Genomic DNA, 72,089 nt, shown 5'->3' on the forward strand with positions numbered 1-72,089 from the left:
CAGCCATAGAAGCCGTCAGAGGCACCACCATCTTCTCTAATCTCGATCTACGTGGTGCCTACAACCTCATTCGCATCCACAAGGGCAACAAATGGAAAACTGCTTTCGTTACCACCCACAGTCTCTATGAATATCAAGTCATGCCGTTCGGTCTCGCGAATGCTCCTGCGGTCTTCCAGAATTTTATGAACCACATCTTCAGGGACATTATCAATCAGTTTGTTCTGGTCTACATCTTGATCTTCTCCGGCTCTCTTCAGGAACACATCACTCACATCGACAACAAACTGTATGCCAAGGCGGAGAAATGCCGTTTTCACATCTCCAAGGTACAATTCCTAGGCTACATTATTTCTCCAATTGGTATCAAGATGGACCCTGCCAAGACAGAAGCCATCAAGGACTGGCCCACCCCTAGGAACTTGAAGCAGATTCAACGCTTCCTGCGATTCACCAACTTTTATCGCCACTTCATCAGGGACTTCAGTTCTGTCGCTGAGCCCATTACCTCCTTGATTTGCAAGGGTCCCAGTCAGGGTAAGTGCTTTTCTCCGCTTGAAGTACCTTTTTACCTCTGCTCCACTTCACCACCCTGACCCTCTCAGCCTTTTGCCTTGCAAGTGGATGCCTTGGCACACAGAGTCGGCGCCATCTTCTCCCAGTGCCATGGGGACAGGGGCATTCTGCATCCCTGTGCCTTTTTCTCTCGGAGACTGTCTCCTGCTGCAATGAATTACGACTTGGGTGACAGGGAACCACTCTCTATCAAACTTGCTCTAGAAGAGTGGAGACACTGGCTGGAGGGAGCTCTGCACCCCTTCACTGTCCTTACTGACCACAAGAACCTGGCTTACCTCCAGTCAGCAAGGCGACTTAAGGCAACTTAACCCCCGTCAAGCTTGATGGTCTCTATTCTTCACCCAATTCGACTTCTTCATTACCTATATACCCGGCTATAAGAATATCGAAGCAGACGCCCTATCCCACCTGCACGACCCCCCTGATTCTGAGAATTCCCCTGAACCCATTGTTCCCTCCCATAAGATCATTTCCGCTATCCGCTGCGACATTGAGGACCTTGTGCGCCGCTCTCTCTCCAGCCAGCCTGTACCACCCCAGTGCCCCCCGGATAAACTTTGTTACCGACCAAGCTTGCCCCGATGTTCTCCGCTGGGGTCATGACTCTCGATTCGCCGAACATCCCGGGGTTCTTCGCACCTGCGAGCACATCTCATCGCACTTCTGGTGGCCCTCTCTCAAGACCGACGTGGCCGACTATATTAAAACTTGTCCGACCTGCACCATCACCAAGACTCCTTGCCTCAATAGAGCCAGTCTCCCTCAACCCCTCCCTATTCCCAGGCGTCCCAGGTCACACATCTCCATGGACTTCATTACTGACCTTCCCCCAAGTCAAGGCAAGTCTGTCATTATGGTCATCGTCGATAGATTCTCCAAAGCCGCCCACTTTGTGCCCCTTACCTCGTTACCTACTGCTCAGGAAATGGCTGACATCTTCGTCCTTCAGGTCTTCACCTCGTATTCCATCTTTCGCCCTTTGGATTTCTGGACACCTATTCTCTCAGCACCGCATAGGGTCTTAACATCTTTTTACAGCAAGTCCCTAGTGACTTCAATGACGGAACAGTGAGCCTTAAGATGGACCCCGCGGGCTCTAATTTTCCTTCAGCGCTGCTGGCAAAGCACTCAGGCACTGGACCAGCTCAGCTCTAAAGTTCAACAATTAGTTAACTTTGTCTCCGGGTCTGCCCCACAGCCTGTCATTTCCCACCCACCCCGGAACCCCATGCCTCCTCCCACCCTGGACCGATTCGATGGCAATCCGAACGTGCCAGGTTTACCTGATGCAGTGCTGGATGGCTTATAATCTCCGTCCAAACTGCTTTCCTACAGATAAAGAAAGGATTGATTTTATGGTAGCCTACCTCTCTTGCCAGGCCCTGGAATGGGCTGCGGGTCTCCTCACCAGGAATGCTCTGGAAGCTAAGATCTCGCAGTTTCAAGCACTGTTGACCACCAACTTCGGACAGCCCCAATCCTATTTCGCCACCTCTCGCCTTTCAGTCCTATCGCAAGATGCAAATCCTCTCCAGAAATACATCACAGACTTTCGGGTTCTGGCCTCCCAGCTTGCCTGGAACCAGGAGGCTCTCATTCATCAATTCCGCAGGGGTCTGTCCCATGCTGGAGAGCTTTGTTTCGCTGGTCGTAGAGTTAGACGTCCACCTGCAGCAACGTAGGGCTCTAGCCAAACCCCTCCCATTCCTACTCTGGCTACTCCCCCTTCCCCTCTGGTCTTATTCCTTGAAGAACAGAGCTGCCGACTCTCTGAGGGTTGCGGTCTTTATTGTGGGGCTCCCGATCACCTCAGGGCCTCCTCTCTAGTCCAACCCCTTCGCACCACCCATCCCCCTGCTAAGGTCAGTATCCGTTCTCTCAGTCCTTCCACATCCAGGCTCTCCCTCTGTGCTACTCTTTCCTGGGGCAGTTCTCAGGAACCCATCTTGTCTTTTGTTGATTCAGGTGCTGTGGGCAACTTTCTAGACTCCGGTCTCGCCACTTCTCTAAGGATTCCCCTGCTGCCAGTCTCCCCTCCCATCCACATACAGTCCATCGACAGCTCCTCCCTCTCTCCGGGATTGGTGGAATGGCATACGATCCCCCTCTCTCTGCATATGGGTATTACTCACCAAGAACAGATCCAGCTCCTCCTCATCCATTCCCCATCTCTTCCACTTAATCTTGGTTTTCCCTGGTTGCAAGTACACAATCCTCGTATTTCCTGGCTTGCCGCGATATCACTGCCTGGAGCCCTCGCTGCATTACCCATGTCAGGGAACCTACAGAGAGAATAGGAGGATCCTTATGCTTGACCGGAATCCTACAGAACACAGAGTAGCAAAGGGACGATCCAAAAGACAAAATCCAAAGGCTGGGTCAATAAGGGAGGCAAAGGGTTCGTAACGAGAGATATCCAAAAAGAATCCAAAAGTAAAAATCCAGAAGGCGAGGTCAAGAGGTGGAAGCAGATTTGTAATGGGCGATCAGTCAAAAGGCTAGGAAACTTGAGGAATTTGAGGAATCTGATGATGTGAGATGTGATGGGTTCAATCAGGGATGAGATTGTGAAGCAGAGGTTCTGGGAATGTAACATCGCTTGCGAGGGAGAGTGTGGGATGCGACAGGGACAGAATGGCATTTCCGAGGTAGAGTGTGGGGCGTGACAACCCATTGTTGTCAACTTCCCCAGAAACTCCCAATCACCCTCATCTCTCAAAATATCCCATCCACTATACCCCCTGCTTACGCCAATCTTCATCTGGCATTTTGTAAACAGAAAGCACTGTCTCTCACCCCACATCGCCCTTACGACTGCCCCATCAATCAAAATCCAGGTACCTTACTTCCCAGTGGATGTATATACCCTGTCTCTATACAGGAATCCAAGGCCTTAGAAACCTACATCCAGGACTCTCTGAAATCAGAATTTATTCACCCCTCCGCCTCCCCCGCCTGTGCGAGTTTTTTTTGTTGGTAAAAAGGATGGCTCCTTAAGACCATGTGTGGATTACCGCAGGCTTAATGCAATTACCGTACAGAACCATTACCATCTGCCTCTTATCCCAGCCGCCAAAGAATCTGTCCGGGCCACCACCATCTTCTCAAAATTTGACCTAGGTAGTGCCTACAACCTTCATCCGCATCTGCGAGGGCAACGAATGCAAGACGGCTTTCATTACCACTCACGGCCACTACGAAAACCAGATCATGCATTTAGGTCTCACCAACGCTTCGGCTGTTTTTCAGAATTTCACAAATGACATTTTTCGGGATATTATTAAATCGGTATGTCCTGGTCTACCTGGATGATATCTTGGTCTTCTCCAGCACCCTTCACGAACACACAACCCATGTCCGGGAGGTCCCTGGTCGCCTCATTGAGGACAAGTTATTTGGCAAGTTGGAGAACTGCCTTTTTCATGTGCCTAGGGTGCAATACCTAGGTGACATTTCTCCACTTGGTGTTCAGATGGACCCTGCCAAGATGGAAGCCATAAGGGACTGGCCCACCCCCAAGAACTTGAAGCAGATTCAGCACTTCCTGGGTTTTGCCAATTTTTAACACCACTTCAGTTCTGTTGCAGCCCCCATTACCTCCTTGACCGCAAGGGCTCCAAGCATGGCAAAATGGACTCCTGAAGCACCTTTCATCACCTTTTCACCTCTGCTCCACTCCTCCACCACCCTGACCCCTCTCTGCCTTTTGTCCTGGAAGTTGATGCCTCCTCTCACAGAGTCGGAGCTATCCTGTCCCAACGTCATGGGGACAGGGGCGCTCTTCACCACTGTGCCTTTCTCCCGAAGATTGTTTCCCACCGAGATGAATTCTCTGGGTGACAGGGAGCTACTCTCCATTAAACTCGGTCTCGAAGAGTGGAGACACTGGCTGGAGGGGGCCCTGCATCCCTTCACCATCCTCACCCATCACAAGAATCTGACCTACCTCCAGTTGGCAAGGCGACTCAATCCCCGACAAGCCTGGTGGTCCCTGTTCTTCACCCGATTTGACTCTCTCATCACTTACACTGCTGGCTCTTAGAATGTCAAGGCTGACGCCCTTTCCTACCTGCATGATCTTCCCAACTGAGAAACCCCTTAAACCCATTATCCCTCCTCATAAGATTGACGCCATCCGCTGCAACATTGAGAACCTCGTACGACGCTCACTGTCCAACCAGCCCGTACTCCCCCCCCAGTGCCCTCCGGATAAGCTTTTCGTTGCTGACCAGGTCTGCTCCGACATTCTCCGCTGGGGCCATGACTCTCACGTTGCCGGTCATCTGGGGGTTCGACGCACCATCTCCTCTCACTTCTGGTGGTCCTCCCTCGAGACCGATGTCACCGACTGTTAAGGCTTGTTCCACTTGTGCCAGGATCAAGACACCTTGTCTCAGAAGAGCTGGTCTCCTTCAACCTCTCCCTATCCCCAAGCATCCCTGGTCTCACGTCGCCGTGGATTTCCTTGCTGATCTCCTGTTAAGTAAAGGCAAGTCTGTCATTCTTGTCGTTGTTGATAGATTTTCCAAAGCCGCCCAGTTTGTTCCCCTTACCTCGTTACCCACTGCCCAGAAGATGGCGGACGTTTTCGTTCATCAGGTCTTCAGACTCCACGGCATACCGACTGATATAGTCTCTGGCAGAGGCCCTCAGTTAACGTTCCACTTTTGGAAAGCTTTCTGCAAGGCTCTAGGGACCTCCGACTCCCTCGCCACCGGCTATCATCCCGACGCTAACGGCCAGACCGAGCATCTGAGGCAGGAGCTTTTAACCTACCTGCGAGCTGACGTTTCCCCATCCCAGAGTGTCTGGGGTATCAACCCTCACTCCTCCTGAATAGCAGCCCCGACTGACTCGGATATTCCCTCCATCTGTCAATATACGTCTTCTCTTAAAACTCTGGAAAACAAGCACAGAAGACCCTTTCCCAGGCTCCAAAGGGGACAACTTGTCTGGTTATCAACCAAGAACATTCCATTACGCCAACCCTCTGTCAAGTTGGGACCCCATTTTGTCGGCCCTTTCTGGGTTGTTTCCAGGATCACCCCGGTTAGCTTTTGTCTTGCTCTCCCCCCTACCCTTCGAATCCACCCAACCTTCCACGTTTCTCTTTTTAAGCCTTATCACCGTCTCCCCTCTCTAGACCCCAACCTCGGCCATCTCATCAATGGCACTTCCACCTTGGCACTGGGGGCAGTGCCAGTACCTAATAGACTGGGAAGGATAAAGTCCCAAGGACAGATCGTAAGTCCCTCATCAGGATCTTCCATCAGTCTACGGCATCCAGAGCCGCCCGTGAGCGGAGGGGGGGTACTGTCACGAACCGCACTCCCGCGTGCACCTCTCCGCATCAACACCTGCACCCTAGTTGAGCAATTAGCACTGCTCACACCCTCTTTCCCATTTAAACCCTCGCTCACTGTTGAGATGTCTTAGCCTTTCTCTTGTGCGCTTACCTTACTGAACTGACTTCTGGATACCGACCCCGTTTTGTCTTCAGCAACGTCTTCATTTTTGTCTCACAGCTTTTGGATTTGGATACCTCACAGACCTGACTACTGGATATCCGATTGCTCTGTCCCCGGCTTTGTCTTCATTTCTGTTTCGCAGCTTTTTGATTTGGACACCGTACCGACTTAACTACTGGAAACCCGACCTAGCCTGCCCATTCGACCTCGTATTCCGTCTTTCATCCTATGGATTTCTGGACACCTATTCTCTAAGCACCGCATAAGGTCCTAAAATCTCCCCCCCCCCCCTCCACACAAGTCCCTAGTGACTTCAGTGACATTTAGCCAGTTGTGGGTCAACTTCAACATCTGTCCAACTGTTTTTGATCATTTAACTTGAGCTTCTTAAAAAAAAAGAAAAGGGTCCTCAGATTAAAATTAAGTATTACATTAGCTAGATTGAGTGAATGGCCTCCTGTTGTTCATAACCCTTTTAATGGTTTTAGATTCCAGACACTATTGATAAGTAAACCACTACCCCACACTGCACAGCATAATAGCTATATTTGAAAACAGTAATGAAAAGTATCTTTTCTCAGGATAACTCCCCTCACAAAGAAAGCCAAGTAACAGTTTCAATACTCCCAAAACGCAGTATGTCTTACAAAACTGTTAACTTTCAGAACCAATGTGAAACTGAAATAAGACACAGGAAACCCAGACATTACTGGAAGCACTCCCCATCCCAGTGTATTACCTGCAGTGTTCTCTTAAAAAAAAAAAAAAAAAAAAAAAAAAAAAAACAGTTTCTCAACCCAAAGCAAGGTTGTATAAGGTGAGGGGGGCTGTCTGGTGTGTAAATGCTATTGAGTCATGAAGACCCTCTATTCCAGTATTACCTGTAGTGTCATCTTCAAAAAAAAGTTTCACAACACAAAGCATGACTTGGAAAGTATAAAACACTTACTTGCAGCATTGTGCAGCTGCTAATAAGTTTCCGAGTAACAATTTGAATTTTCCTGCTGTCAGCAGTATTGTGTATATAGTTTACCCTTACCTGAATGAAAACAGGACATAAATAAAGGGTTTCAGAAATCAAACAAAGCTTAATTCCCGTGCTTACAGTCTTGGTAATTGGAGGCTGCGCTGTTCTGCTTCCTATGGTGATATAGGAATTTTTCCACAAAGCCGTATTGAGCAGTATTTCTCACATTGTGAATGTGTGTAAACAGCGGCCCCCCAGGTTCCAGTTAGTGCATAATTAGGCATTAATGAAAAACCAGAGGTTTTAAAAAAAGAATTAGCTCACTGATGTTTTACCTGGAGGCTGTGAACACTTTCACAAGTCGTGGTCTTTAAAATGCATTTGTTTGAAGGCTTTCTGCACTTCCCTTCCAAAGATATGGACAGAAGAATAATTCAGCGTGGTAAAAAAAATGGCTATAAAATGACAGTGAAGGCTGTGAAAATTGTCACAATGTACTTTGTACACACAGCCAGTGTTTTCGTAAATCAAGGAGGTTTCGTGAAAAAGCTACAGGCATGCCAATGTAATCTTTTTAAATTTTTAGAAACGTTTTTTAGAACCATAAAATACCAGGAGAGCAGAAAAAGACCCCATGCAAAGAGGCCGAACAGGGAGTTAGCCCGGGCTCAGCAGTGCAAAGAGTTCTGGATTGGCATATAGAAACCTTTTGTCACGGATGTCAGAAAGGACGAACCATGGAATGGCAGGAGAGCAAAAAGACCCCATGCGTAGGAGCAAGACGGGGGTTAGCCTGGGCTCAGCTGTTCAGGTAAAAAAAAAAAAAAAAACCTTTATTGAGTAGAGGAAGGGGGGGCTGGACTGGGCTCCGGAGGAGCAACACAAAAAAAGGCAGAACAGACAAAATCAAACAACAAAAATAAACCCTAATGGAACAGGGGAAACAATTAACACATAGGGGCATGGAAACCCAGACCAGAGGTGGTGGGAGCTCGGAGCCAGGGAGATCAGAGTGCATGGGAGCCCAGGACAAAGTTAAAACATGCAACAGGTGGGGCTACCTGGTGCTAGGTGGATTTCAGGACATCCAAACGTCAATGCTGAGTGAGAAGCAGAGCAGAAGCAGGAAATAAATAGGCTACACAAAAAGACAAGAATAAATCACATGGAACTAGGAACAGGAGGAAAGTAGAGCGCCCTCTAGGTGTACTGGGCGTGACACCTATGCCCTCAGGCCACGGACGGAGCAGCGACCTGGTGCTAGGCGGGGTCTCAGGATATCCAAACATCAATGCTGAGCAAAGGAGAATAAGTTACCCAGAAATATATAGCCCCCACGAGAGAGAGACACCGGAAGGAGAGCAAAGCACAGGAAACTAGGGACAAGACAGTAGGAGCACCCTGCAGGGGGCAGGACAGTACGCCCCCCCCCTTAATGGGTGGCTCCTAACGTCCAAACAAATAAGTGAGCTGCATAGCACTTGGGGGAGGAAAAACCTCATTTAACAGAAGGGAAACCTCCAGGAGTCCACGGCTGAGAGCTGCCCCCTCCTCCAGGGTATTAAAACTTTATTGGGTAGAGGAAGGGGGGGGGTCAGGTAGAGCTCCGGAGACTTGCCAAAAAAAAAAAAGCACAAACCACAACAGAATTAAACCTGGGAGACCATAAAGAAGGGGAAACCGGGAAGTGAAAAATCAACACCAAGCAAAAAAAAACACAGACTGGGCAAAACATGTTCAACATTCTATCACTGATATCGGAATGAACAACCGAAGGAGAGCCAGGCAAGGAGCCCGCTCACAGACACGGATGTCCGGAGTGATATCCGGCAATAAGAATAGGAAAGCCAGCTCAACATTCAATCACGGAAGCCAGGAGAGACAACCCAAAGAAAGCCAAGTATTCAGAAGTGTATGTCGGGATGGCATGACAGACTGACCCACTCACAGGCTCGGAAGTCAAGAGTAGCATCCCACGAATAGAATATCAGAACTGAAAAAAAACTACATTCATTAATACTATTAGTAATATCTTCAGTAAATACTGATGCATAAAATATTTATGATAAAGGTAGGTTGTGTGCTTTTGTCCAACTGAGCAATCTTGCTTTCATCGAATATACCCTTTTTAATGTTGGATGATTAACATGCTGTAATACACAGTTTAAAGTCTAAAGAATATACAACTTAAATTCTTAATTGAATAAAGATTGTCCCTCAGCAGTGATCGGGATTCAAAACTGGCAATTTCTGGTGACAGCTCAAATGCTGGACATGCAAGGTTAAGCTTTATGAGCTCCACCTGGTGGTTTTACAAGGTGATTCCGGGTACTATTAACAATCTAATTTGCATACAGTCAATTGCAGTATGACACGAAATTGCGCGTTTTGATGCAACACGCCCACCGCGTTGTACCACAGCATACCCAGCTCGTTTTGAATGGCTGCATCTGTACAAATCGAAACATACCGACCCCCAAAACTAACACCTCCCTTCCTGCACAATACCCCTTGCTAAACTAATGTAATTGTGCACACTTCCATCAAGAAAAAACAAACTACCTCCACAATCGTAGAGCAAATAAATGCTCCAATTTCAGTTCTACATTGTATTGCATGACTCTCAAAAAAATACAATACAAAGCAATAGAAATTCCAAAACATGAAAATTGCAAAGTTCCAACATAACACACAACCAAAACACGTAGCCAAAACAGGCTATTCACATTGAAAATTAAAACTTTGACTTAATTCCAAGTCAAAAAGAACATAACCAGCACATTCACCTAATAACAAACATCAACATAAATTGTTAGTGTAATAAGGGTATCATTAAACATCCAAATATATACAGGGCTTTACTTTCAATGACTCAAAAAGGTGTGAATGGTGCAATTAGCCAAAGAGCTTACCACCAGGAAAACAATTGTTCAAAACAAGTTACTTCAGATATCATTCATCCAAATCATAACAGAACATCTTCAATGTCCACTAGAACAAATAACATTATAGCCATTGAAAATAAGTGAAGCTCCAACTCTTCTCTGAATCCAACATGGCCTCATCATTCACAACCACCCTCACTGTAAATCAGCATACCTTACTCCACAAATTCAGAGTACTAATCTAAACAATGTTACCAAAAACATTCATATTAAAAAAAGCAAAATAGACTAATTTCCACATCAGCTAAAATGACAAAACTGAAAGCTCAAAACAACCATAAACATCTAAGCATGTTTCAAAATACTCATATTTAAGCATACAAATTCACAAAAAGGATAACTCCTAACCTTTAAAAAAAAAAAAAAACATTCATCATTATCCAAAAAGCTCAGTGCAGCCAACCTGAAGCTCCTTCTCACTTTCACATCAATAGTATTCATACTATCTTTTTAAGTTGCCCAAGTAGAGCATCGTGTGTAATGCACAAACTTCACATTGGCACCCAGGTTATTTCCCATCACCATTCCAAAAGCCACAAAGTCAAAATTGACTCTCGTTCAATATTCCAGTCACTTAAACATTAGACCCACAAAATACACCAGCAGCAACATACTGAACCTCCAGTACAACCTTCACAATTCAATAAGCTTTAAATACCACACATAAAACACTTGACCAAATTAGTCCCTAACCCTTTAACTCCTTCTCCCATCTAAAAAGGGATAACTATTGTGTAATTATTCACAATGTCAACTTCCCATCAAAACAGTTTAGGTATACAACAAAAAGGAATTACACACCACAAACACATATCTCAATTTCCCCAACTCAACGCTTGCCTAAACACTGAACCAGATCTAAAATACTACCTATTTGCCAACTCAATTTACATTCTCTTACCTGCCACCTTTTTGAAAACAATCATCCAAGACTGTAATGTCCTATAGCCTTGACTGCTTACAAAAACCAATGAAAATTAACAAATTCAGGTCCAAACAGGTTTAAATCCTTTGAAATCCTACCACCCTTTGGAAAACCCATTTACAAAGAACCTTATAAAACACAACCCATGGCTGAAAACATTTCAATTCAAAGAACATAACCCTCACAAGTATAAACATCAGATTTCAGAACACATTAAAATAAACTAAAGTAACTTTTCTTCTATATCTCCAGAAAAAAAACTCTAGTTTCAACTGATTATAGTACCATTAAACTCAACAAGTACCACAAACCTTCCCAAACCCACATTGCACAAATATTCTAAAACCCTTCAACCTACTTTAAATTATCCCCCCCCCAAAAAAGCATAAAAAACACCCACCTTTCTCAGTCTTTCGGCTAACACAGCTGCAAGCCAAGACCTCCTACCCTTACAGGAACCAGAAACGGACTGACTACTAGACCCAAGGCTGCGTTTTAAAAACTCTCATCATTAACTCAGAGGTGTGGCTAATTCAACAGGAACCTACCACAACATGTCCTCAAAAGTCAATTTTCAAAGCCCTATTGTTCATAATGTGACACACACCTGTTTCCAATGACTAAACAAGTATTAGCCAGCCCATCTACAGATCCAGCCATTCAAAATGCACCGGTGATAATGTGGGGGCTGCTTAGAGGTTCAGGATCTGCTGGGTAACAGTTTTTTTTTTACAAACACTTAGTTGTGGGACTGCACTACTTTGTGGAACATTTGGACAGTCTTTAGAAGACAGTCAAGTTTCAAATAAATATGTTACCTTTCCACCCATCACATACAAAAACCCTTCCCAAACTCATAGTACAAAAATATTCTAAACACCTTCAAAAACTTCAACTGTCAACAACTTCAACCTACAACCTTCTTCAAATTACCACCCAAACCCAACAAACATCAAAACCACTCACCTTCCATAGCAGTCTTTGGGCTAACACAGCTGCAAGCCAGGAGCTCCTACCCATCCAGGAGCCAGAAGCAGACTGACTACTAGTCTCCAAGGCTGTGTTATTAAACCCCTCATCATTAACTCAGAGGTGTGGCTAATTCATCAAGAACCTATCCCCACATGCCCTCAAAATGGTCAATTAGCAAAACCCTATTGTTCATAATGCGACACAACTGATTCCGATGACTAAACAAGTATTAGCCAGCCCATCTACAGATCCAGCCATTCAGAAGACACAGGTGATAATGCAGGAGTACTTAAAAGGTTCAGCATCTGCTGGGTGCTGCAACTTTTTACAAACACTCAGTTGTGGGACTGCACTTCTTTGTGGAATATTTGGACAGTCACCAGAAAACGCCTGAGTTTAAATCCAAGTCAAAGGTAAGGAACAAATCTTTGCCAGTTATAGAAATTGAATTGTATACTGTGTATGACAGCATGTTAAATATCAAAGTACTTAAAAGTAAGTAGATAGAATAAAAACAAGATTGCTTAGTTGGATATATACAAATAGTTTATTATTATACTGTAGGGTGTGAACATAATGTGCCTCTTTCAGGTTTACATCGACAAAGAGAAAATCCAAATATATAATTTTATAGCAGAAAGTAAAAATCAAACATAATATATAAATAATGTACACAACAGTATTCCACCTTCTTCATACATCTTTTTAGGCATCACAATCTTTAAATTGGTAAATTACAGTGGGATATACAAAAGTTTAAACATGCTGCTTCTAACACTATAGTTTATATACATGTGAAATTATTTTTATCCTTTTCAAAGAATACATAGTAAATGCCACTTGCTGTTATAAATAATGGCATTGAATTAATACCACTTAATTATATTAATATGGAATCACGTAACTAAGCAGCCAAAAATATCACAAATTGATGTTTTGGACTTTTAACTTTTAAAACTTTTTGTGTCCCTATAGAGGTAAAGGACAACAGATAATAACACTTTATTGGCCATATATATTTTTATGATATTAGGAATTTGTCTTTCCACATACCCCATGTATGAGACACATACAGGGAGAGAAGCTTGGGGTCAGACTGCAGGGTCAGCCATTTGTACAGCACCCCTGGAGCATTTGGGGTAAAGGGCCTCACTCAGGAGCCCAATGAAATAGGATTCCTGTGCCAGCTGTGGGATACAAACCAGCAACCTACCAGCCACTCTCAGATCCTTAGCCATAGAGCCACCACACCACCCCATGGAAAATGGGATTTCATGGCCCATGCAGGAATTGAACCCACAACCTTGAGCTCATTAATACCATACTCTAACCCATTGAGCTATCCAGCACCCGACAGCACACCTCATAATGTAGCGTGCTCTACCTGTTTTTCATTCCTAAAGATTTGTTTTACTAGATAGTTATATAAAAAAGTTATATAAAAGTCTATAGTTATATAAAAATCTTAATATACTATACATATTTACTATTTCATGTTTTTAAAAAGTAGACTTTGTTTATTAGAAAAAAAACTTGAGCCCTAAGCAGGAATGGAACTCAGATCTCCCAGGGGGTGAGAGGACCACACAGCTAAACCCACTGCACCAACAGAGCACTTGGAACTGCTGCTGAAACAGACAGGTCAAACTGTTCCAAAAGTAATCAGGACTGAATGAGTCACAAAATAAACATTTTAAAAGAAAACAGACTACAGTTATACAATCAGTTACATAAATCTTTAATATTTTGATCCATTAATGTGATTACTAATTTTTTTTACTACATATTTCCATTTCATAATCCCATGAGGAAAGTGTGGTGGCTCTGTGGCTAAGGATTTGCACCTGTGGCTGGAAGGTTGCTGGTTCAAATCCCACAGCTGTCAGAGGGCTTTTTCTCCATTGGGCCCCTAAGCAAGGCCAATTGCTCCAGGGGTGCTGTATAATGGCCCCAGACCTCTCTGTCTTTTTCACATAACCCAAACTTGCTGTCCATGAGATACAAACTCTTTTATAATTGTATATGGCTAGTAAAGTAATCTTACCTCATTCAGTGGATTCTAAAAAGTACATGTATTTTATTGGAATAATGCAAGGAGTCATAGAGAAGATTTATATGCTTTTTAAAAGAATCCATAATATTTTAATCTTAATAATGTTTAAAATTTAACATAGTCAGAAAGAGCACATCAAAACTTAACCACATAAAGTGAGTCTTTGATGCATAACGATTGTAAAGTGCAATCCTTCTGTGTACTTTTTATTTAAGCTACCTCTATCAGTCTTAGACATGAAGTATAATGTTTATATTACTAAATCAATATAATTTATGATGATATGATGTTCAAAGATTTATGCTCCTGTTTTTTTTATGCTCAGCTACCAAAATTACCCTTTTGTTTTAAAATTCGATATTAAGATTCCATATTAACCAGGTTTAAACATGCACTTTGAATGCCTACATCTGTATAAATCTCTTGATCAAAAAACACAAAGAGGCTCAAAAGTGCAAACAATAATCATCAATGAATAGCTTCCCACATATGATTTAATCAGTCGCACTTTATTTAACCCCAAAATGAGAAATTCATTATCCATCGTCAAATGAATAGATGTATTATATGGAGTTTGTATAACTGTTGATTAAATTCAGCCAGCCACTATATACAGTTGTGAAGGTTTCACCCCTCACTGGACTTGGTACATTCTGAGGGGGAGGAGCCAGCCCAGCTCAGAGGATAAAAGAGCAGACTCCCTGTGCCTCTGTTTTCATTCAAGAGTCCAGGAGCTGAGGAGAGTGGTAAGTGGTGAGTACTATTTCCTTACTTTTGTAAATCTTTTTTTCTAACAAAGTTTATTTTAGAAAAGGGGTACTTAGATTAAATACACTTGGCTCCTACTACAAACCTTTTGTTGAGCAAAGTATTTGTTATTTTATATTTATTAACCAAATCTACTACCTTTTTTGCAATAACCTTCTCGCACGTTAAAGTTTCTACTGACTTAATTGGTGGACACTTCCAAACAGGTCTATATAAATGAAGAGGATTTATTTCATAATGTGATAAATTATTAAAGGTTTTAAGAATAAAAAGTGTTAAAAACAAAACCACAAATTAAGGTGTCTCTTTAGCTAAACCATGCACTTACAATTCAAAACCTACAAAGTTGGCATTTTTATGGTTAACATGGTACTTGAAAAAACTGGGATATAATTAATGAAATAGATTATAATTGTAAAGGTCATTACACTCTGTACTGGACTGACCCAAATCACACTTACCTCTGGGATTTGAGAAAAAGACCCCTAAACTCTAGTAGAATACATTGAGCAGCTAAGCTACTGTACCAAAAGTAGAAGAGTAATAAATCAACAAAACCTTGATAACTACCAATCTCATATGGCATATATGAATACTGGAGTGGCATATTTTATAAACTCAGTATGTCACCATTGTGTTTTCATTAATGAAATGTAATTACATCTACAAGCAGTTGAACTTGAAGAGGCAGGATCTGGACAACCTGTCCTTTTCACACTTTTTTGGGTTCTTCTAAAAATGAAGAAAAGGTTGCTTTAACTACCAACTCAAGTTTATGATATAACTAATGTGAAACTTTTATTTATCCTATGAATGATACATACCATTGCTTATTAAATGTCAATGTGCACATTCTTGCTTCTCTCCAAGCCATCATCATGGTTCCAAAGGACTCCTTCATGCAGGGCTCATGAAAATAAACACTCCTTACACATGGTACTTGTCACCAGTTTATTTTTCTACACATTACACTTTGTGGGACGACTGGAACAGAACCAGATTTGGGCTTCTCATGTAATTTTCTCTCCAGTTTGTGGCTGTCTCCGAGATGTGTTATCTGCCACAGTCCAAGAACATGGAGGTAGGTTAATTGCATTCTGGCACAAGTAGATGAAAGGAATGGCATTCCATCTGATCTTCATTGGTGCAGTGAGCAGTATGGTTAAACCACTGTAAATAGATTTATACTTCTTTGCTGGCAGAAATCACTTATAGTAACATCCACAACAGATCTATTGCAGAGACAGACCAAGCCCTCTATAAAAAAAGACCTCACTAACCAAAAATCTAATTAGTTTAAAAGGATGAAAATTGTGTAACAATTACATTTGCTAGACTAAACCTAATGTATAAATAATTTTACTGCCACCAATGCTAGCAGTTGTCTCTGCCCTAAATGGCAACCTCTACACAACTCCATACAATTCTGATAACTCCTTTCTTAAATCTATTATATTCTCTTGGTCTATTCTATAATCTACAACTACTGCAGCTATAACAATTTCACACCAACATGTTACAAAAATAGTACTTTGCAATGTAGTCTCAATTACTACAGTATGAAATGGATTCATCTTGGCAATACTTCCAGTAGACTTGTTCTTTTAAAGACATCAACTAATGCATTAAGACATATGAATAGCTGCACCCAAATTCACTACACATACAGAAAACCTTATATAATGGACAGCTTAAGTAAACTGCTTTTGGGACATTTTCACATGGAAAGGAATGGAAGACTTAATTGGTGTAATTTCAGTTGCACTGGAACTGCTTGTTTACTCTTAAATAAGTGTATCCATTGTGACTAATGGGAGGCACTGTAGAGAGCATCAGTAAAAAAAGTCAACCACCCCAGATGGAAAAGTACCAGTATGACATTAGCAGCAACCACAAACAGTGAAAAAATAAACCATAGTGCCAACATTACCTCCAGACTGGACTAACACTATTGAGCAGGGTGCATAAAGTAAAAAGCAAAACCTTACTACCCAAGATGCATGAGTTTGCCTACACATGGAGAAAGGCATAAAGGGACAAGCAAGGAGGAAATGAAACCTTACAAGGGTGCAATCCCCTCCAGGACTGTAGGAGTAAAAACTCCCTCTATAGGGGATGGTACTGCTAGTCACAGAGGGTGTCCAGTATGCCTGTTACAACCCCAAGTGTCTAAAGTTGTAACTTCTAGGATGGTCTTGGATGTTGGTGGGTTTCTGGTAAAGAACTTAGAAAGCATGACAAGTTTTGGTGCAAAAGATTTATTTAAAGTGACTGGTACATAAACAGGATAACATGGAACTAGAGCAGTGCCAAATAAAAGAAACAAAATGAGGCTGGCTAATAGTGAGAAAGCCAACCACACAAAAACCCAAAACACTCAGGTCTTCGGCATCTGAAACCCTGGCTAACCTTAACTACCCCCAGCCAGCCATATAAAACAAAGGCACTTGCCCATCCTAAACTAGTGTTTCTAATACAAAGACCAATGTACCCGACAACTTCAACTACGTTCACTTCAATACACTAGGGAACTACAACCAAAAGCAAAAAACAAAAGATGACAAAACATACTACAAAAGAACACAAAGGTTGATAACATGTTAGGACAAGGTAATTGCAAAAAAGTTCACACAAAAAAAATGAAGCCAAAGCTAGACAAAAAAAAACCCAAAGTAAAACATGAGAACTGAAGAAAACCAAAGCTGAGCCAATCACAACCAAAGACACCTTCATTCTAAAAACCTCTGTTACAAAGAAAATAAAGTACATTTTCATTTATACACAACTGAACAAGGCACAAACCACCCAGGGGCAAAATCTAATAACTTTCATAAACCCAAACCATTAAAATTCTGTGCTTTACATTGTCAATGCCTAAAGATATATACCAAAGCTTAGATGCCTAAAGAGTGCTAATAAACATCCTCTACTTACATCAAATGTACCCAAAAAGTAGGACCTGAACCTCCCCAGTAGTAAAAAAAAAAAAAAATCAATTGTGAAACCAATCAATTAGGGAGCAAAATGTCCAAATAAAAACTACAGGAAAAAGCAGATCCAGTGGCACAATGTACTTAATATAATTAACAGCAACTTATGTTGACGGTGGTGGTACAAGAAAAAAAATTGGTACTTTTTTATTAACATCCCATACAGACAAAAAGACATTCAATACACGAGAACATTCTCTGGCAAAGTATTTACAAAGCCACAACATAAAACAAAAATCCTCTCCCATGACAAGAGCTTTCTGTGCAGGTACCAAAAAAAGAGCCACACTCAGGTAAACTTTTCCTAAATGAGTGGATGGGATTAGTTTTCCTTTTATTCATCCCTACTTAATAGGTTTAATTCACTTTTACTCTACAGCCAAGGCAAGATTTATCTACATGTGTGCACCCATGCAAATAAATCATTGCTTGACCTTAGCCTCTCAAACGCTTTTCAAAATGGCTAAGAATGTGCAAAGTAGCTACCAAGTTACAAAACTTGGAACTCTTTCTCTGTTCCTGCACCAAAAGTCACTGTCTCCTCCCAGCCAGGTGGCTCAGGTGCTGGAGTTACAAGCCAAGGTCCTAACAGCCATTACAAGGCTGGTGTGCAGAGATTCACTTAGAGCTTCACAGCTCCTGTTGGACCATCAACAGCACCTGAACCTCTTTCCAGCCCACAATTAACCCAAAAAAGACCCCCCCATTTTTTGCCTGTCATTAGAAACTTCTACAGCAGCTTTAATGATCCTCTGATGTGCCCATTGGCTTCTGGGATGGGAACAGATTCATCAAGATCTTCACAGACAGAACCTGCTACCCAGTCTGCTGCATCTGGGCTCCTGTCCTGGTGAAGGTCTTCTCTTGGCAGCAAAGGCCTGGTCATCCCCCTGACAGCAAAGAACCTGAAGAAAAAAAAACACTAGTCAGAAGTAGTCCAGCCTACATTTCCACTTCCAACACCCAGTTTGACCTAAACTACTATAAATGTTCAGTACTACCTTTTCAGGACAAACCAACAAAACCACCCTAAAATGTGATAAAGCAAAAAACAGAGTGCAGAACTCAAGTCCATTTCTAATACCTTGTTTAAAGCATTTAACATTCCCACACAAGTTCCCCAAAACAGCCAGTTAAACCTCTCCCTTCCCTCAACCTTGAGAAACTAAATTGTTCTTGAATACTTACCAAGGACATAAATCCACTTGCTTCTCCTCCTAGGTGTGCTAGCTTAAGACAAGACAATTAAAACAGTTAACATTCTCAAATATTCAATTCCTCATTAAAAATGCAGGGTTTCAGATTCTTCCACATTCCTCTGATAACAGGATCTTTCATGTTCATTTAAAGTGTAAAAAGTTTAGGCAAGAAAAAAAGTTGTTTGTACTATACAACTCCCATGCACATGCCAACAGCTGCCTAACCAATATACTCAATTATCTAACTTGACATGCAATCTCCACAACTGCACCTAAACAAATCAACATATATCCAAAGTACTCAAATGAAACCCCATGTACCCAGTGTACTCAAAATGAGAACTTGCCTCACTCACCTGACTGGATCCTCTGATGCTGCCTTTAACTTGCAGTCTTCAGACAAGCACACCACTCTAGCAGACCTTCACTGAAAGACCCCAGAGACCAGCCCCATCTGTGCTCCACTCCTGGGCGATGAAAGGACCTCCCTCTGAAGCCCAAGCTTGCTCATCTCCTCTAGCAGCATAGAGCCTGAAATGGAGAGAAGGATTCAGACCAGGTCCTCTGCACTTCTTAGAAACAGTCAAGCCAGCATTTCCACTCCCAACATGAACACAGTGCAGCACCTGACAAACCAACAAGAAAACACCCAGCAGAGAGCCAAGAAAAACCCCCTAGTCAAGGGTTCTTGGCACAGGATCCAGTGCAGTTCCTCCCCTGGGAGAAGAGCAGGTCCTGTGCCAACACCCATCAAGAGAACCTGGCTGACATGTGGTCTCCACAGAGCTGTAACCAGCAAGAAATCACTGAAGGGAGCAGCTGGTGTGCCAAGTCACCATTGTACTGCTCGGTATTTAAGTGATTTATTTACATGTGTGCACCCATGAAATAAAATCACATACAAAAGCACTGATTCCATCTTTCAGAGCCAGAATGACAGCCAGTCAAGTGCACATTAGTATACAAATACCTCAACCAAGCAGGGAGGAAAAATTACCCAGAAGAAAGTCAAAGAAAAACTACACCACTATGACTCTAGATGTTTAGCACATTAAAGCATAATGTGCTCTGCCAGAAGATAAACAAGAGCTTAACCAAACCAAAAGGAGCTTTTTACAAAACGTCTTACAAGCAAGGACAAAATTAAGTGTTTATATTTGATTTAGACTTGATTAGAGAAATGAAAGTTATTGGAAAGTGAAACTCACCAATCGCTCCAGGAACAAGGTCCTCCTAGACTTCCTTTGCAACAGCTCCAAGATCCATAGGCATCCAAAAGAATCTAAAAGTCTCACCCAGCATATAAAATGCTCATACTTTACTTCCATGACATTAACAGATTGGTGACTGGCTATGAAAATTAACTGTTCAAACCAGTTACACAAGCAATAAATAGAGAAAGAAATTTATCTAAAACCATCAAGCTTAGATTCCACTATCGTATAACCAAGGTAAAAGGGAATGACCAAGTCCATTAACATTTTTATTCATGTAGACCGAACACATGGAAATAAAACTCATTTTAAATAAAACCATCTATTAAAAGGCAGTACAGATTTCATACAAGTCAAAATCTCAAAAAGTTTTACACCCAATTAAATAGTGGTTGATATTCAGGCTTTTTTAAGCACACTAAAATGTATACCTAGGGCTGTAGAAATGGGACTTAAAAACCAAAATTAAAATTTTTGGTTTTACATAAAGAAAAATTCAGGGCAACCCAATAATCTTGAGATCCACAGGAATACGAGACCAAAACACTGACCATGTTCAGTACTAAACGGCTGCAGCCTGGACTGAAAGGGTTTTAAAGCTTAAACATTCAGAACAAACTCAAAAGCACACCAGCAGCACTCAAAACCTAGTGATGGGTCACAACCAATGGATTTAAACCTTCCAGCCACTTCATGCATTCTACCATCAGGGTGATTACAGCCTGCACACATACAGATCAAACCTAGTCTTGCATTCCCCAATGAATAGAAACTCCTCAAAGTTCAGGTTTGACAACCACTTTGCACAAGTTGACACTTTTACAGCCACATCTCCTTTATATGACCTGCTGTACAAGATACTCTGGGCAAAACCATGCACCATTTTGTATAGTATACATCAGTACTATGATGTATATACACAGAACAAAACTTAATGTAGTAGTTAGTATTGTTTAAAAAAAGTAAACATCCACAAGAAGAAAGTCCTCTAACAAAAGCATAAATATTATTGCAGCTCCCCCTTTTCACAAAGCACAGCACACATCCACTTCCAGACAGCTGGAAACTCATCCCTCCCCTTTCTGCACTAAAACGGACAGCATTACTTTCAGTGCTAAACTTTTGGTTTTAGGCATCTTAATCCTTACAATGAACCCCAGCTGCAATCCTAGTCTAAAGCGTACCACATCTGTAATTAACTCAGGTGCAGATTTAGACTTGATCCTCTGCACCTTTTAGAAACAGTCAAGCCAGCATTTCCACTTTCAACATTTTCACAGCAAACCTTGTTCAAGAGAAAACAAACAAAAACACCCTGAAGAGAGCAAAGAGGAAACCTCCCAGTCCACAGGGGAGGGTTCAAGTGCCGTTCCTGTGCCAACACCCATCAAGAGAACCTGGCTGACATGCCATCTCCTCAGAGCTGTAACCAGCCAGGAGTCTGCTGGTGTGCCAAGTCATTCTTGTGCTGCAGTGCATCTAAAGAGATTTACTTCAAAGTGCACCCATGAAATAAATTCAGGCTTTCAGAGCCAGAAAGACAGCCAGTGAAGTGAGACACTGCTTAACCAAGACCGACAAGCATTTCCAAGAAATAGACCAACAGCTCTACTAATCGTGTGGATTAAGCTTAAGGATGCTTAAATTGCCCACCAGAAATCACAAAACTAAGCCTCATAAACTGAAAAGACATTTAAACATTTTGTATAAGCTAGCAAGACTCGTTTCCTAGTTCTAAAGGAGGCAGGAGCCTTAGTAATCAAGCTCTAGTTCTCAATTTCAGTTACAACTCTTGACTCATGTTTTCACCAAAACTTAGCTAACATAGTATTACAGACTCAGCAATACACCTAGATGGGTTTTCTGCCTTCAACATGGACAGAACTACAGAGTCTGGTAAATCCAGAGGTGGGGGAGTTCGCATTTTTATTAACACATGGTGCAACATCTTCCATCATGAAACACTGCTCACCCACTCTGGAATTTCTAATGATCAAATAACACCCCTTTTATCTGCTGAGGGAATTTAAAACTTATTATAGGTAGATATTTTGATCCCATGAGGGAAATTGCAGTTCAACAGCAGCTAAAGTGAACAGCATTGTAATGAATGATACAATACAATCAGTACAGTGAGAAGTGCATCAAGTAGTTACTCACAGTCCAGAACATACAAAGAATAAACCAAAACAGTACACAAAGTTGTATTGCACAAGTCCCTGGCATATTGCACAAAAACAGATGTAGCAGTTTACTGTTCAGACCGTTTATGACTGCCATCTACATCCACCCCCGACTAATGGCAAAGAATCTGCACATCCCGACAACCTTTATCATTTTGGGTGACTTTAGTCTTACAAACTCAACCCCATTCTCCTGAAATACCAATCGGCAAGTCTCCTTCCCAACGAGAGGAGAAAACACTCTGGACCACGTTTACACCAACATTCAGAATGCTTACAAGGCCATACCCCTCCCCCAGTGTGGAAACAGACCACAAATCACCATTTCTCCTCCCCACACACAGACAGCTGCACAGGTGAGTGAAACCAGCAGTCAGGACAGTGAAAGTGTGGCCTGAAGGAGCTGAATCACTCCTGCAGGACTGTTTTGAAGGCACTGACTGAGGTGTTATTAAAAGAGGCATCCACACAGTATGTATCGACATACAGGAATATACATCAGTCACTAGCTACATCAAGACATGTGCTGGCTATGTGACAAAAGTAATAAGAGCATTTCCTAAACAGAAACCATGGATGAACAGAGGTCTGCAACATTCAATCGGGCAATAAATCAGAACTGAAGTCAGCCAGTATCAATCTAAAGAAAGGTATTAAACATGCAAAAATCACACTCAAACAGGAACTGGAGTAACACTTCAGCACTATTGACCCAAGGCACATGTGGCAAGGTATACAGGCCCTCACAGACTACAAAAAGGCAGACCATCTGTCCATGATGCCTCCCTGCCTAATGAGCTCAATGCCTTTTATGCTCAGTTTGAAGCCAGCAACACTTTTTATCCACATCTGGATAAAAAGAAAACATACACAGGATTACTATTCATCTACTTCAGCTCAGCTTTTAATACCATCATTCCAGAAACTAGTCCAGAAACTCAATGCACTGGGTCACAACACCACCCTCTGCAATGGGATTTGGGACTTTCCGACAGGCAGACCTCCAGCTGTCAAGCTTGGAAACTGCACCTCCAGCACCAACTGAACACAGAAGTCCCCCTGGGGTGTGTGCTTAATCCATCGTCCACCTGTCTGATTAAGAAAGTACAACACAGCCTGTATTTCCCCAAGACGGTTGAAGGCAGCTAAGATATGTCTCCAGATTCTCACCAACTTTTACAGATGCACTACAGAAAGCACACAGGTTGCATCAGTGTAGTATGGCAACTGCAGTATTGCGGACCACAAAGCCCAACAGCGGGTGGTGAGAACTGCCCAGTCCATCACTGGGGTTACTCTCCCATCCAAGTCATTTATGATGGAGAGTGCTTGAGGAAAGCTCTAAGCAAAGACCCCACACACCCTAGCAAGAACACTGCTTGAGCCTCTACCATCTGGAAACCAGTACCGGAGTATTTGGGCCCAGACAGTTTTTACCCACGCACTACACAACTATTAAACTTCCAGCCTCTCACCCATGAGCTGAACCCTCAATCAAATCTAAAAACGCACACATTGAAATCTACCTCACTTGCCAAGAAGCTCACTCTCCATAAGATTTTCTATCCTTTATTTCATATACTTGAAGTATGATCTTGCACATTGCCTATTTTCTTATACAAAAGTATTGTTTTGTACTGCTTAACATCCAAGAGCTAGCCAAATAGCATTTCGTTATACCATATACCTGTATATAAGTATAATGAAACTTGAACTCTACACTTTCCCAAATCAAAGACAAGATGCAAAAGGCCACAACTCACCACTGCAGTAGGGACAGTGTCCTGCATGACTACTGTACCTTTGCATGTGTTCCAACATCCACAGGTGCCCAGCAGATTCACCAAGGGCAGCTTAAAACCCGTCCTTGCTTTCTAGTGTTCAACCTGCAGGACTTCAATACTCACAGGTCACACTCCCAATATCCATTCAGACAGCCAAGTCTGTTCCATGGAAGCTCATCTCCAAACAAGACGTCATCAGCACTGTCTGCATTCAGGTGGGCAGGGACTGGGGAGCACCCATCATGGCATTCCACTCTAAATCACAAACAATATTCCAGAGTCAATCATACCACTCAGCACCACTGTGGTCTAGCCTCATTGAGAGAGGCGGTTCTGTGAACATAACTGACCAAGATACCAACACTCTTCTCTTGAGACCAGGAGCTGAAAACTTCAAAAGCATCCTTTCTCCAGTGACAGTCCTCATCTGACAGCTGCCTCTCAGTGCACCAACTGCAAGGACAAAACAGGACTGTCCATTCTCCTCCTCCACACTACCACCATGCAGATGCAGTTTTAAAAGTGCCCCTCATACTGACCTGCATCTCCCCTCTACTTACTTTCAACTCCCCTTGTTCACGGAGAGGAGCCCAAGTCCACTTCCCAAGCAGTAGCACTCCTTGCTCTCCACCAAGACAGCTATGGGAAAACTGCATCCTGTGGAAAAAAGAAAAAAAAAATCAGACCCCCCCCCCCCCCCCCACAGTCATTTACATCAAAGCCAAAAAGATAAGGATAATTGATTAAGCAGAACATGATCTATACTAAAAATGCAAGATGGGTTAGGAGTAAACTAATCAGGCAGTAGGATAATTAGATTACTCCGTTTACTCCACTCCTGGTGATGAGAGGTCATCCATCTGGGAGCAAAGGCCTAGTCAACCCTTCTGGCAGCAGATAACCTAGTAGACAGATTCTGTTATGATCCTCTGCACTTAGAAACAGTAAGAACATTTACTCCCAGCTCCAGTTTTGTACTAAACTTCCAAAATGTTTATGGTGCAGCATCTGTCCAAGATAAAACAGGAAGACACCCTGCAGAGAGCGAAGAGAAAACCCCCAGTCAAGGGCTCTTGCCACAGGGGAGGGATCCAGTGCAGTTCCTCCCCTGTGAGGAGAGCAATTCCTGTGCCAACACATCGCGAGTACCTGGCTGATACTGCCAGCAGGAGTCTACGGAGGAGGCTGTTGGTGTGCCAAATCGCTATTGTACTGCTGTGCATCGAAACCAATTTATTTACATGTGTGCACCCATGAAATAAATCCGATGCAAAGCAGTAATTGTCTTACAGAGCCAGTCAAGTGCACATTAGTATACAAATGCCTCAACCAAGCAGGGAGGAAAAGTTACCCAGAAGAAAGCCCCAAAAAGCTTCACCTCTAGAAACCGTTTAAGTGTTCAGCATGTTAAAGCGTGACGTTATACACCAGAAGAGATCCAAGAGCTTAACATGTAGCCTACTCCAAAAGAAGCTTTTCGGCTTCAGTAAACAGTTCTAACAAGCAAATACTAAAAGGTTATATAGCATCAAGTTTGAAATGGATACGGTTAGACAGGAAAAGTGAAACTCACCTCTGCTCCAGGGACATGTCCTCTATTACACCACCCTTGCACCTGCTCCAAGATCCATGTGCATCCAGGAATTTCAAGGACTGCTTGCAGCACCTCTTTGCTTTCCACTGTTCAAACCACAGACTTCATTACTTACCAATGGGCATCAACCGGTCACACAGCTGGTATTCAGTGAGCTTCCTCTGAGCAGGGTTCTCCAAGCCTGTCACTGCACTGTGCATTCAGCTGGCCAGGAACTGCAAAGCACTGAACTATAATCAAAATCACAAATCTGCATCACTGCTGACCAATCTCAGGAAAAACAGCTACACTTGCACTTCCTCTACTTACCTTCAAACCCACCTGTACTTAGGCCTCAAAAGAGCAAAGATTAGGGCGAGAGCAAATGCATATCCACACCAAAGATGCTGGTTACAGCCCAAGAACGTCAGGCAGTAGGATGATTGGTTTACCCACCACCATTTCCACTTTATTCAGAGGCTTGGAAGTTTTTGTAGATGAGAACTTGAAGCAGGTGGATCACCTCACCTTACTCAGGACAAAGCTAGCCTCCTCTCTTCTGAGCTGGACCATCATGCAGCATGGACACAGACACCACTAACATTGACAGTTCTGGATCTTGTTGCAATACTCCAGGACAGTTCTCACCCTGGACTTAGATGCTGTGCTTCACTTCCTTGAGATTAGCTTGGATACTGGCTGAAACCAGAAATGAAAACTAGTCAAATCAGTTGCAAAAGCAAAAAAGTAGAAAATTTGAGACACCCAATTAAAAACCTCTAGCTTAACCAACAGCCTTATAACCAAGATACATGATTGTTACCAAATCCATTTAAAGTAGTTCACCATGTAGACGTACTGCACATTCAAGCACAACTTACCCATCATTAAAATCCAACCACCACTACTGAAAAACAGAACTGATTATGCAAAGCTGCATATCCAAATAAAATAGTAATTGAAATTCAATCTTTTTAAAGAGACCCTAAAAATGCATACCTAGTGCAGCAGAATTTTTGCCTTAAACTCAATTTGAGACAAGCCACTTCTGATTTTGCAAAAGTAACAAAAATTCCAAAACAACAAGGATCCACAGCAGTATGAGATCAAAACACTACCCATCTTCAGTACCAAACCGCTACAGCCTTAACCAAGGTGAAAAGGCTTTAGAGCTTAAATATTTTAAACAATTGAAACAAAAGCACACAGTACTTGAAACTGATTGATAGGGCACCAAGTGGATTGAGGTCTTTGAGCTGCATCACACACTTGACCATCATGGAGAGAATACTTTGAACACATACCGATTAACCCATGGTCAAACTAAGCCTCATATTCCTCAATGACTAGAAGCACCTTTAAAAAAGCTTTCTAGAAGATCAGCAGAACCACTTAACCAAGTTTCACAGCCAGTTTTACACCAATAACAGTTTGTGCTCATGGTTAAAGTACACATCCAGTATAAGAAAGTCCAACAGTCTTCATGTAGCTCTCTCCCTCACAAGGCACAGTACACAACCACTTCTAATCAGCTGGAAACACTCCCCTTTGTGCACTAAACCTCTGACAGGACTGTGCTGGACATTCACAGAATAGTCTCACTGGGTAATCAGGAAGACACCATACTCTTAGTTCCCCCTTTAATTTACTTAATTCACTTCTAAAATTTCAATGTAAGATTTAGTTACATGTGTGCACCCATGAAATAAATCTTACATACTGACAATTCTCTAATTTCCCAGTCATACCATAAACAATTTTGCCAAATCCTCCCCAGTGCTTGCACAACACTTTCAGTATTTGACTTCCGTCCCCTGATTAACCAGTACTTATGCTACAGTGACACTTTACCATTAAGGCTAAAAAACCAACAAAGAAACCCAGCAGCTCCAGGCTACATAATCAGAGTCCCCTCTTACCTGGAACAAAGTCAACTTTGGCTCAATCAGCCAGGTGGCTCAGCTGCTCCTGGGAACAACCATCAAAAGGCTGATGTGTAGAGCAGCAGTCGGAAAAGAAAGCTGCTCAAGTGGTGTCAAGCCCACAGCTGCCCCACACAACCTCCCCAATCTACTCTTGAGTGGTAAGGAACTCACTGATCTGACTGGGTCTCAGACATGGTATTTCACTGTTTGAAAACATCTCCAAGGAGTCTCCAAGAGGAGGAGGCTGCTGGTGCTACAACTGCTTAAGCAAGAAACATCAAAACAAAAGCCTACAATAAAGAAACCCACAGTTCAACAGGAAGCTAAACTTGCCCAGTGAATCCCAAAACTAAGCCTAGTACAAAAGTGAAAAGGCATTGCATTTGGAATTTGCTAGCAAGACACTCACACCTGACTCCATATAAAGAAGATGCTTTTAATCAAACACTACAGTTTGATATTTCAGTCCTCTTTGATTTGGGAAAGTGTAGAGAACCAGTCACAAGATGCAAAATGCCAAAACTCACCAATGATTAGACAATGTTCTGCACAACCTTCCCACGTGTTTAATACTCACAGAACACTCCCGATATCCTTTCAGACGGCCAATACTATTCAATGGAAGCTCATCTCCAAACAAGGCGTCCATCAGCACTCTTTGCATTCAGGTGGACAGGGACTGGGGAGCACAAGTCACAGCATTCCACCCCAAATCACAGAAACATTCCAGAGACCAAGACACTCTTCTCTTGAGACTAGGAGCATCTTGTCTTCAACCACTGCCACGTGCACCAACTGTAAAAGAAACAGAACTAACCACTCCCATCCTCCACACAGAGGGGACCAGGTTGTGCTGTGTAGGCTGCTCCCAGCTTTAAAAGCTCTCCTCACACTGACCTGAATCTCTCCTTTGCTTACCTTCAGCTCACATTGTTCACTCGGCGCAGCCCAAGTTCACCAGCAGTAATGCTTCCTACTCCCCCGTTCTCAGTCTGACAGCTGTCACCTGCTCATTGGAATACACAGTGTAAAAAAAGTATTTCAACATCACTATCTTGCATCACAACACTGGCTTGAATACTGAAGATGCCCAACGGATTGCTACAGTTAAAATTAGTTGCAAAATCAAAGATTCTCAAAATATTCAGTTTTCCATGCAGTAAACTAAAGAATGCTTGGCTTTCAGATTGTCCTGCATCTCTGATCCTGATTACAGGGTCTTTCAACTTCAAGTACAAACTAGAAGTAGCCAAGAGTTTGTCATACAACACTATGTCCCATGCCAAAAGCCATCTGCCCAGTACACATAAATATACCCCATACAACAGTCTACACAATTGTACGTGAACCCAGGTGTATGTACTGTACCCAATGAAAATGTTCCCCATGTAGCTAGTGTACACATTGTAGTCAAACCTGAATCCTCTGATGTTATCAATGACATTCAGACTTGGAACAAGCTCCCCACTCCTCCAGTAGACCTTCATAGAAAGAGACCGGCCCCATCTGCGCTCCACTCCTGGTGATGAAAGGTCTTCCCTCAGGAGCACAAGCCTTCTCATCCCTACTGGCAGCAGAGGGCTTGAAATGGAGAGAAGGATTTAACCCAAGTCCTCTACCTTTCTAGGAAAACAGTCAAGTCCGCATTTTCACTACCAACAGGGTCCAAGTCAAACCAACAGGACAACACCCTGCAGAAAACAAAGGAAACCCCCCAGTCCACTGTCGTGCCACAGGGGAGCAAGTGCAGTTCCTGTGCAAACACCCATCAAGAGAACCTGGCTGACATGCTGTCTCCTCAGAGCTGTAACCAGCCAGGAGTCCGATTCATCGGGTCACAATTGAACCAAAGTGATTTATTTACATGTGTGCACCCATGAAATAAATCACATACAAAGCACTAATTTAGTCTTTGAGAGCTAGAATGACAGCCAGTCAAGTGCACGTCAGTGCCTCACCCAATCAAGGAGCAAACATCACCCAAAAGAGACCAGACAAATCCAAAATTACACCTCATTTCTAAGTGGATAGCATGTTGCAATGAGGTTCAAGAGTTTAACACTAAGCCTACACCAAAAGTACCTTTTCCTCCATTGTAAAATTCTTACAAGTGAGGGGGTCATTTGATCAATTTGGACTAAGCAACATGAAAGATATCTGAAAGAGATGCTCACTCACCAATACTAAATGGTTAGAGCATCAAATTTGGTTTGGATTAGGGAAGACAGGAGAAGAGTGAAACTCACCTCTGCTCTGGGTAGTGCAACTGCTCCAAGATACATGGGCATCCAGGAAATGTAAGGACAGCTTGCAGCATGTCTTCGCTCTCCCGTTTTAAAGTTCTGCACTTTATACTCACGGTAGGGCATCAACAGGTCACGCAGCTAGCATCTTTTCGGCCAGCCAGTGAGCTTCCTCGAAACAGGATTCTCCAGGCCTGTCACTCCACACTGTGCATACAGCTGGCCAGGGACCGGGAAGCACATCACTGCTGACCAAATGCACAAAAAGTTTGACTTGCAACTCACCTTTACCTTGGCCACATGGGTGCACTGATTGGGTTAGGATCAATGATCAGGTCAGCATTGAAGGTGCAGGTTATAGGTTAGGGTCAGGAATTTCAGGCAGTGGGATGATTGGTTTACAGTCTGTGAGTCCTAACAATTTAAGCCGATAAAAAAAACAAAAACAAATTGAGTAGATGCATCACCTCAGCTTTATCCATACAATTAGTTAATTCACCACGTAAAAAGATCAATGATCACTAAAACAAAACACTTGATTTTCATCCAATAAAGCTCAGGGCTGCAGTAAATCTGATTACACTGGCTTGCAAAAAAAAAAAACCTAGAAAAAAATTAAAACCTCAAAAGAAGCTATTACTCTTACCTACCACAGTAATACTAACATTTTAAAAGTAAAAAACCACCACAAATCACAGGAGCGTCTTCACCTGCTGCAGCTGGGAACACACTGGCTCCAGGGCTGCCTTATAAAACTCCTCAGGGCGATTAACAGGAGCCAATCCCAACCTGTGCTCAGTGTCCCACCTCCACACCCCCACTGTTTCCAATTCAACACAACTGCTTCCAATGACTAAACTAGCACTTACCACCTCATCTGTTAATCAGATGAGATTTGGATAATTAATGGATTATAATCAACCATAGAGAACTTTCCCACCACTATTAATCCATTAGTTATCTCAAACTAAAAAGGAAATTAACCTTTATTTAAAATAAGACAAGACTGGAGGAACAAAATTACTTAACCATGTGTTCAGCTTGGGAAGACTAGAGAAAGGTATGATATCTGAAACATACTTGAAGTAAAGCAGAAATATTAACCAGTACAGACAATTCTTTGCATATGACTTAATTACATGCAGCACTTTATGGTCCCAAGAACTAGCATGGAAACTGCTGAGCAAGAGACTTTAAGGCAGGGGTCTTAAGTCTGAAAAATTCCTTATCTGGAGCAAGCACAGCACTACCCACTTGATTCAAACCAGTTTTAAACTGATACAATGCATGTAAAACCAAAAGATTCAAGCAGGAGGTGTCCATTCGCCTTAAGCTCACATCTCCTACCACTATATGGGTACAGAGTAACAGATTCCACTCTTAGACTCCATCACAGATAAGTACAACTGACACCCCTGCATGTTGTCACACTCCAAGTCCTTCTGGACCCAAGGCCTGCTCGTCCCTTCTGACAGCAGAGACCCTGAAATGGAAGAGAAGGATTTAGTCCAAGTCCTCTGCACTTTTCAGAAATACTAAGGAAGCTCAACCCCAAATCCAGGATCGCGCTGAACTTGCAAAATGTTCAGTATAGCACCTGCCCAGGACAAGCTAACAGGGAAACAATGTAGAGAGCAGAGAAAACCCCCCAGTCCAGGGCTCTTTCCACAGGGAAAAGATCCAGTGCAGTTCCTCTCCCTTGAAGAGAGCAGTTCCTGTGCCGACACCCATCAAGAGAACCTGGCTGACATGCCATCTCCTCAGAGCCTCAACCAGTAAGGAGTCTGCAGTGTGCCAAGTCACGGTTGTACTGCAGTGTATCCAATGTGATTTACTTACATGTGTGCACCCATGAAATAAAATCACATACAATGCAGTAATTCAGTCTTTGAGTCAGAATGGCAGCCAGTCCAATGCATGACGGTGTAGGAGAGCTTCAACCAAGCAGGGAACAAACCCAGAAAGAAAGCCAAAAAGGTTTAACACATTAAAAACCATGTCATTTGCCACCAGAAGATATCCAAGAGGGGGGGGGGGTTGGGTGAGTGAAACCCACCTTGTCTCCAGGCACAGTGTCTTTCTAGACACTACCCTTCCATCTCCTCCAAGATCCATGGGCATCCAGGAAACTTGAGGACAGCTTACACCTCTTCACTTTCCCCACTGTTCAAAGCACAGGACTTCCATACTCACAAATGGACAACAGGTCACAAAGCTGGTATCCTTTTAGCCAGCCAGTGAGCTCCCTCTGAACAGGATTCACCAATCTTGTTTCTCCACACTGTGGATTCATCTTGCCAGGGATTGGGGAACACTGATCATTGTACTAAAATCAATTAACAATCCACACCAAAAGATCTTGACCTACACCTCCCCTCTACGTACCTTCAAACTCACCTTTACCTTGGCCACAAGAGTGCACTTGAGTTAAGAGCAATAATTGGATCAGCATTAAAGACTCTGGCTGACTGGATTACTGACCAGTATTTCCTGCAAACTGCCCATCACAGAGCAGCCAAGGTCAGGGATTCAGGCAATAGTTGAAATAGACACAGCCTTCCGCTTCCTCAACATTCTTCCTTTGACACGGCAGACGTCCAGGGAAACTGGATCCTTTTGCAATATTCATTAATGGTTGTCAACAGCTCACTAGAATAAACATGTAGCACCAAACAACAACAAAAAAAAAAAAAACAAAACAATGAATCAAATTCAGTGCATCCAACTCAACTCCACCCCAATCCTGATGGATCACGGATCCTAACCCTCAATGCTGGATCCTTACTGGCTGAAAGAAAAAAAACCAAATCCTTGTCCTGCTCACCCAGGACATAGATGCCCTTGCTTCTCTTCCTTGACATTAGCTTGCAAGCTTCTGAGGCAAGAGATTAGAATTCTTCAACTTGCTTCCCCGTGCCACACAAATACTCAGATCTTTAGGTCAATTTACAGAAGACTAACATTCCTAAAGTAAAGGGGAAAAATAGTTAATGGAAGATATTTTTCCCATCTGGACATAGGGTACATACAAGTACATCTAATGTACACCTAAATAAAACTACCAGTACTTCTACATAAAAACAGTAACAAGTTTACAGTACAGAGAATTGACAGACATTTCAAAGTTGTATACCCAAACAAATAGTGGTGGACAATGCTTTAAGAAAATGCCTCAACACACAACGAAAGAGGTGCAGTAAGTTTGCATTTACTACAAAAAGAGCAGAAAGTCCCCCCCACCTCCAAAAAAATAATTAGGTTCCACAGCAGTACAAAACCAAAAACACTAACCATCTTCAGTACCAACAGCAGCAGCCTTGACTGGAGCTCCATAAGAGGGGGACGGTTTGAGTTTTAACACTTAAAGTTGATTTCAGCCTTCCAGCTACAGCATGCTCTATACCATTAGGGAGATTACAGCTTGTACATATGCAGAACAAGCCATTGGTAAAACTAAGCTTAACATTCCCTAATCAAGTCATTCAAATGTTCTAAGAGGTGTAAAATTAGAAATAGTTTACTACCATAGTATCTTGTATGGTCACAGGTCAATACACAGGAGCCAAGGGAAAAATATGCAGTATAAAACCAGTTTAAACAGGAGCACAAACAATGAAGTCCTCCAGCACAAGTAAGTTTCCATACTGCTCTCTCTCCCTTCTCACAAGAGAATACATACCACTTCAATCACCTAGAAACTCATACCTCCCCTTTCTGCACTAAACCTCTGACAGCATGGCTTTTAGTGCAGATAATGGGGAAAAATACAGCCTCACTGGGCTAAATCAGGAAGTCCACCTTACACTAGACTGGAGCATAGGTTTCCCCATTTTTTAATTTAATTCAGTTCAGAATTTCAGTCAATGTTAGATTTATTTACATGTGTGCACCCATGAAATAAATCTCACATACTGTGAATCTCCATTTTCCACTGGTACCCATAGCAAAATAATTTAGCCAGATCTTTCCCTGTGCTTGCACAACACTTTCAGTATTGGACTTCCATTCCTAATTTACCACTTCATTTAAGTTAGAAAACACAAAGAACCCCAGCAACTACAACTAAACAAAGGCTGTAAAATCAGGGACCCCTCCTGCCTGGAACAGTCAGTTATGGCTCAACCAGCCAGGTGGCTCAGGTGCTCCTAGAAACAGCCATTCCAAGGCTGGTGTGCAGAGTGGCAGTCAGAACAGAAAGCCACTCCTCCCTTTGAAGGAGGATCAAGCAATGTCAAGCCCAGAGCTGCCCCACACAGTCACCCCAGTCTCTACTCCTGGGTGGTAGAGAACTCACTGAGCAGCTCTGACAGGGTCCCCTAACAGCGGTTGTCTTGGTTTAGTAACCAAGAACTCCTCAAGCAGATCTTCACTGAAGAGAAAGCACCCAGTCTACAGTGTGCCACATCTGCACATTCCTGGCAAATAAAGGTCATCCCTCTGGGAGCAAAGGCCTGGTCAACCCTTCCAACAGCAGAACTTGAAGTAGAGATTTAGATTTTAGATTTAACCCTCTTCACTTTGAAACAGTAAGAATTTTTACTCCCAGTACCAGTTTAGTACTATACATGTCAGTATATAGTACAGCACCCAGAAGATAAGAAAACCTACACCTCAAATATGATAGAAAAATCACCAGAAGTCTTCCAAAACTAACACTAAGCCAATTCTTAAGGGTAAAAATAAATAAATAAATTAAAAAAACAGGATACAAGAGTGAAACTCACCTCCTCCTAGACACTACCTTTACAACTGCTCAAGATCCATGGGCATCCAGAATATTCAAGGATTGCTTGCAGCACCTCTTCACCTTCCACTGTTAAAACCACAAGACTTCAATATGCACAGGTGGGCATCAACAGGTCACACAGTGGGTATCCTTTTAGCCAGCCAGTGAGCTTCCTCTGAACAATTCTCCAAGCGGTGTCTCCATACTGTGCATTGAGATGGCCAGGGATTGAGAAGCTCTGAGTACTGCAGTGTAGTTTAACTCACAGACAATCAGAACCACTGCTGAACAGCCTTATAAAAAGCTGGTCTGTGCAGTTTCCACACACCGTTCCAACAAAATCTCATCTGGAAACTCCACCAGCATCCTCTCTCAAGTGAATGTGCTCATTGTCACCATCTGCCTCTCAGAACAGCACCTGAAGGAGACAAGGGCAGCAAAACACTAATGGCCACCCCACTGCCACAGAGAGGGGACCAGAACAAGTGCCATACAGACTTCTCCCAGCCTTAAGAGCTCACCCCGCACTGACCTGCATCTCCAGTTTTCTACAGTCCAGCAGAGACTGGAACACCAGCATGTTGGACAGAGAAGGGTCTTCCCTGATGTCCCAGTGAAACTGTCAAGTCAGGATATAAAGCCTTTCCTGTTGCCGGTTTGAGCTCTAGAGAAGAGATCACAGTATTTACCAACAAGAGTTTCATACACTAAAACAAAATGTATAAGTGTTGGGGAAAACTAAAAATTGTCTAAACCAAAAGCAAATAGAGACTTCACACTAATCTTAACTTCACTCCATACTCTCAAGTATTGACACTTCTTAAAGTTTTTAAAAACACATCTTTGCAAAAGCTTTACAATTCTTCAACAACTCCTGGTTAAAAAAAGCATAGCAAAATAATTTACCTTATATAATAATTACATTAAAAACAAACAACCACCAGTCTAATAACAAAATCTCTTTCACTTGCTGTAGTAAGAGACAAAGAGAGCCCAGATGCCCACCCTCCTGGGCTGCCTTGTATAAGCCTCATGATGACCTCACAGCTGTGGCTAATTCACCAGGGGCCAATCCCAGCATCTCCTCAAAGGGCCACTACCAAACCCCCACCGCTTCTAATACAACACACACCTGCTTCCAACGACCAAACAAGCATTAGCCAGCTAACCTATTGATCTCTCATCCCAAAGCCAAATTAATTTCCAAATTACTACCAAGAACACTCGTTAAATAGCACCCTGCTCCTGTTATTCAATTAGTTGCAGTTTCTTAGTGATTAAACCACCTTTTTATCCCTTCAAATTTCACTCATAAATGGTGAAAAGTGACTTGAAGCCAAACTGCAAATTATTCAAGATCCTTAAAATGTCCTTAATATAATTTCAAATGTTCAAAGTGTATATATATCCACACTGTATATCACATATATAAACACAACATGTTTGGTTGTGTAACAAAACATAACTGCAACCTTGATATTAACTTAACATAACATTTTATTTGGTCAAAACCATCACTAATCACACAGAAAAAAAACACAAGAAAAAATAACACTCCTACACTCCTGAGGAAAAAAAAACTAATTAAAAAAGTTAATTTATATGACAAATGAACATGGTGGGAGTACAATAAGTAATGGTTGGGCTCTTAAATTTCACATTTATATCTGCAGATGACTAGAAACTCATCTCTCCTACATATGTGTGTGTTTACAAGGCTGTTTTTTTATTCAGTTCAGTTTATTTGTTATATACACAAGTACAATTAAATCCTTATTCACATGTATGGTCCTATAAAAAGACATTAAGGAACACCCCTTTTAACTGTGGGTTAAACCTGTTTCACAGCCACTACGACTGTCACCTGTGGATGCTTTACCATTCTCTGTTTTTGCTACATTCCATGGGGGAGGTGCCAGCCTGGCTCAGGGTATAAAACAGAGGACTCCCTTTGCTCCTGTTTCCATTCAGTGGTTCAGAACAGGGGTGAGTACAGGCTGCTCTGTGGGGTAGAATATGTTCTTGAGATTTGCTTTAAGTTTACAGGGCTGAACTAGTTGGCTTTTCACTCTCTGGGGTTAAAGGGGACGACCACTCCTGGACTGGAGCACCAAGTGTTTGTATTGTTGCTAAATATTGATTTAAATGAGTTTTTACAAGGTTGTTTTATCAAACACTTGATTATGACCATTTAGTTTGCATTCCTATAATAGTCTAATAATTATATTTCATAGGTAAAATATAACTAGTATACTTTTCCTGATTACCTGGTAGAAAGCAGCTAAGCTGCATGAAGCCATTTCTGGTGGACTAATTGATATTGTAGGTGGGTACCTGCATCAGCATGCGCAGTCTGCAAAGGAACAAGTAATATGCATATTCCATGCTGAAAAGAGAAGAAAGAAAACACATTTCAACTGTGAAGCCTTCTTTTTGTTTCCAATTGATTTTGGCTTTTTTTTTTTTGCTTGGAAAACTGGTTTTACTCAGGTTTCTTGTGGAGGTGCCAGCCCAGCTTAAGGTGTAAAAGAAGTCACTGCTCCTGTGTTCATTCAGCATTTATAAAGTGGTGACATCTGGCTGTTTTTGGGACAAGCCTCTTTGTCAAGTGCTGTTTTTCTCTAGTTGACTTTTTTAATGAGTGGGGGCTCTTAGATTCGTTCACTTGGCTGGTTCTAGTAAACTGACTGGAGTGCCTGTTCCTGATGGAAAGGTCAGGATACTGTGAGCTGGGTAGGTACACTGTAGCAGTGTCCATTTTCCTTCATGTGGAATCCTTCTGTTAAGCTATGACACTTTCCACCTGCCCACCAAAGTGAGGGTTTCCCAGTTTATTGAAAATAACTTTTTCTGAATCTTGGGAAACAATTCCAGTGGCTCTTAACTCTAGAGAAGTGGTTCCCAATCCTGTTCCTGGTGACCTTGTTTCAGCTCAGCCCTTAGTTACACAATCAAACCCTTCATTGACTTTGGTTTGTTCCCTGCTCTTACTCATGTTGGAGATTTAAGGTAATATATTGTAAGTTAAATAAAGTCCCAAAGGTGTGCAGGTCACCAAGACTTGGAACTACTGCTCTAGAGCATAGATACCCCGTCTTGGCCCAACAAACTTACTCTTCAGGTTTTCCATGTTTTTAAAGAATTGGCACCTAATGAGCAGTGTTAACCAGAGCTGCTGTCCTTGTCCTTCATTTCCCAGCTGGAATGAACCAGGGTTTGGGAAGGAGGACCCGTGGACCCCTGTGAAGAGTGATCCTGAGAACAGGAGGTGCTGTACTCCTGCCATTGTGGGAGTCCCAAACAGTGCTTAGCCACATCACGGACGCAGACGCCTTGGGTTCTTTCAATAAAGGGCTGGGTAATATGCTTATGTGATTACACAAAAGCTATATAACCAAAATAACTGATTTGTCATTTTCCTTAATTGAACAACCATAAAATACAGATATAGGTGTACCTTTACCCTTGAGAAGGATAGACTATGGCTTTGACTACTAAACTTCAAATGGCCTATCAATAGTATCCCTTTTCCTTACCTCATGTACAGCATCAAACCCTGGGAGGTGGTTCATCTTCAGTGCTTCTGTCATTTTTGCAAAACGTGATGCAGAGCTTTCTTCCTGGTGCAAACTGTTCTTTAGTAACACTTGCATCTCGTGTAGAGCATGGAAAAAGTGAGTAAATGTACTAGTTTCCCTGAATCACAGATTGAACTGCACAGGTTATAACTGTGTAATACTGTTTACAACACATACTAGTTTATGCCAAGTTTTGAACTATAATGGCATTTTAAGTGATTGATTCATCAATGGTGTAGTTTTTTAATCTGTTACTATTGTCTTTTTTTCCATAGGCAAGTGTACTATTCTAGGTTTATAAAAGTGATAAATCTTACCATCTTACTTGGGTGCAGCATGTAACACTGCAAGTGTTAATCCATGGGCACAGTACTGCAATTAAACTGGGGGGGGAAGTGGAGGTGAACGCTGGACACATTCCTACTGGAATAGTGCTCTATAGGCAATATTAAAATTATCTTCCAGTTTTAAGGCTCAGCAGTGGAAACCAATCTATTGTTCACTTTGCAATTAACTTTCTTGTTCCTATACAACCAACAAATGTGGACAGCTTCCTCCTCAAGCACTTACTAGTTTAAAACATGACTTTTTTAGCTGCTGTGGTACTAGTAATACATACCTACTACCTGCAACTACAACCAGCATATGGTGGCGGTGCCAGATGAGATTAAGTGTCACAAGTAGAAGTTCACACCCATGTCTTTCCAGGATATAATCTGGAGTTTAACTGTCTGCCTATGCTGAAACAAGCCATCAGTCCTTTAAAATGGTAACTATCATTGGTTAAATGTTTGTTTTGTTTATACAGTTAACTGACTGTTTTAGAAATGAAGCTTTTCCATTGCCTTTCCAGTCTGACCTTAGCAGAATCTCACTACTCTTTACAAAATCCACAAGGTGGCCAAGATCAATATTGTCTTCTGGATCTGTAGCAGCTTCACATGTGCACCTCAATGAAAGCTGACATCAGTAAGGAGGAATTGAGACCCAGTTTAATTACTGCAGTTTAATTTAGGTCTCCTGTACCTATTGGGTGGAAGAAAAGTGAAATTTTTGTGGAAGTGATTTCAAAAGCTAGGGCAAAGCCCACAGAGCTCAACCAATCGTTGACAATGTGGCAACTGCTTTACCTCAAATGTTTGTCTTCAGAGTACAAAAAAGTATGAGAAAGCAGTTGGGGAAAAAATACTCAACTCCATTTACATATTAAAATGTACCTTCTTCCACTGTTCTCTTTTGCCCAGTCCCACACAACCTTCCTTAAAATACAGGAGAAATGGTTTTGCTCAGAATGTTCATGACTAGACTAACCTATCAAGTTTAAGTTGTTTTCTGATAGCGGTAGGTTTTGCACCATTAAATTTGAAAATGTTAGATGTAAGTAGGTTACCTTTTTTCAGAGAGAAGTAATGTATTTATACATATTGTGAATTTTTAAACATACAATTAAAGAGTGCTTTTGCATTAAAGCTTAATTAAAAATATTATGTGCGATAGCTTATGTAAAAAGCAAACAAAATATACAAAAGTGGATGACTGTAAAAATTAAGGTACAACAGAGTTCCTCACGTATTCAAGCCTGGGTTCAATTTTAACTTGGCAATATCACTCTACGCTGCATCTCCTGTTCCAGTTTGCTCTTTCTCCAGGCCTTCACTCTGCACTACAGCTCCCAGTTCCAAACCTGCACTCCAGTCTGCACCAGGGTTCCTGGCCTTCGCCCTGGAGCTCTGGCCTCTTTTCTGCTGGTTCTCTTGCCTGAGTTTCCAATCTACGTTGGGAGGCAGCCTTCATCCTCTAGGACCCCAGGGCTCCTCTAGTGCAGGCACATTTCATTCTTACGTCAATGTAAACATCCAATAAAATTAGCAGGTCTCAACCAACAGACTCACAAGTAAACCAGAATGAACAGTGGAAGAAGAGTATTGAGTGAGCTATCATGATCCTCACTGCCTACTCAACCATAAGACAAATCTCTTAATGAGCACTAGGACTGGCTAAAGAAATTACTGTTGTTAATAAGGTCCAAATTATAATTGCTAGATTTGGACTATGTAGAAACTGATTTAAAAAAATTGAAGTGATTGTCCAAAATTTGAGGATCCAGAGGCTTCACTTCTGCTCAAAGTGACTGGGGTGAGACTTTACTGAGAACCCTGGGCAGTAGCTGTGGTTTTAGAGCAAAGCCATGAAAATACAGCTGGATGCTTCATTCACACATCCTGCTATACCATGGTAAAACCAGAAGGCATTAGCTCATGCTGAAGGATCTGTGACTAGTAAGATGACAGAATATTGTAGGACATTTTTGCCTTGTTTGGAGGTAATGCAGTAAAATTCCTGTGAAATCTGTAACAAACACTCCCAGTTTATCTGGTGTTTATCCACCCCTCAACTCTTCCTTCTCCTCAGCCTTGATGCCCTAGACATGTTTAAAAGCAATAAACATGCTACCACTGTAGGTGGCACTCAGTCTTAAGGTGTGTTATACAAGGTTACAAGAACAATATGTTTACAAGTCCAATTGAATTATCAAGAGTGTGAAAGTTAGATAAGAGTTTTAACTGCAGTTTTGTCTTTAAACTTGAAAGTATCATCTCTGGAACAGAAGGTACTGTGCTCACTGACCTCCTGGGACCATCAGGACTACACACCAGTGGGAAAGCAGAGAAAGGTACTGTTACACAGGCAGGGGGGTCTCCCCTCTCCCAACACTCTGTTGTGAAGCAAAGGGCTCCACTGTATCTTTGACACGGCACACACCTTGTGCAGGTACTACACATGTTGATTTTGAAACAAAAGTAGGATGTGACAGAAGTTGTGCAAGTCGACTTCAACGTAAAAGGTCCCAAACAGTCACAGCTGGTCATGGACAAGTCTAGCAGGTGGACCTTTGTACTGAAAGGGAGAGAATGAATTCATGAAATTCCATATGGAAACAGTGGAGCTGGAGAGACTAGTGGAGTGTTTTCTGTAGGAATTTGAGTTATTAATGGAATAAAAGTTTTGTAGCCAAATGTGACTTGTTGTGCATAAGGAGTCTTATTCCAATTCCATAATTCACAAGGATTCCTATCTTGTCCCTTTCCAGTGCTGACTTGAAACCCATTTCCATGAGTCAGCATTTTGGCACAAACAGGCATTCAAAGGGTCTGAAAAAAGGCATCATAGTATTTCCAAGAGTAACTTAGATAATCACCATCATGGCCTGCCTGCACCACCCAAAAAGACCATTTTTCCTGTTCAAACAAGTTTGCCTACTTGTGCCACTGTAAAATCCTGGGAAGGTTATTCCGAAAGAAGCAGCTCTCCCCCTGTACTGTTCTACTTAGTTCTGCAGGACTGAGGCTACAAATCAGCACAATAAAAACTCAGTCAAGACCTGGCTGTGCCTTCTTGTTTCATTAAAGATGGACACAAGTAGGCAGGTTTCAGATGCAAAAGAGCACAACCAATGAACAAAGTTCTGGACTTTAAATCATGCACTATGTACAACCAGAATTAGTCCTGAAGTGTGTAGAAGAACAATAAAAAAATAAATATGACACTGTGGACAGTAATGGAACAGCACAATCGTGTTCCTCAGGAGAACCTCAGATGGCTTTAGATAGATAGATACTTTATTGATCCCGTGAGGGAAATTGCAGTGCAACAGCAGCTTAACACAGACAACACAGCCACAGTGTAACGAATTACATAATAATAGTACAATACATACAATACAAGAGTTACTCACAGTCCGGACACACAAAGAACAGACTAGAACAGAACAGTACACAGAAAAATCGTATCGCACATATGAATATAAATATAGATGTAAATATAGATATAAATGTATTGCACAGGTCCCTGGCATATATTGCACAAAAAACGGTTGTAAACGGGGAAAAAGAAAGCGAACAGATCGCTGTCAATGTTGCCTCTGCCCAGATGCAAGGTGGATGTGTTGTACAGTCTTATGGCAGAAGGCAAGAACGACCTCCTGTAGCACTCCCTGTCGCACCGTGGATGAATCAGTCTATTGCTGAACGTGCTCTTCATTTCTGCAAGCCTGTCATACAGGGGATGGGAGAAGTTGTCCATGATGGCCTCTAGTTTGGACATCATTCTCCTCTCAGCCACTACCTCCAAGGGGTCCAGGTCAGACCCAATGACAGAGCTTGCTCTCCTGATGAGCTTGTTCAGCCTTTTAGAATCCACTGCTCTAATCCCAGAGCCCCAGCACACCACTGCGTAGAAAATGGCACTCGCTACCACCTACTGATAGAATATATGTAGCATCTTACTACACATAATTCAGAAATGTATGTACTTGAAAATAATTGTACTGTTTCATCACCAACTTACAAATCCTTTTTGCAATCAATTTCAGTGCGTCTCTTATACCAGCCACACGAGACAATGAATCACTAAGTGGATGTTAAAGTTTAATTTATCCCATATTCCTTCTTCCTTATATTTTTCCACTTTTTGCACAAATTCAGGTAATTATCTTTTCTTGAATTTCCTGGAAACTAGTTAGAGATCAAAAGCTCTTGGGATACTAAGAGGTGACCACTGCATTTAAACTTGAAAGTTTTTAATACCATAAACCGATATTGCACTAACCGGGAGCATTTCCAAATCCTACATGAAAAACAGACAGCTCCCCTCTTTCCAACACAAGCACAAGTCTGTTACAGATGGCTGCATTAGACTGTTTCCCGCACATCAAATGCACTCTGTGCAGAAAATTAAATTGCTTAAGTTGATGATGTACAGAAATAGACACTGTGTACAGTACATCTTTCCAGACCCTATTCCGCTGTTCAGCCAGATCCTTCTCCCAGATAAACTCAATCACATGACATGCTGATACTCCAGAGATCCTGTTAATTCAATATAGTTGACAGGCTACATGTGTATAAGTTTTAAATAGACCTGTGAGCTTCTCCTCGATTCTGACGTTTTTAAAGTGTGAAGAGTGTTTTAAGAGCTGCACTGTGAGCTGCAAATCCATTTTTGTTTGATTACATTTTTCATCAAATACACTCTGCTGAAAATTAAATTGCAGACGCTTATGATGAGCAGAAATAGACACTTTGTAATTCAACATAGTTAACGGGCTACATGTTTAAGTTTTAAAGATCCCCATAAGCTTCTCCTCAATTCTAACAATTAGGTGAAGAGTATTTTTACAAACTAAAGTCCAGCTCATAGTTAGTCTTGAAAAAAATCTAGGAGCGTTACTTGGAGACTAAACAATTATATGAATATTTGTGGATGTAATAAATTAAGATCTCTGTTGCAAGATGACAATATCCTCACTGTTACAGTATATTGGAATTCCTCATTTGTAAAATGGGTTGATTGGAAAAGCAAATGTGGATGCTGCCGAATAAATATTGTATAACTAATAAGGTTAAGGAGGTTTCATACAAAATAATTAATCATACTTACCCAGTTGAGACCCTTGTTGTCCAGCGATTTAAAATTGAGATAAGTGATAAATGTGTTTTATTGTGACAGTAACTTTTCAATATTTATTTTGGTTATGTCCCATGGTAAAACCTTTCTAGACTAAGTTGCAAATTATATTAAAAAATAGACCAATATTTATATTTGCTTTGAAGAAATATATGGCATGTTCAATCTCAGCCCCATTGAAAACGATACAAAAATATCGTTTGTAACTTTATTAGAATGGCACATTATCATGTACACAAAATGAAATGGTCTGGGAAAAATTCTATGTTTGAGCATTTTAATATGGATGTAAAGGAGAATCTGCAGACTGTTTCAAATTGTAAAAATATGAAAGCGGTGCAGACTTCAATTTGTTTCACCTTTTTATAATTTGTATTTATTTTGTAATATGTACCCCTGTGATGCTTTTGTCTTGAAATGTTATCTGTACTTTTGTTTGTATTGTGTTCGATAATGCTTACATTTTTTTTAATTAACTATTAATAAATAAAATTTAAGAACTAAAAACTATTAAACTTACATTCTGTTAACGGTATTTTCAATTTAAAAAGTTTTGAAGGTGAAATTTTGCTTAATGGCCACAAGGTGGCGCCATTGCACTATTTCTGTAAGAATCAAAATGTATTTTTCCAGTTTAATTCCACGGATCGGCCAACAGAGGGGGCACTTCTCCTACTGCTTCTATTGAATTCATCATAATTGCTTTCACTTATATCGCGCTTTTCTTGACGGGAAGATGTGATGAATTATGGAAAATGAAGCCTGTGCACTGTGGATTTGAAAACTATTTTAAGTTTCATGAAGGATGAATTATGAGAAAATGTTACATGTCTGGTGGTATTTGCAATATTCTCAAAATATACAACAGAGCGACATCTTAATAATCTCACACAACAAATATTAGAAGATCCTTCTTTTATACCTAAAAGCTTTCAGATGTTGAACAATTAAAATATTGCTTGCAGGAATCCAATTACTGTTATAAACTTTTTACAAGCTAATTGTCTGATTTAATTTTAATCTTATGATATGCATTATGGTAATGTACCGTTGTTGTATTTTATTATTGTCATGTATGTTTTATGTTTAAGGTTTTGATGTAAACAACAAATTAGCTTCAGGACACTAAAGATGAATTAAATTATAAAGTAGATAAATAAATCATAGTATTGCAACCATATTTACTGGCAACCACACTGTCTAATTTTGGTGCTGCTCTTAATCTTGTCAGTTGGGTTGCTGATTTCCTTACAGACAGAACTCAGAGCCTAAGCGTCAACCATACTTCGTCTCAAGTGCTTCCCGAGGATCTGTATGGTCCTCCTTTCTCTTTGTTCAGTGTACAATTTGTACGTTATTACCAGTCAAGTAAGACACATTTGCAGACAACTGTTATTAGTTTCTTGCAGGCAGATGTGTGGGGTCATGGGCCAACTAGAGAAGATTTTGCCACCTGGTGCAAACAAAACTACTGCAAGTAAGATCACTGTCAGCTCAGCTCGGGAAATCAGCGTGATGGACTGTGCTGAAAGAGTGCCTTCACTGTCAGGCCCCACTCAGATCAAGAGAGCACAGCAGCACAGGGACACACTGACACAGCCCAGCCAGCTGCATGACCTGCACCAGGCACACAGATGGACTCCAAACAGCCACGAATGCTAAAGAGCCCTAAAGACAAACTTCAAACAAAAATAAACTGCATTTCAAAACTCAAAGAAGGCTCTACAGCTAAAACATTATTTTCTTCTCTTTTCAGCAGGGAATAAACCCAGTACTTGTTCCTTTACATTTCACAACATTCTGTATCAAACCAACAAATTGGACATAAATTTAAATAATTAATGTTTTTGAGAAACTAGCCTTAAAATCAAAATGACAAACTTTAAAATGAAACCCCATCAAAAACAAAATCAAACAATTTGAGATAGAGTGCAGAAACACCTGAAGCAAACTACCAGAACTAAAACAAAAACACAACCACACCACTCTGATCTGCACCACAGATACTGTGAGATGGTTAGACACCACAAGCACACCCTAAAGAAGAAAAGCACAAGCACAGACAACTCTCAACTAGAGAATAATTTGTGTAAATTTTATATATCCTACAGCACGTACACTATAGGAGTCTATAAATCAAAAAGTATGTCTAGGAACAATGGAACCATTGAGATAAATGAAAACCAGCAGAATTAGCCTCCAACATGGATAAGTCTGAAAAATATACTGTGAAAATCTCTACCAACAGATCCCAGACACAGAAGCATTAGACCAGGACACAAACTCCAGGCCCTCAGACCAAGACAGTCAACAATGTTTGACTCGAACTGCAGCTCAGACCTGAAGTAAAGCCTGCTCAACCTCGTCCTGACAGCTCACTGTTTCAATGAGGCCTGGAATCAAGGACTGATCACGCCCGTCTGTAAGAATGGAGACAGATTCGACCCCAACAGCTACCAGAGCTTCAGTGTGAACAGCAACCTGGGAAAGGAACTCTGTCGTATCTTGAATATCTGATAACCGGCCCTCCTTACTGAGCACAATGTAAGAGTCAGACTGGTTTCCTACCACATCGCCACACATCCCATCACATTTACACCTGGGCACTGCCAGCCCATTTGGACCCAGAACAGCAGAGCCTGGCACTGCTGGAGCAGGACTGTCACACCTGGGCACTGCCAGCCCATCTGGACCCAGAACAGCAGAGCCTGGCACACCTGGGGACTGCCAGCCCATCTGGACCCAGAACAGCAGAGCCCGGCACTGCTGGAGCAGGACTGTCAGACCTGGGCACTGCTGGAGCAGGAGTGTCAGACCTGGACACTGACAGCCCTTCTGCGTGAGACCAGAGTCTTGGTTTTCCAGAAGAGATCCAGATCTCAGGAAAACAGAACAACACACTGAAGAACAACACTTTGGAACACAACCAACTACACATACCTCTGACTGACAATCAGTTCATCTGGGAGTTTTCCTGGCAGTGAAGTCACTGAAGGAGCCGGCACACAGGGCATTCTATGCCAGTAAAAGGGGGCTCTACAACATCAATCCCCCATACAAAATTTGGCTGTGAATATTCAAAAGTAGTGCAATCAGACATCAGACCCACTGCCCTATAAAGCAGGTAAATGTGGGATCCCCTCACAGAGCAGGATTACACCAAATGGGACAAACAGCCCGTCGATACTCTATGAAAAAGAGTAAAAACATTTTTAAAAACATCCTCCAAACTGTAATGCTACAGAATCCTAAACAGACAATACACATAATACACACTAGCTGGATATTTGACCAGGCTAAAAAACAGCAAAGAGATACAAACTCTGACAAAGTACAGGTTCAGAGACCACAATCAAGCCATAGCAATGGGCTGACAAAGACCCGAATTTCTCAATCCGAGCCTGTTTCTCAATAATAATAATACAGTGTGTGATCTCCTGTCCCAGCCTGAGGAACAGACAGTGAGCCTGTCTCTCAATAATAATAATACAGTGTGTGATCTCCTGTCCCATCCTGAGGAACAGTCAGCCTGTTTCTCAATAATAATAATACAGTGTGTGATCTCCTGTCCCAGCCTGAGGAACAGACAGTGAGCCTGTCTCTCAATAATAATAATACAGTCTGTGATCTCCTGTCCCATCCTGAGGAACAGTCAGCCTGTTTCTCAATAATAATAATAATACAGTGTGTGATCTCCTGTCCCAGCCTGAGGAACAGACAGTGAGCCTGTCTCTCAATAATAATACAGTGTGTGATCTCCTGTCCCAGCCTGAGGAACAGACACTGAGCCTGTCTCTCAATAATAATAATACAGTGTGTGATCTCCTGTCCCAGCCTGAGGTACAGTGAGCCTGTTCTATAATGTAATGTTCTGTGTTGGATGTTAGGTGTAAATGTCCTGTGTAAATCCTGTTTGATCAGTCTTATTGAAACTGCTGTAACTTGTGCACAGCTCTGCTGGTGTGTGAATCTGAATTGGAGGAGGGAAGGAGTGCTGTCAGAATGTCACTGCTGTTGATCTTCCAGCCCTTCCCCACATCTTCTCCGTCACACATTTGCGCAAAGCCTGTTCCATCCTAGAGGACCCTCCACACCCTTTTTTTAACAATTTCCAATCCCTGCCCTCTGAAAACAGATACAGCTTTCCCCCTCTGAAAACAAACAGGGTCAAGTTCTCATGTAGACCTGCGGCCACAACCCTGCTCAACAGATTACTCTCTTGGGCATGTGCCTGTGCATTGTCAGCTTGTGTGCTTTTCTATATATTGCCTGCTGCCATGAAACACATGTCCACCTTGGGGATAATGAAGACTCCCTTTCTCAAGAAAACAACGCATCTGAAAATGACTTTTCTACAAATGTTTTCACCCTCTGGTGTCAAAGTACTGCATCTGCAGGAAGGGGTGCTCATCCATCCATCGTCAAGCAGTCCCACTCTACAGCACATCAGGGAGACACCTGTGAAATCAGTGCCTTCCGGTTGCTTTACAGATATATTATGTAATACGATTCGTATTTTTAAGGTCACTAACTTTTCTCTATAATTTCTCGAAAGTGCAATTCTTTTTAAACTTTTTTTTATTGTAGCAATAAAAATAGATACAATACAAACACGAGTATATACAGCATATCAATAATGTCATCAGGGGTACATCGTATAATATAGTTACACTTCTGAAAAAAAGATTGAACCAGGTTAATAAAGATAAGGGCTGATATAGTCTGAAAATACACTTTTACATCTATTTCATTTCACTTCATATATCTATAATAGCGTGCATGTATAATAATTAAGTCAATTAAAAATATATTTTCATGCTATTTTCAATGAGATTAAAAATTAACATACCATCTGTATAATTAAAGTAAGGTTAATTTTAGCCTCTTTATATAAATTCGCAAATCATTCCAGAATGTTTTTACAACACAACATAACCAAAATACCTGTTACATTTCAGGGCTGGTTTCAGAAAAGTCACAGTTATCATCTATATTGATTTTCAATTACTGCGTAACGAAGAGTCTTTACGGAGGCGCTTTAAGACTCACCTCCATAGACTCGTTTTTTCTGTCACCTCCCGCCGGAATTCAGTAAAGTCCCGGAATGTAAACTGTGTGATTGGACGAGAGCCGTATCCCTCCCGCCTCCTGCTGAAATCTCGGCGCTGATTGGACAAAGGCTTCGTCGCTCGGATTGAGACAGGTAAATCCATGGTGATTGGCCTAGTGCCGCTTCACTCATGATGAGGGTGGTACCTTCGCTGTAGTACACGGAAATCCACGGTGATTGATCGAGAGCCGACTTACTCAAGTTGATGGCGGTATTTCCGTGGAAGAACATGGAAGTCCATCGTGATTGGTCCAGAAACGTGTCACTCAAGTTGAGGGCGGTATTTCTGTCAGCTACAGCATTGTCCTTGATCAGAAAAACCCTGATCATGTCTATGAAACCAAACAGCACCTTCTTTAAGACGTCAAGCTCAGGAGATTTATGTTCTGAGTCTTCTTTCACCCCATGATGAGCTTTCCTTTAGGCAGAGCTGGTTGCAGAAAGAGAGTGGGACTCAAGAAAACAAATTAAAAGCAAATGTGTGTGTGTCCTTGTGGAAAAATAAAGCAGAAGCCCAGTTCTTGCTGTCTTGCATGGTCATTTACCCATCGGTGCACTTCATGATCTGCTCAGACCCTAGCGAAGCACAGGGGGCTCTCAGCCCTCTCCTGAAGACCCCTGCTTGTCCACTCTGACTGCCCCTTCACTGCTCCATCTTGTCTGGAAAACAAAAGAGCACAAGTCACTGCAGGAGTAGGGGCCACCTTCTGTACCTTTCGTTATAGGAAAGAGGCCATTCAGCCCATGCAGCCTGTTCAGGAGATAGTAGCTAACTGACCTGCTGAAGTCTTCCAGCTGTTTCCTGAAGGGTAAAAACAAGGCTGGGGCAACTTGTTCCATACTCCCACAACCCTTTGTGTAAAGAAATGCCATTCCACATACAGATGCAGCCATTCAAAACAAGCGGGCGATACCGCATTATTTTCTGGTGCGCTTGACGCAGTATACTGCAAGTTACGGTATTAATACCGTATATTCTCGCATAGCGCCGCATGATACCACAAATAAAATAATAGTAGCCTGAAGTTCCGCAAGGTGGAGCTAATAAAGCTCAACCTCTCATGTTTGAGCTGTCGCCATCAAAGTCTTTACCGAAGATATTACTAATAGTATTAATAATGAATGACCTTGGACAAGTTGTAAAGTATTGCCCTGGTCCACATTCACCATGCCTTTCACATGCTCATAGAAGATATTGATTTAGGAACATGTATACTGTACTGTATACAGTATCTATATGTATATTTAATGTCTTTACTGTGCCCGTTTAAGTATTGAATATTTATATGGAATTTTACCATAACGTGTGTGAAATCCATAAACGATATTCGTTTTGGAACATAAACATACAGTATGTAAACTGTATATGGCTGGTCTCGGTACTTTAAAGAAAAAATACACACCAGTATTCCATTTCTCCCTAAACATTTTAAGCATCGCAGTTTTTAACTAACCTGAAATAACGTGTATAAAAAGTGGTAGTTTTAAGCTTTTCTGCAAATATGCTCGATACCAGAGTCAACAAACATACTTTTAGAATTTGATTAATAGGAAATATAATGTGGAATCGTGTATCTAAAGAAATTAATAACAATATAATTTGGTTTATGTCAAAGCGCAATGAAACCTACAGTATAACTTGATTCTTATGGATGCCCAGTCCCGCCAGGGATTAAAGAAAAACATGGAATCGCGTATCTAAAGAAATAACAGTATACAGTAACTATGTTCATGCACAAACAGTAGCATGTTACATTATTAATTTGGGGGTCTCCTCTTGCCAGAAAGCGTGGTTTTGGAAACCACCCACCTGCTGCAACCAGTCCAATCCCAGGATACAGTCCTCACGGACTGGGGCAAGGTAGAAGGGGTGTTTCACCCTCGCAGCCCCAAAGTGTACGGTGAGCGCCCCAGGGGTTCAGCTGCCTTGGTGCCCGGCAGGACACCAGGCCGCAGCAGGGTGATGGTTGAACCGGTGTCGACGAGGGCCTGGCAGGGTCTGCCCTCTGTGAGCCAGGGAAGGAATAAGCCAACTCTTGTTGAGTAAGCCGCCCCTTATGCAAAACCAACACCCCTCCCCGGTTCTAGTCAATTAAGCCTAGCTTTCTTAACTAGTAAGTACTGTACTTCCTGGGTTTTGGACGGGGGGAGGTGTCTTTCGCTGGAAATCTCGCCCCCTTCTACTTTGAAAATACCTGTGAAACCGGTTTAATTCCTCACAGCCAGCACTCCCGCAGAGAGGGGGGTTGTACTTGCAGTGTGTACAGTAGATGGGAAAGCCAGAGCCGACCGCTACGCCGCCCACGTGTTATGCTCTTCGTTAATGTCTAAGCCGGAACACATCATTATATCTCATTTTGTATTTCTTAAAAAAAAAGTCATTTGCCCAGCCTTACAGTATTGTTGTTTTTGTTTTTATCCTGTAAAGCGCTTTGAGGAGCCACCTTTAAAGGCGCCATATACAATAAAGTTCATTATTATTACTATTGTTAATTTGCTGGACAGAGAGGTGAACATTATTACACAGAAGACAAAGATAGCTATTTACGTTGCATTGTGCTGCTGTAATACAGTTTTAAATAATTAAAAGTCTAAGCAGTATCAGCTTTATTTATGGGTTTTAAATAAAGGCGATTTAAACGTGATTTAAATCAGTATAAATGTTTATATTGTAACGCATAGGTGACTATTCATTGTTATTAAAATGACTTAAATTCGATCATGTTGTGATATTTAGAAATATAAATTTGTTTTGTGCGAGTGAAGTTTTATTTAATCTCTGACCCAGGGAAACGTTTTATTTTTTCAAAGAAATGTTTGTTAAAAAAAAAGTCATGGCTCCCGCTGGATTCTGGCTTGTGTTGCGGTACATGAATATAATGATATCGTTATTAATTTCTTAAGATACGCGATTCCATATTCCATATTCCCTTTTAATCAAATTCTAAAAGTATGCTTGTTGACTCTGGTATCACGTTAGTTAAAGACTTCGATGCTTAAAATGTTTATGGAGAAATGGAATACTGGTGTGTATTTTTTCTTAAAAGTACCGAGACCAGCCGTATACTGTATGTTTATGTTCCAAAATTAATATAGTTTATGGCCTTCACACGCGTTACAGTATGCTCCTATTCTTTTTATGCTCAGCTACTAAGATTTCCCTTCAGTGGTAAAATTCCATATAAATATTCAATACTAAAACGGGCACAGTAAAGACATTTAAATCTTTCTATGACCGACCAACACACCACGAGTGCCCCTGTCGGTCATCCAATCACGTACCGCGGTATTTTGCATCGTGACGCACGAGGCCGTAGCCAATTACCTCCAGCGCTGGATCACGATTCACTTCTCATTCCAAAGCAGGCTGCCATGTTGATCTTGTCAATAGTTACTTTTGACACTGATAAAGATATTCAGCAAAAGCCTGTCGTACATAAAACCCTCCCAGAGTTTAAACAGGAAGACGGTTCTTCTGTGCGCATGTTAAGGTTTCCCAGCACTGTGTAACTTGGAAGCGAGTGGGTGGGGATGAAGGCGCGGCTGACGCGCTCTGCACGACTACCATCATGACCGAGCTGACCGCACTTCCCACAGGACACCTAGAACACAGAGCCACTGCGGTCAGCGGGGGGACAGCCCCAGCAGTCCCACCCACTCCACTGCCAGAGAGCAAATCTGTTCTGGGGAAACGCAACAATATTGCTGCAGCATAAAATAGGGTTCCTACGTTATCCTTTTACATTGTTGAAATAATGCAAAACTTGCCAGGCGATAAAGCACCGTATGTAACAATTACTGCATGTATTCCACGTACTCTTTATTAAACGATAGGGTTATTATCTGAATTTTATTTATTTATTTCCAGAAAAAAACCTCTTTCGTGTGGACTAAAGCGAACAAGCTGAGCGTTTCGCCTGAATGACTCGCAGGTGGGATGAGGTCTCGGTGAAGGCGGGCCAGGGGGATGAGGTCTCGTACTTGGACCTGCTAGAAAACAGCTTGTGGCCACATTTCGCACACAGGTAGATACCTTGAGAAAGGAGCAATCATTACAGCTGATTAAAAGCACGAAACGCGGAGCAGGCATTAAGACGCTAGACAGCACAGGCGGTTTTGTATGCTGCGGGGTTGTCTTTGAACCGCACTTTGAGAAACACGGCGGTCCGTCCCCTTAACTAACTGAGCGTATCGTCCCTTGAACTTATTAATATAAACAAATATTTTTTTACAAGTTTTGGAAACAACGATCGGTGGAAAAAATCGTGTACATCTTTTTTCGGGCTACCTTGTTTGCACTGTTCTTAAAATGTCCCCCAAAAATTAAAATACGAAAAATTTCGAAAACAGCAAGAGAGATCTGTCTTGCAAATATTCGCTTCACCTGTATACCGACCGACGGTCTAATACGGTTTATATTCAGTTACTTTATCTGCAGCCTATTATTAATAACTATAATGATAGATGTGGCTTAAAATAAGTTTGATTTTGTCTTCTTGTTGCTACTTCGTCTGTTAAACCCACTGACACTGTTACGAAAATGTACTGGGCACTAGTTATATCACATTAGGCTGTTATCGATAAAAATACTTAAAAATGCACCCGCTTACCCGGCTTGAAGTGATCTTTATAAATCTCGTCTTCTAGGAAAGAGCAAAAAGACATTTTGCAAAACTAAAAGTTTGCCGTAACTCTACGATTTCAGCTGAAACGTAACTTTCGAGCGTCTTCTGTTTGCAAGCGTCTACCAGCCCGCAGGATCAGGTGGCCAGACTCAGATCACGTGACGGGGGGCTTCTCCTGTAGCGTGTGACACAATCACTGATGCTAGATGGCAATGATCCATCACTTCTGCCAAAAGGCTATAGCTTCTAGCTGAAGGTCGTAGCTCCTTTCGTTTGTCCTTTTGGATGCAGCATAGGGCCAGTGCAAAGGCACGGTTTATGTGATGCAATTACTCGTGCACTGCTTTCGAAAATGTTGCACCAGAGATCAGCACCTGCTGGTACAGCAACATCACGTTTTTGTTTTTCTTTAGCAGTCTGTGTCCCATCTCAGGCTTGTCAATCAAATCCCTAAGGTGTCTCGGTGACATGGTTGGTATGCTCTCCGTGATGGTGTTCTTAAGTTTAAATGTAGAAGACGTTTGCTGATAGGTGTGGTTTGCGTTGAGGTCTTGGACAGCTCTCTCTCCAGTCTCTCACTGCCTCAGCTTTAGCCCTGCTAAAACATCTTGGATCAGAACCTACCAAAGTGCTGCACAAACCAAACAAGTCTGCCTCATCCCCTGGGACACACAAACACAGCACAAACCGGGATACTCCGGGGCCCTTAGGGAATATATATGGGCCAGGAGGGAGACAACAAGCAGAAACAGACCCTGAAAGGCTCAGAGCTCACAGACCGGACAACAAAGGTAAACCTGGCTAAGAGAGAGGACAGGCTGTGCTCCTACCGCCAGCAGGGAGAAGCACAGAGATGCACTTTCTGCTGTACTGCACAAAACGCTCAAGAATCATATAAACATTCTTCACAATCATATACACCTGCCAAAACCACAACAGCTATCAATCCTAATGGGGTAGAAGGGAGAAAACGCATTAGAGATGCAGCCCAGTTTGGGATCTTCTGTCACAGCCTGAGGAACAGAAAATGACTCTCTCAAATAATAATAATAATAATAATAATAATAATAATAATAATAATAATAATAATAATAATAATAATAATAATAATAAAAGTTATTTGCTTAAAATGTTCTACTAATTCCTTTTGTATTCATAAAAGTTTAAATTCATTAGAGAAACACATAATAGATTTTTTCAATTAAGTTTAGTTATGAAAGACGGCACAGGAGGTACACAGTATGTGTTTGCCAATCTGTGCTTCGTTTCACGAAAAGGGAAGAAAGAAACAAGATTGTGGTGGTGGATGTTCAGTAGAAGTGTGTTCATTTTATTACGATTGATCCATTTCCTAATGTATGTTTTTTTTTATCTAAGTGCATTTGGACACCCAGAGCCATTCCGCTGCAGAGCTCAGCTCATGCCTGCTGGGCTGTAGCTCTGCGGACTGCAGCACGCGGCAGCACATCTGGACTGCAGCGAACATCTGGGGGCTCTGCCGAACAACAACAGCAAAGTGTCCACAGGCAGGCTTTCCCAAAACCTGGCACCCTCTCGGCACCCTGCAGCGCAGTCAGAGGGAGAGAGAGAAATCGGGGGAGCCACGTGCACTCGTGTGATCTTGATGGTTTTGCACAGGTGAGTTCCCCATGCGTTGTCTACACACAAGGCAGCGAGTGTGTAAAATGGATTTAATATGCGTCGTGTGCAGAGCCCTCTCGGGTAAGACATAAGATCCATCCTATTGTTATTATCTATGGAACAAGAAAGTCTAAAATGTATAATTCACGAATTTTTTTATTTGCCCCTGGATTTATCTCAAGAGAGTTCACAGTCAGTAACCAGCGATTCAAGTTTGTCTTTTGTGGTCATGTACACCACTTTAGTAAAATGAGTGCATGAATGATTCTTTGTGTATAAACCATGCATCCATTCTCATATACTATATTTATAATAATAATAATAATAATAATAATAATTGCTTACACTTATATAGCGCTTTTCTGGACACTCCACTCAAAGCGCTTTACAGGTAATGGGGTCTCCCCTCCACCACCACCAATGTGCAGCATCCACCTGGATGATGCGACGGCAGCCATAGTGCACCAGAACGCTCACCACACATCAGCTATCAGTGGGGAGGAGAGCAGAGTAATGAAGCCAATTCATAGATGGGGATGATTAGGAGGCCATGATTGGTTAGGGCCAATGGGAAATTTGTCCAGGACATCGGGGTTATACCCCTACTCTTTTCGAGAAACGCCCTGGGATTTTTAATGACCACAGAGAGTCAGGACCTCGGTTTTACGTCTCATCCGAAGGACGGCACCTGTTTACAGTATAGTGTCCCCATCACTATACTGGGGCATTAGGACCCACGTGGACCACAGGGTGAGCGCCCCCTGCTGGCCCCACTAACACCTCTTCCAGCAGCAACCTTAGTTTTTCCCTGGAGGTCTCCCATCCAGGTACTGACCAGGCTCACACCTGCTTAGCTTCAGGTGTGAGCCTGGTCATTTCCTGTATTTATTATACAGGAATGTGATTTGCTCTTACAGCATGTCAGGCTCTTCAAAGTCAGATCTCCTTGCACCAACAAGCACTGAAAAAGAGCGTTAAAGGTGCCAGCATTTCAATCTCCTCAAAATCACATTTGTCCAATGCAATGCCAGGGAACCTTGAAACAGAAGGTCACTTAATACTCAGCAGGTGTCACAATTCCAGAGCAGAGAGTCCTGGACAAACTCTAAATAAAGCAGGCTGTATTTACTGGTGTCACCAAAATTGTCCCTGTGTGCTTGTGTTGTTATGGACTGGCATCCCACCCAGAGAGTAGTCCAGTCTTGCCTCACTGTGTTTGTTGGATAGTATCTAGGGCTGCTCCTCTCTTACCAGCACTTTCTGATAATGCTTGGCTGAGTGGCACTTCCTACTTCTGAAACAAAAACCTTCAGAATATATCTCCCATGATGTGACCACAAAATCCACAAAATAGCATGGTGTCAAAGCAATCAAACTTCATTGTGAGAGTGATTGACAAAGGAAAAATGTTTTGTACTGTATGAAGAACATATAAATACATGGAAAGCCTTGCAGAGCCTATAAACAGTTGGAATGTTGTTTCTAGTTTTTTACATACATTTTAGGCAAAACTACGCTATCCATGCCAGTACAAATCTAGCAATTAGCTAGTCAAATTAAGATAGTCATGTTGTGGGAAATCATCTGCCAAGATTATATTCGCAGGCTTTAAAATCAAAAGCACAAGAGAGAGAAACCCAGGCTGTTAATCTGTAGTGATGGCCTGGCCTGCACTCTGCCCTAAAGACAATGAAGTCTAGGTCAACACCGGCAGAAGTAGGCAGAGATGAGGTTAGGCCATGAAACAGACTTGTCCACATCATCTAGACTGCTTGTCTAGTGTAGATTAAGAGCAATAACAAAATGATTGTAAAGCACAAAGTGGTCATGGTTTTCTATAGTAGGCTGTGCCAGAATCAATTAGGACAGATACATTTGATTAATTGTGAAAACTGCAACTGTCATGGTCCTAGATGTACAATATAACAGTGTTATGGTTTACATAAACGTGTTTTTAACTGCAGAATTACAAGGAAGCCAAAGATTGTGTGGAAGTCTAAACATTTATTGAGTTTGAGGACACTTGGCATAACCGGCTGGCTGAGACCCATCCTCCCGGCCATAAAACAAGCAGGCTAGGACCTCCAAGCTCAGTGAAAAGGCAACCAAGGGGTAGCTGTAAGTGAAAATGGGCTGGAAGAGGGATGCAAAAATGAGCGAGGAAGAGGAGAGGCAGCTGTGCGGTATAACTGGGAAAGAGAGGTAAATACAGTACATCAGGATTAGTTGTAAGTTGTGGTAGCTGAGCTTAATCGATTTGGCTGCCTTCCTCCTCTCCAAACATTTGTTAGAACTCCATTGCTCAGTGAGGAAGTCAGAGAAATGTTTGGTTTTTAAAATAAGCAATACAATACCCATGACACTCTAACTTACTGAAGGGTTAGAAAAGAATCCACGCACTGGCACGGGTCTCACTGACTGAACAAGACTGAATCAGATCAGTCAGGGGTCTGTATACCCCCTGTACAGCAGTGTGTCGAATTTGCAAAAAGTTTGCCTGGGAGATGCTCAATACTTTGAAAACGCTATGAGAATTTGAACCAAGATGCCAAAAATGACAGGGATGGATCATGCTCTATCTTGTTGTCCAACATGATCCAGAAGAATCGCAAGGTTACCTTGTTGCAACTCTGAAAGAAAACTGCTTCTGTTGAGGAATTAACAGAACTTAAAAAACCAAACTCATCGACAGCTCAGTCTCGCTTTAACTTTTAATTCACAGACTACCACCATTAAAACAGACAAAATGATATTTTGAGCTAAACTTCAGTGTTATTCCTAAGAGCTTGACACTAAATACACTTAAAATATTGTAGTGCAACTACTTTCAGTGTGTCTTAGGAGTCTGGAAGTCATTTGCGCATCTCACGGGGCAACTTTTTGAACGTGCCGTTTTCGAAATGTTCCGAAGGGCTCAAGCTAGGGTTAGGGTTGGGGTTTTAACAACACCCAGACAATTTGTGATACATTTGCTGTGCTCCAGGATGCATGTGAAATGCAGGAAGAGTGTTCTGTGCCCGTTTCCTCGCAAACGAAATTTGGCCCAATTTTGCTTTTTTTCATAAGCCGCGCGCCTGTCGAAAAGTGGTCAAAAATCTCAAATTTCAAAACACACTTTCAACATGCTAAACCATCTCTTTTTGAACTGTTTTACGTTTTAAACCAAACAAAATGATACGTTGAGCTTAACTTCAGTGTAATTTACAATCCTAGAGTGTTCACGGCACAAATCAAAGGCCTTTCAGGAGCTATTTCAGCAGAAGGTTACAAAATAAGAAATACTGAGCAAGAACAATGAGCTTGACACTAAATACACTTAAAATATTGTAGTGCAACTACTTTCAGTGTGTCTTAGGAATCTGGAATTCATTTGTGCATCTCACGGGGCAACTTTTTGAACGTGCCGTTTTCGAAATGTTCCGAAGGGCTCAAGCTAGGGTTAGGGTTAGGGTTTTAACAACACCTAGACAATTTGTGATACATTTGCTGTGCTCCAGGATGCATGTGAAATGCAGGAAAAGTGTTCTGTGCCCGTTTCCTCGCAAACGAAATTTGGCCCAATTTAGCTTTTTTTCATAAGCCGCGCGCCTGTCGAAAAGTGGTCAAAAATCTCAATTTTCAAAACACACTTTCAACATGCTAAACCATCTCTTTTTGAACTGTTTTACGTTTTAAACCAGACAAAATGATAAGTTGAGCTTAACTTCAGTGTAATTTACAATCCTAGAGTGTTCACGGCACAAATCAAAGGCCTTTCAGGAGCTATTTCAGCAGAAGGTTACAAAATAAGAAATACTGAGCAAGGACAATCAGCTTGACACTAAATGCACTTAAAATATTATAGTGCCGCTACTTTCAGTGTTTCTTAGGAATCTGGAAGTGATTTGCGCATCTCACGGGGCAACTTTTTGAACGTGCCGTTTTCGAAATGTTCCGAAGGGCTCAACCTAGGGTTAGGGTTGGGGTTTTAACAACACCCAGACAATTTGTGATACATTTGCTGTGCTCCAGGATGCATGTGAAATGCAGGAAGAGTGTTCTGTGCCCGTTTCCTCGCAAACTAAATTTGGCCCGATTTTGCTTTTTTCATAAGCCGCGCGCCTGTCGAAAAGTGGTCAAAAATCTCAATTTTCAAAACACACTTTCAACATGCTAAACCATCTCTTTTTGAACTGTTTTACGTTTTAAACCAGACAAAATGATACTTTGAGCTTAACTTCAGTGTAATTTACAATCCTAGAGTGCGCACGGCACAAATCAAAGGCCTTTTAGGGGCTATTTCAGCAGAAGGTTACAAAATAAGAAATACTGAGCAAGTACAATGAGCTTGACACTAAATGCACTTAAAATATTATAGTGCAACTACTTTCAGTGTGTCTTAGGAATCTGGAAGTCATTTGTGCATCTCACAGGGCAACTTTTTGAACGTGCCGTTTTCGAAATGTACCGAAGGGCTCAAGCTAGGGTTAGGGTTGGGGTTTTATCAACACCTAGACAATTTGTGATACATTTGCTGTGCTCCAGGATGCATGTGAAATGCAGTAAAAGTGTTCTGTGCCCGTTTCCTCGCAAACGAAATTTGGCCCAATTTTGCTTTTTTTCATCAGCCGCGCGCCTGTCGAAAAGTGGTCAAAAATCTCAATTTTCAAAACACACTTTCAACATGCTAAACCATCTCTTTTTGAACTGTTTTACGTTTTAAACCAAACAAAATGATACGTTGAGCTCAACTTCAGTGTAATTTACAATCCTAGAGTGTTCACGGCACAAATCAAAGGCCTTTCAGAGGCCATTTCAGCAGAAGGTTACAAAATAAGAAATACTGAGCAAGAACAATGAGCTTGACACTAAATACACTTAAAATATTGTAGTGCAACTACTTTCAGTGTGTCTTAGGAATCTGGAAGTCATTTGCGCATCTCACGGGGCAACTTTTTGAACGTGCCGTTTTCGAAATGTTCCGAAGGGCTCAAGCTAGGGTTAGGGTTGGGGTTTTAACAACACCCAGACAATTTGTGATACATTTGCTGTGCTCCAGGATGCATGTGAAATGCAGGAAGAGTGTTCTGTGCCCGTTTCCTCGCAAACGAAATTTGGCCCAATTTTGCTTTTTTTCATAAGCCGCGCGCCTGTCGAAAAGTGGTCAAAAATCTCAAATTTCAAAACACACTTTCAACATGCTAAACCATCTCTTTTTGAACTGTTCTACGTTTTAAACCAAACAAAATGATACGTTGAGCTTAACTTCAGTGTAATTTACAATCCTAGAGTGTTCACGGCACAAATCAAAGGCCTTTCAGGAGCTATTTCAGCAGAAGGTTACAAAATAAGAAATACTGAGCAAGAACAATGAGCTTGACACTAAATAAACTTAAAATATTGTTGTGCAACTACTTTCAGTGTGTCTTAGGAATCTGGAATTCATTTGTACATCTCACGGGGCAACTTTTTGAACGTGCCGTTTTCGAAATGTTCCGAAGGGCTCAAGGTAGGGTTAGGGTTAGGGTTTTAACAACACCTAGACAATTTGTGATACATTTGCTGTGCTCCAGGATGCATGTGAAATGCAGGAAAAGTGTTCTGTGCCCGTTTCCTCGCAAACGAAATTTGGCCCAATTTTGCTTTTTTTCATAAGCCGCGCGCCTGTCGAAAAGTGGTCAAAAATCTCAATTTTCAAAACACACTTTCAACATGCTAAACCATCTCTTTTTGAACTGTTTTACGTTTTACACCAGACAAAATGATACGTTGAGCTTAACTTCAGTGTAATTTACAATCCTAGAGTGTTCACGGCACAAATCAAAGGCCTTTCAGGAGCTATTTCAGCAGAAGGTTACAAAATAAGAAATACTGAGCAAGGACAATCAGCTTGACACTAAATGCACTTAAAATATTATAGTGCCGCTACTTTCAGTGTTTCTTAGGAATCTGGAAGTGATTTGCGCATCTCACGGGGCAACTTTTTGAACGTGCCGTTTTCGAAATGTTCCGAAGGGCTCAACCTCGGGTTAGGGTTGGGGTTTTAACAACACCCAGACAATTTGTGATACATTTGCTGTGCTCCAGGATGCATGTGAAATGCAGGAAGAGTGTTCTGTGCCCGTTTCCTCGCAAACTAAATTTGGCCCAATTTTGCTTTTTTCATAAGCCGCGCGCCTGTCGAAAAGTGGTCAAAAATCTCAATTTTCAAAACACACTTTCAACATGCTAAACCATCTCATTTTGAACTGTTTTACGTTTTAAACCAGACAAAATGATACTTTGAGCTTAACTTCAGTGTAATTTACAATCCTAGAGTGCTCACGGCACAAATCAAGGGCCTTTTAGGGGCTATTTCAGCAGAAGGTTACAAAATAAGAAATACTGAGCAAGTACAATGAGCTTGACACTAAATGCACTTAAAATATTATAGTGCCGCTACTTTCAGTGTTTCTTAGGAATCTGGAAGTGATTTGCGCATCTCACGGGGCAACTTTTTGAACGTGCCGTTTTCGAAATGTTCCGAAGGGCTCAAGCTAGGGTTAGGGTTGGGGTTTTAACAACACCTAGACAATTTGTGATACATTTGCTGTGCTCCAGGATGCATGTGAAATGCAGGAAAAGTGTTCTGTGCCCGTTTCCTTGCAAACGAAATTTGGCCCAATTTTGCTTTTTTTCATAAGCTGCGCGCCTGTCGAAAAGTGGTCAAAAATCTCAATTTTCAAAACACACTTTCAACATGCTAAACCATCTCTTTTTGAACTGTTTTAACGTTTTAAACCAGACAAAATGATACGTTGAGCTTAACTTCAGTGTAATTTACAATCCTAGAGTACTCACGGCACAAATCAAAGGCCTTTCAGAGGCCATTTCAGCAGAAGGTTACAAAATAAGAAATACTGAGCAAGGACAATGAGCTTGACACTAAATACACTTAAAATATTGTAGTGCAACTACTTTCAGTGTGTCTTAGGAATCTGGAAGTCATTCGCGCATCTCACGGGGCAACTTTTTGAACGTGCCGTTTTCGAAATGTTCCGAAGGGCTCAAGCTAGGGTTAGGGTTAGGGTTTTAACAACACCTAGACAATTTGTGATACATTTGCTGTGCTCCAGGATGCATGTGAAATGCAGGAAGAGTGTTCTTTGCCCGTTTCCTCGCAAACGAAATTTGGCCCAATTTTGCTTTTTTTCATAAGCCGCGCGCCTGTCGAAAAGTGGTCAAAAATCTCAAATTTCAAAACACACTTTCAACATGCTAAACCATCTCTTTTTGAACTGTTTTACGTTTTAAACCAAACAAAATGATACGTTGAGCTTAACTTCAGTGTAATTTACAATCCTAGAGTGTTCATGGCACACATCAAAGGCCCTCAGGAGCTATTTCAGCAGAAGGTTACAAAATAAGAAATACTGAGCAAGAACAATGAGCTTGACACTAAATACACTTAAAATATTGTAGTGCAACTACTTTCAGTGTGTCTTAGGAATCTGGAAGTCATTCGCGCATCTCACGGGGCAACTTTTTGAACGTGCCGTTTTCGAAATGTTCCGAAGGCCTCAAGCTAGGGTTAGGGTTAGGGTTTTAACAACACCCAGACAATTTGTGATACATTTGCTGTGCTCCAGGATGCATGTGAAATGCAGGAAAAGTGTTCTGTGCCCGTTTCCTCGCAAACGAAATTTGGCCCAATTTTGCTTTTTTTCATAAGCCGCGCGCCTGTCGAAAAGTGGTAAAAAATCTCAATTTTCAAAATACACTTTCAACATGCTAAACCATCTCTTTTTGAACTGTTTTAACGTTTTAAACCAGACAAAATGATACGTTGAGCTTAACTTCAGTGTAATTTACAATCCTAGAGTGCTCACGGCACAAATCAAGGGCCTTTCAGGGGCAATTTCAGCAGAAGGTTACAAAATAAGAAATACTGAGCAAGGACAATGAGCTTGACACTAAATACACTTAAAATATTGTAGTGCAACTACTTTCAGTGTGTCTTAGGAATCTGGAAGTCATTTGCGCATCTCACGGGGCAACTTTTTGAACGTGCCGTTTTCGAAATGTTCCGAAGGGCTCAAGCTAGGGTTAGGGTTGGGGTTTTAACAACACCCAGACAATTTGTGATACATTTGCTGTGCTCCAGGATGCATGTGAAATGCAGGAAGAGTGTTCTGTGCCCGTTTCCTCGCAAACTAAATTTGGCCCAATTTTGCTTTTTTCATAAGCCGCGCGCCTGTCGAAAAGTGGTCAAAAATCTCAATTTTCAAAACACACTTTCAACATGCTAAACCATCTCATTTTGAACTGTTTTACGTTTTAAACCAGACAAAATGATACTTTGAGCTTAACTTCAGTGTAATTTACAATCCTAGAGTGCTCACGGCACAAATCAAGGGCCTTTTAGGGGCTATTTCAGCAGAAGGTTACAAAATAAGAAATACTGAGCAAGGACAATCAGCTTGACACTAAATGCACTTAAAATATTATAGTGCCGCTACTTTCAGTGTTTCTTAGGAATCTGGAAGTGATTTGCGCATCTCACGGGGCAACTTTTTGAACGTGCCGTTTTCGAAATGATCCAAAGGGCTCAAGCTAGGGTTAGGGTTGGGGTTTTAACAACACCTAGACAATTTGTGATACATTTGCTGTGCTCCAGGATGCATGTGAAATGCAGGAAGAGTGTTCTGTGCCCGTTTCCTCGCAAACTAAATTTGGCCCAATTTTGCTTTTTTCATAAGCCGCGCGCCTGTCGAAAAGTGGTCAAAAATCTCAAATTTCAAAACACACTTTCAACATGCTGAACCATCTCTTTTTGAACTGTTTTACGTTTTAAACCAAACAAAATGATACGTTGAGCTTAACTTCAGTGTAATTTACAATCCTAGAGTGTTCACGGCACAAATCAAAGGCCTTTCAGGAGCTATTTCAGCAGAAGGTTACAAAATAAGAAATACTGAGCAAGAACAATGAGCTTGACACTAAATACACTTAAAATATTGTAGTGCAACTAATTTCAGTGTGTCTTAGGAATCTGGAAGTCATTCGCGCATCTCACGGGGCAACTTTTTGAACGTGCCGTTTTCTAAATGTTCCGAAGGGCTCAAGCTAGGGTTAGGGTTAGGGTTTTAACAACACCCAGACAATTTGTGATACATTTGCTGTGCTCCAGGATGCACGTGAAATGCAGGAAAAGTGTTCTGTGCCCGTTTCCTCGCAAACGAAATTTGGCCCAATTTTGCTTTTTTTCATAAGCCGCGCGCCTGTCGAAAAGTGGTCAAAAATCTCAATTTTCAAAACACACTTTCAACATGCTAAACCATCTCTTTTTGAACTGTTTTACGTTTTAAACCAGACAAAATGATACGTTGAGCTTAACTTCAGTGTAATTTACAATCCTAGAGTGCTCACGACACAAATCAAGGGCCTTTCAGGGGCAATTTCAGCAGAAGGTTACAAAAAAAGAAATAATGAGCAAGGACAATGAGCTTGACACTAAATACACTTAAAATATTGTAGTGCAACTACTTTCAGTGTGTCTTAGGAATCTGGAAGTCATTTGTGCATCTCACGGGGCAACTTTTTGAACGTGCCGTTTTCGAAATGATCCGAAGGGCTCAAGCTAGGGTTAGGGTTGGGGTTTTAACAACACCCAGACAATTTGTGATACATTTGCTGTGCTCCAGGATGCATGTGAAATGCAGTAAAAGTGTTCTGTGCCCATTTCCTCGCAAACGAAATTTGGCCCAATTTTGGTTTTTTTCATAAGCCGCGCGCCTGTCGAAAAGTGGTCAAAAATCTCAATTTTCAAAACACACTTTCAACATGCTAAACCATCTCTTTTTGAACTGTTTTACGTTTTACACCAGACAAAATGATACGTTGAGCTTAACTTCAGTGTAATTTACAATCCTAGAGTGCTCACGACACAAATCAAGGGCCTTTCAGGGGCAATTTCAGCAGAAGGTTACAAAATAAGAAATACTGAGCAAGGACAATGAGCTTGACACTAAATACACTTAAAATATTATAGTGCCGCTACTTTCAGTGTTTCTTAGGAATCTGGAAGTGATTTGCGCATCTCACGGGGCAACTTTTTGAACGTGCCGTTTTCGAAATGTTCCGAAGGGCTCAACCTAGGGTTAGGGTTTGGGTTTTAACAACACCCAGACAATTTGTGATACATTTGCTATGATCCAGGATGCATGTGAAATGCAGGAAGAGTGTTCTGTGCCCGTTTCCTCGCAAACTAAATTTGGCCCAATTTTGCTTTTTTCATAAGCCGCGCGCCTGTCGAAAAGTGGTCAAAAATCTGAATTTTCAAAACACACTTTCAACATGCTAAACCATCTCTTTTTGAACTGTTTTAACGTTTTAAACCAGACAAAATGATACTTTGAGCTTAACTTCAGTGTAATTTACAATCCTAGAGTGCTCACGACACAAATCAAGGGCCTTTTAGGGGCTATTTCAGCAGAAGGTTACAAAATAAGAAATACTGAGCAAGTACAATGAGCTTGACACTAAATGCACTTAAAATATTATAGTGCCGCTACTTTCAGTGTTTCTTAGGAATCTGGAAGTGATTTGCGCATCTCACGGGGCAAGTTTTTGAACGTGCCGTTTTCGAAATGTTCCGAAGGGCTCAAGCTAGGGTTAGGGTTGGGGTTTTAACAACACCCAGACAATTTGTGATACATTTGCTGTGCTCCAGGATGCATGTGAAATGCAGGAAAAGTGTTCTGTGCCCGTTTCCTTGCAAACGAAATTTGGCCCAATTTTGCTTTTTTTCATAAGCCGCGCGCCTGTCGAAAAGTGGTCAAAAATCTCAATTTTCAAAACACACTTTCAACATGCTAAACCATCTCTTTTTGAACTGTTTTAACGTTTTAAACCAGACAAAATGATAAGTTGAGCTTAACTTCAGTGTAATTTACAATCCTAGAGGACTCACGGCACAAATCAAGGGCCTTTCAGGGGCAATTTCAGCAGAAGGTTACAAAATAAGAAATACTGAGCAAGGACAATGAGCTTTACACTAAATACACTTAAAATATTGTAGTGCAACTACTTTCAGTGTGTCTTAGGAATCTGGAAGTCATTTGCGCATCTCACGGGGCAACTTTTTGAACGTGCCGTTTTCGAAATGTTCCGAAGGGCTCAAGCTAGGGTTAGGGTTTTAACAACACCCAGACAATTTGTGATACATTTGCTGTGCTCCAGGATGCATGTGAAATGCAGGAAGAGTGTTCTGTGCCCGTTTCCTCGCAAACTAAATTTGGCCCAATTTTGCTTTTTTTCATAAGCCGCGCGCCTGTCGAAAAGTGGTCAAAAATCTCAATTTTCAAAACACACTTTCAACATGCTAAACCATCTCTTTTTGAACTGTTTTACGTTTTAAACCAGACAAAATGATACATTGAGCTTAACTTCAGTGTAATTTACAATCCTAGAGTGCTCACGACACAAATCAAGGGCCTTTCAGGGGCAATTTCAGCAGAAGGTTACAAAATAAGAAATACTGAGCAAGGACAATGAGCTTGACACTAAATACACTTAAAATATTGTAGTGCAACTACTTTCAGTGTGTCTTAGGAATCTGGAAGTCATTTGTGCATCTCACAGGGCAACTTTTTGAACGTGCCGTTTTCGAAATGTACCGAAGGGCTCAAGCTAGGGTTAGGGTTGGGGTTTTATCAACACCTAGACAATTTGTGATACATTTGCTGTGCTCCAGGATGCATGTGAAATGCAGGAAAAGTGTTCTGTGCCCGTTTCCTCGCAAACGAAATTTGGCCCAATTTTGCTTTTTTTCATAAGCCGCGCGCCTGTCGAAAAGTGGTCAAAAATCTCAATTTTCAAAACACACTTTCAACATGCTAAACCATCTCTTTTTGAACTGTTTTAACGTTTTAAACCAGACAAAATGATACGTTGAGCTTAACTTCAGTGTAATTTACAATCCTAGAGTACTCACGGCACAAATCAAAGGCCTTTCAGAGTCCATTTCAGCAGAAGGTTACAAAATAAGAAATACTGAGCAAGGACAATCAGCTTGACACTAAATACACTTAAAATATTGTAGTGCAACTACTTTCAGTGTGTCTTAGGAATCTGGAAGTCATTCGCGCATCTCACGGGGCAACTTTTTGAACGTGCCGTTTTCGAAATGTTCCGAAGGGCTCAAGCTAGGGTTAGGGTTAGGGTTTTAACAACACCTAGACAATTTGTGATACATTTGCTGTGCTCCAGGATACATGTGAAATGCAGGAAAAGTGTTCTGTGCCCGTTTCCTCGCAAACTAAATTTGGCCCAATTTTGCTTTTTTTCATAAGCCGCGCGCCTGTCGAAAAGTGGTCAAAAATCTCAATTTTCAAAACACACTTTCAACATGCTAAACCATCTCTTTTTGAACTGTTTTACGTTTTAAACCAGACAAAATGATACGTTGAGCTTAACTTCAGTGTAATTTACAATCCTAGAGTGCTCACGACACAAATCAAGGGCCTTTCAGGGGCAATTTCAGCAGAAGGTTACAAAATAAGAAATACTGAGCAAGGACAATGAGCTTGACACTAAATACACTTAAAATATTGTAGTGCAACTACTTTCAGTGTGTCTTAGGAATCTGGAAGTCATTTGTGCATCTCACAGGGCAACTTTTTGAACGTGCCGTTTTCGAAATGTACCGAAGGGCTCAAGCTAGGGTTAGGGTTGGGGTTTTATCAACACCTAGACAATTTGTGATACATTTGCTGTGCTCCAGGATGCACGTGAAATGCAGGAAAAGTGTTCTGTGCCCGTTTCCTCGCAAACGAAATTTGGCCCAATTTTGCTTTTTTTCATAAGCCGCGCGCCTGTCGAAAAGTGGTCAAAAATCTCAATTTTCAAAACACACTTTCAACATGCTAAACCATCTCTTTTTGAACTGTTTTACGTTTTAAACCAGACAAAATGATACGTTGAGCTTAACTTCAGTGTAATTTACAATCCTAGAGTGCTCACGACACAAATCAAGGGCCTTTCAGGGGCAATTTCAGCAGAAGGTTACAAAAAAAGAAATAATGAGCAAGGACAATGAGCTTGACACTAAATACACTTAAAATATTGTAGTGCAACTACTTTCAGTGTGTCTTAGGAATCTGGAAGTCATTTGTGCATCTCACGGGGCAACTTTTTGAACGTGCCGTTTTCGAAATGATCCGAAGGGCTCAAGCTAGGGTTAGGGTTGGGGTTTTAACAACACCCAGACAATTTGTGATACATTTGCTGTGCTCCAGGATGCATGTGAAATGCAGTAAAAGTGTTCTGTGCCCATTTCCTCGCAAACGAAATTTGGCCCAATTTTGGTTTTTTTCATAAGCCGCGCGCCTGTCGAAAAGTGGTCAAAAATCTCAATTTTCAAAACACACTTTCAACATGCTAAACCATCTCTTTTTGAACTGTTTTACGTTTTACACCAGACAAAATGATACGTTGAGCTTAACTTCAGTGTAATTTACAATCCTAGAGTGCTCACGACACAAATCAAGGGCCTTTCAGGGGCAATTTCAGCAGAAGGTTACAAAATAAGAAATACTGAGCAAGGACAATGAGCTTGACACTAAATACACTTAAAATATTATAGTGCCGCTACTTTCAGTGTTTCTTAGGAATCTGGAAGTGATTTGCGCATCTCACGGGGCAACTTTTTGAACGTGCCGTTTTCGAAATGTTCCGAAGGGCTCAACCTAGGGTTAGGGTTTGGGTTTTAACAACACCCAGACAATTTGTGATACATTTGCTATGATCCAGGATGCATGTGAAATGCAGGAAGAGTGTTCTGTGCCCGTTTCCTCGCAAACTAAATTTGGCCCAATTTTGCTTTTTTCATAAGCCGCGCGCCTGTCGAAAAGTGGTCAAAAATCTGAATTTTCAAAACACACTTTCAACATGCTAAACCATCTCTTTTTGAACTGTTTTAACGTTTTAAACCAGACAAAATGATACTTTGAGCTTAACTTCAGTGTAATTTACAATCCTAGAGTGCTCACGACACAAATCAAGGGCCTTTTAGGGGCTATTTCAGCAGAAGGTTACAAAATAAGAAATACTGAGCAAGTACAATGAGCTTGACACTAAATGCACTTAAAATATTATAGTGCCGCTACTTTCAGTGTTTCTTAGGAATCTGGAAGTGATTTGCGCATCTCACGGGGCAAGTTTTTGAACGTGCCGTTTTCGAAATGTTCCGAAGGGCTCAACCTAGGGTTAGGGTTGGGGTTTTAACAACACCCAGACAATTTGTGATACATTTGCTGTGCTCCAGGATGCATGTGAAATGCAGGAAAAGTGTTCTGTGCCCGTTTCCTTGCAAACGAAATTTGGCCCAATTTTGCTTTTTTTCATAAGCCGCGCGCCTGTCGAAAAGTGGTCAAAAATCTCAATTTTCAAAACACACTTTCAACATGCTAAACCATCTCTTTTTGAACTGTTTTAACGTTTTAAACCAGACAAAATGATAAGTTGAGCTTAACTTCAGTGTAATTTACAATCCTAGAGGACTCACGGCACAAATCAAGGGCCTTTCAGGGGCAATTTCAGCAGAAGGTTACAAAATAAGAAATACTGAGCAAGGACAATGAGCTTGACACTAAATACACTTAAAATATTGTAGTGCAACTACTTTCAGTGTGTCTTAGGAATCTGGAAGTCATTTGCGCATCTCACGGGGCAACTTTTTGAACGTGCCGTTTTCGAAATGTTCCGAAGGGCTCAAGCTAGGGTTAGGGTTTTAACAACACCCAGACAATTTGTGATACATTTGCTGTGCTCCAGGATGCATGTGAAATGCAGGAAGAGTGTTCTGTGCCCGTTTCCTCGCAAACTAAATTTGGCCCAATTTTGCTTTTTTTCATAAGCCGCGCGCCTGTCGAAAAGTGGTCAAGAATCTCAATTTTCAAAACACACTTTCAACATGCTAAACCATCTCTTTTTGAACTGTTTTACGTTTTAAACCAGACAAAATGATACATTGAGCTTAACTTCAGTGTAATTTACAATCCTAGAGTGCTCACGACACAAATCAAGGGCCTTTCAGGGGCAATTTCAGCAGAAGGTTACAAAATAAGAAATACTGAGCAAGGACAATGAGCTTGACACTAAATACACTTAAAATATTGTAGTGCAACTACTTTCAGTGTGTCTTAGGAATCTGGAAGTCATTTGTGCATCTCACAGGGCAACTTTTTGAACGTGCCGTTTTCGAAATGTACCGAAGGGCTCAAGCTAGGGTTAGGGTTGGGGTTTTATCAACACCTAGACAATTTGTGATACATTTGCTGTGCTCCAGGATGCATGTGAAATGCAGGAAAAGTGTTCTGTGCCCGTTTCCTCGCAAACGAAATTTGGCCCAATTTTGCTTTTTTTCATAAGCCGCGCGCCTGTCGAAAAGTGGTCAAAAATCTCAATTTTCAAAACACACTTTCAACATGCTAAACCATCTCTTTTTGAACTGTTTTAACGTTTTAAACCAGACAAAATGATACGTTGAGCTTAACTTCAGTGTAATTTACAATCCTAGAGTACTCACGGCACAAATCAAAGGCCTTTCAGAGTCCATTTCAGCAGAAGGTTACAAAATAAGAAATACTGAGCAAGGACAATCAGCTTGACACTAAATACACTTAAAATATTGTAGTGCAACTACTTTCAGTGTGTCTTAGGAATCTGGAAGTCATTCGCGCATCTCACGGGGCAACTTTTTGAACGTGCCGTTTTCGAAATGTTCCGAAGGGCTCAAGCTAGGGTTAGGGTTAGGGTTTTAACAACACCTAGACAATTTGTGATACATTTGCTGTGCTCCAGGATACATGTGAAATGCAGGAAAAGTGTTCTGTGCCCGTTTCCTCGCAAACTAAATTTGGCCCAATTTTGCTTTTTTTCATAAGCCGCGCGCCTGTCGAAAAGTGGTCAAAAATCTCAATTTTCAAAACACACTTTCAACATGCTAAACCATCTCTTTTTGAACTGTTTTACGTTTTAAACCAGACAAAATGATACGTTGAGCTTAACTTCAGTGTAATTTACAATCCTAGAGTGCTCACGACACAAATCAAGGGCCTTTCAGGGGCAATTTCAGCAGAAGGTTACAAAATAAGAAATACTGAGCAAGGACAATGAGCTTGACACTAAATACACTTAAAATATTGTAGTGCAACTACTTTCAGTGTGTCTTAGGAATCTGGAAGTCATTTGTGCATCTCACAGGGCAACTTTTTGAACGTGCCGTTTTCGAAATGTACCGAAGGGCTCAAGCTAGGGTTAGGGTTGGGGTTTTATCAACACCTAGACAATTTGTGATACATTTGCTGTGCTCCAGGATGCATGTGAAATGCAGGAAAAGTGTTCTGTGCCCGTTTCCTCGCAAACGAAATTTGGCCCAATTTTGCTTTTTTTCATAAGCCGCGCGCCTGTCGAAAAGTGGTCAAAATTCTCAAATTTCAAAACACACTTTCAACATGCTAAACCATCTCTTTTTGAACTGTTTTACGTTTTAAACCAAACAAAATGATACGTTGAGCTTAACTTCAGTGTAATTTACAATCCTAGAGTGTTCACGGCACACATCAAAGGCCTTTCAGGAGCTATTTCAGCAGAAGGTTACAAAATAAGAAATACTGAGCAAGAACAATGAGCTTGACACTAAATACACTTAAAATATTGTAGTGCAACTACTTTCAGTGTGTCTTAGGAATCTGGAAGTCATTCGCGCATCTCACGGGGCAACTTTTTGAACGTGCCGTTTTCGAAATGTTCCGAAGGCCTCAAGCTAAGGTTAGGGTTAGGGTTTTAACAACACCCAGACAATTTGTGATACATTTGCTGTGCTCCAGGATGCATGTGAAATGCAGGAAAAGTGTTCTGTGCCCGTTTCCTCGCAAACGAAATTTGGCCCAATTTTGCTTTTTTTCATAAGCCGCGCGCCTGTCGAAAAGTGGTCAAAAATCTCAATTTTCAAAACACACTTTCAACATGCTAAACCATCTCTTTTTGAACTGTTTTAACGTTTTAAACCAGACAAAATGATACGTTGAGCTTAACTTCAGTGTAATTTACAATCCTAGAATACTCACGGCACAAATCAAAGACCTTTCAGAGTCCATTTCAGCAGAAGGTTACAAAATAAGAAATACTGAGC

At 41.6% G+C, this 72,089-nt stretch overlaps 2 long non-coding RNA genes across 9 annotated transcripts; one reads left to right on the forward strand and one right to left on the reverse strand.

Moving 5' to 3' along the window:
* Positions 1-16,928: 16,928 nt before the first annotated feature.
* LOC138243081 (uncharacterized) lies at positions 16,929-35,501 on the reverse strand. Of its 5 annotated transcripts, XR_011191934.1 has the most exons (13): positions 35,421-35,501; positions 35,047-35,178; positions 34,513-34,932; positions 32,613-32,753; positions 32,270-32,437; positions 29,905-30,033; positions 28,962-29,126; positions 28,464-28,551; positions 27,540-28,224; positions 25,621-26,319; positions 19,223-19,397; positions 18,856-18,897; positions 16,929-18,572 (listed from the first exon to the last, which is right to left on the reverse strand). It is a non-coding gene; the product is annotated as an uncharacterized lncRNA (long non-coding RNA). The 5 variants fall into 5 exon arrangements; XR_011191935.1 differs by lacking the exon at positions 32,270-32,437; XR_011191933.1 differs by having other exon boundaries at positions 29,905-32,437.
* Positions 35,502-36,472: 971 nt separating this feature from the next.
* On the forward strand, positions 36,473-40,765 carry LOC138243195 (uncharacterized). 4 transcript variants are annotated; one of them, XR_011192027.1, is made up of 5 exons: positions 36,473-36,500; positions 37,714-37,872; positions 38,062-38,188; positions 38,801-38,861; positions 39,726-39,810. It is a non-coding gene; the product is annotated as an uncharacterized lncRNA (long non-coding RNA). The 4 variants fall into 4 exon arrangements; XR_011192029.1 differs by lacking the exons at positions 36,473-36,500; positions 39,726-39,810 and adding exons at positions 37,158-37,247; positions 40,684-40,765; XR_011192028.1 differs by lacking the exon at positions 36,473-36,500 and adding an exon at positions 37,158-37,247 and having other exon boundaries at positions 39,742-39,825.
* The last annotated feature ends 31,324 nt before the right edge of the window (positions 40,766-72,089 follow it).

Source organism: Lepisosteus oculatus, chromosome 14 (genome assembly GCF_040954835.1).
Source record: "Lepisosteus oculatus isolate fLepOcu1 chromosome 14, fLepOcu1.hap2, whole genome shotgun sequence".
Taxonomy (NCBI): Eukaryota; Metazoa; Chordata; class Actinopteri; order Semionotiformes; family Lepisosteidae; genus Lepisosteus; species Lepisosteus oculatus.